Here is a 72089-nt window from a genome sequence, read left to right on the forward strand (position 1 = left end):
GTTAGTGACCATTGACTTACAGTCCAGGTGTAGGGATCAGTATCACATATATAGGGGTCGTTACACAGGGGCGAAGCTTTAGGATTTGTGTGTAGGGATCAGTATCACATATACAGGGGTCGTTACACGGGGCGAAGCTTTAGGATTTGTGTGTAGGGATCAGTATCACATATATAGGGGTCGTTACACAGGGGCGAAGCTTTAGGATTTGTGTGTAGGGATCAGTATCACATATATAGGGGTCATTACACAGGGGCGAAGCTTTAGGATTTGTGTGTAGGGATCAGTATCACATATATAGGGGTCGTTACACAGGGGCGAAGCTTCGGGATTTGTGTGTAGGGATCAGTATCACATATACAGGGGTCGTTACACGGGGCGAAGCTTTAGGATTTGTGTGTAGGGATCAGTATCACATATACAGGGGTCGTTACACAGGGGCGAAGCTTTAGGATTTGTGTGTAGGGATCAGTATCACATATATAGGGGTCGTTACACAGGGGCGAAGCTTTGGGATTTGTGTGTAGGGATCAGTATCACATATATAGGGGTCGTTACACAGGGGCGAAGCTTTGTGATTTGTGTGTAGGGATCAGTATCACATATACAGGGGTCGTTACACGGGGCAAAGCTTCGGGATTTGTGTGTAGGGATCAGTATCACATATATAGGGGTCGTTACACAGGGGCGAAGCATTAGGATTTGTGTGTAGGGATCAGTATCACATATATAGGGGTCGTTACACAGGGGCGAAGCTTTAGGATTTGTGTGTAGGGATCAGTATCACATACATAGGGGTCGTTACACAGGGGCGAAGCTTTGGGATTTGTGTGTAGGGATCAGTATCACATATATAGGGGTCGTTACACGGGGCGAAGCTTTAGGATTTGTGTGTAGGGATCAGTATCACATATATAGGGGTCGTTACACAGGGGCGAAGCTTTAGGATTTGTGTGTAGGGATCAGTATCACATATATAGGGGTCGTTACACAGGGGCGAAGCTTCGGGATTTGTGTGTAGGGATCAGTATCACATATATAGGGGTCGTTACACAGGGGCGAAGCTTTAGGATTTGTGTGTAGGGATCAGTATCACATATATAGGGGTCGTTACACAGGGGCGAAGCTTTAGGATTTGTGTGTAGGGATCAGTATCACATATATAGGGGTCGTTACACAGGGGCGAAGCTTTGGGATTTGTGTGTAGGGATCAGTATCACATATATAGGGGTCGTTACACGGGGCGAAGCTTTAGGATTTGTGTGTAGGGATCAGTATCACATATATAGGGGTCGTTACACAGGGGCGAAGCTTTAGGATTTGTGTGTAGGGATCAGTATCACATATATAGGGGTCGTTACACAGGGGCGAAGCTTCAGGATTTGTGTGTAGGGATCAGTATCACATATATAGGGGTCGTTACACAGGGGCGAAGCTTTGGGATTTGTGTGTAGGGATCAGTATCACATATATAGGGGTCATTACACAGGGGCGAAGCTTCGGGATTTGTGTGTAGGGATCAGTATCACATATATAGGGGTCGTTACACAGGGGCGAAGCTTTGGGATTTGTGTGTAGGGATCAGTATCACATATATAGGGGTCATTACACAGGGGCGAAGCTTCGGGATTTGTGTGTAGGGATCAGTATCACATATATAGGGGTCATTACACAGGGGCGAAGCTTCGGGATTTGTGTGTAGGGATCAGTATCACATATATAGGGGTCGTTACACAGGGGCGAAGCTTCGGGATTTGTGTGTAGGGATCAGTATCACATATATAGGGGTCGTTACACAGGGGCGAAACTTCAGGATTTGTGTGTAGGGATCAGTATCACATATATAGGGGTCGTTACACAGGGGCGAAGCTTCAGGATTTGTGTGTAGGGATCAGTATCACATATATAGGGGTCGTTACACAGGGGCGAAGCTTTAGGATTTGTGTGTAGGGATCAGTATCACATATATAGGGGTCGTTACACAGGGGCGAAGCTTTGGGATTTGTGTGTAGGGATCAGTATCACATATATAGGGGTCGTTACACAGGGGCGAAGCTTTAGGATTTGTGTGTAGGGATCAGTATCACATATATAGGGGTCGTTACACAGGGGCGAAGCTTCAGGATTTGTGTGTAGGGATCAGTATCACATATATAGGGGTCGTTACACAGGGGCGAAGCTTTGGGATTTGTGTGTAGGGATCAGTATCACATATATAGGGGTCATTACACAGGGGCGAAGCTTCGGGATTTGTGTGTAGGGATCAGTATCACATATATAGGGGTCGTTACACAGGGGCGAAGCTTTGGGATTTGTGTGTAGGGATCAGTATCACATATATAGGGGTCATTACACAGGGGCGAAGCTTCGGGATTTGTGTGTAGGGATCAGTATCACATATATAGGGGTCATTACACAGGGGCGAAGCTTCGGGATTTGTGTGTAGGGATCAGTATCACATATATAGGGGTCATTACACAGGGGCGAAGCTTCAGGATTTGTGTGTAGGGATCAGTAAAATATAACAGGGATCTATTGTACATCTGCACTGCATGGTGGTATAATACATCTATAGCATGAAGGATGTCTGATCCTATTTTGCAGCAGTAGATTTTGTTCGTTCATGGTGTCAGTGCGGTAACTCGAGCGCCGTCTCACACCAGGGACAAAGAGCAAATAATAAAACCAGACACCACCCTGGCCCCCGGCGTCCGGACATCGCGCTTTATGGAGGTCACATATAATCCCTGATATTTCACCGGTTTTGTGGGATTCAGTCACTGGAGCGTCATCACACCCCATAATCAATGATCCTGACAATAAAACTGTTGTGTTCAGACCTAATCTGCTCCTGGGTGGATTTTTTCCAGATTTTAATTTTTACTCCTAATAATGTGGATTTAAAGGATTATTGGCATAATCACATCATTTATCATTGAGACAGGGGATAACTCGCTGATCCCGGGGTTGTGATCGCTGGGACCGTGCCAGTAGTCGGACCCCCACTGATCAGCAAGTTATCCCCTATCTCATTGATTGGTGGATACTTTGGTTTTTTTGGGGGAAGAACCCTTTAAGGGCGTAAAATGAGTTCTCTCAGGAGTCAGCACCCCTCCATACTGTCCTCCCCGGGTGTGTGGTGGTCTCAGTATTCTGCAGATTTACAGTCTACGGCCTCATTCACACGTTCAGTATTTGTAAGGGCCAGAGAAACCTGTCACTGACGATGGAGGCCGGATCGGTGATCGGAGACATCCTGGCATCGAAATACTGATGTGTGAATAAAGCCGAAATAAGGAGGAGACGCGAGTGATGATGTGACAAATGGCCGCTCTGTGGACACCACTACAGATCGCAAACCAAAGTATAGACTCAGAGAGCAGAAAACCATCCTCGTATTAATCACTAAATTACTGAGAAGCAACCAAAACCATGACGAGAAATGTCACAGAATCCGGAGTCCTAATCCTCAGCGGCCATTAATGTAAGACGTGAGGTGACAATGCACCTAGTGATGGCGCGAGGCGTCGGCCATAAGACGCTCTGTGACCCGCTGATTATTAGGGTCCCGCTCGTCTCGCCCCGGATTTATGACATTTCTCATCCATTGTTTACAAAACCGATCGCCCCGAAATGCGGGAACTGCAGATACAGAGACTGATTGATCCTCTTATTAGTCGGCTTCCTGATAATTGTATAGATCTATAGAGACTGATGCTCCTGGATATTCCCTGTATGCCCCGATCTCTGAGAGGGTCTATACATGTATAATACAATAATATTATAATATGGGTAAAGGTGGAAACAGATACACAGGGGACAGAAAGGAGCCGGGCACTGGGGACAGATGGAGATTATAACAAAAACACATATCTTAATAGCAGCAAAGTACTAAATAATTGATGTGATCAAGTTCCTTAAAAATAAATATTAAACTGCTAGTATGTTATAAAAATACCCTAAAGAGTCTGTATAGAGAGGGACCCTCAGAAAATGCAGCAGGGAAAGCGAATATACTATGTGGCAGAGAAAGGGAGAATAGAATATTGTGAATGGTAAGAAAGTGCATGTGCCTGTACTGTCACCTTACATCACTGGTGAAATACCATCAATGCCAAATCAATGAGTGTGCTAACTAGGTGCACTAACAATATGCTGCCGTGTAGTTGACCGGTGAGATACCTGCTTGAAAAGTAGATGGAGGAGTCCGGATGCTGTCCCAAAGGATGCGTCCACCCCGACGACCTCAGAGCTCACAGTGCATGTCAGACCAAATGAGTATCATGAGGCCAAAGGAACTGGCCGAGGAGCTCAGAGACAGAATTGTGGCAAGGCACAGATCTGGCCAAGGTTACCACAGAATTTCTGCAGTACTCAAGGTTCCTAAGAGCACAGTGGCCTCCATAATCCTTACATGGAAGACGTTTGGGCCACCAGAAGTCTTCCTAGACCTGGCCGTCCAGCCAAACTGAGCAATCGTGGGAGAAGAGCCTTGGTGAGAGAGGTAAAGAAGAACCCCAAGATCACTGTGGCTGAGCTCCAGAGATGCAGTAGGGAGATGGGAGAAAGTTCCACAAAGTCAACTATCACTGCAGCCCTCCACCAGTCAGGCCTTTATGGCAGAGTGGCCCGACGGAAGCCTCTCCTCAGTGCAAGACATATGAAAGCCGCATAGAGTTTGCTACAAAACACATGAAGGACTCCCAGACTATGAGAAATAAGATTCTCTGGTCTGATGAGATGAAGATAGACCTTTTTGGTGATAATTCCAAGCGGTATGTGTGGAGAAAACCAGGCACTGCTCATCACCTGTCCAATACAATCCCCACAGTGAAGCATGGTGGTGGCAGCATCATGCTAAGGGGGTGTTTTTTAGCTGCAGGGACAGGACGACTGGTTGTCTTTGAAGGAAACATGAATGTGGCCAAGTACAGAGATATCCTGGATGAAAACCTCTTCCAGAGTGCTCTGGACCTCAGACTTGGCCGAAGGTTCACCTTCCAACAAGACAATGACCCTAAGCACACAGCTAAAATAACAAAGGAGCGGCTTCAGAACAACTCTGTGACCATTCTTGACTGGCCCAGCCAGAGCCCTGACCTAAACCCAACTGAGCATCTCTGGAGAGACCTGAAAATGGCGTCCACCAACGTTCACCATCCAACCTGACGGAACTGGAGAGGATCTGCAAGGAAGAATGGCCGAGGATCCCCAAATCCAGGGGGAAAAACTTGTTACATCATTCCCAAGAAGACTCATGGCTGTACTAGCTCAAAAGGGGCTTCTCCTCACTACTGAGCAAAGGGGCTGAAGACTTATGGCCATGTGATAGTTCAGTTTTTTCTTTTTTAATAAATTTGCAAAAAAATCTACATTTCTGTTTTTTTTCAGACAAGATTGGGTGCAGAGTGGACATTAATGAGGAAAAAATTAACTTTACTGAATTCACCAAATGGCTGCAATGAAAGAAAGAGTGAAAAACGTAAAGGGGTCTGAAGACTTTCCGTGCCCACTGTAAGAAAAAGAAACATAAAAAAAATCAAAGGAAAAAATGTATCAGAAATAATTGGTAATTTCCTGATAATATCGTCCCTTTAATTTGTACAATGAGAAGTTGGTGGATGGAAACAGCGGTAACAATTAGTGTTCTGGCTGATCGGCCGCCTGTTGTCTGTTAGTCACAGAACTCCTACTACGGTCACTGACTAATGTCCGCCACAGACCTGACACAGGAAAAAGAGATAATGACAGATAAGAAACTCAGGAGCCACCCACGGCCAGTATATGGTCTGTTCTCTGCTTGTTTTATTGAGCCGTCGGGGATTATGAAGTGCAATTATTGTTGGAATTAGATGCAAAATCTGAATATTATTATTATTTTATTTTTGTATTTAAAATGTAGTTTTTTTCTTTATTGTATATCTCGTCCTCCTCGGTATCTGCTGTGCAACAGCCGTGATACTCAGACTATGCTGAATCTAAGTTTACACGAGGCTCCAATGCTGCGATCATAAAGCAAATTATAAAATGCATTTTTTTTTCACAACAAAAAAACAAAGATGCCGTCAATAACTAGTAACTCAAATCCATCAAGGGGAAAAATGTATTGTGACAATCGTGGTGGGGATGATGTGACTGCGATGGTTCACTGCAAGAGATGAGCGATCCTTTATTAATTACGTTTTTCTATATATCCTTCACGATAACGATTGTATAAATTAGCATAAAGTTATATAAAGTTACGAAAAGTTACATAAAGTTATATAAAGTTACGTAAAGTTAAATAAAGTTCTATAAAGTTCTATAAAGTTATATAAAGTTATATAAAGTTAAATAAAGTTAAATAAAGTTATATAAAGTTATATAAAGTTAAATAAAGTTCTATAAAGTTATATAAAGTTAAAGTTTTATAAAGTTAAATAAAGTTCTATAAAGTTAAATAAAGTTCTATAAAGTTAAATAAAGTTCTATAATGTTCTATAAAGTTATGTAAAGTTAAATAAAGTTCTATAAAATTAAATAAAGTTCTATAAAGTTATATAAAGTTATAAAAAGTTAAATAAAGTTAGATAAAGTTATATAAAGTTAAATAAAGTTAGATAAAGTTATATAAAGTTGCAGAAAGTGATCTCTGATGTGCAGTCATATTGTCACACATAATATAATGTAGTGTAAACTTGTATGAAATAATTTAATATGTAAAATAATGGAGCATAAAGTAAAACAGTCGTGTAAAGTCATATAAAGCTGTAAAAACAATTAATATAGTATAAATTAATAAGCTATAATATAAAATATTCTAATGTAGGACAAGGGGAAGCAATATAACGTATTGTAAAATATATAGGTAAAGTGTGAAGAAAATTCATTTATATAAGAGCATAAAGCGGAATAAAGTCAGAACGTAAAGTGACATCACTTCATATGGAATAAAGTCGTGTAAAGGGTTAAGTCCTAGAGTTTGGTAGAAGGTGACATAATTCCTCCTGTTCCTCCAAAGGTCGGCAGGTCTGACATTAGTTTCTTTGTGACTTGTTTGTCCTAATATTGAAAACGAGAGAATAAAAAGCAACAATAAAAACAATCAGACGCAGCAGCAGATCTGAGAACAGGACCTGCAGCAACACACAGTATTAGGAGGCGTCACAGACACAGATTTACTCGATTACAGAGATTATTTTCTATCTATTATTTGTTATAAAAAATGCTCAGAAAGTAATATACAGTAATATATCTAGTTGTGCTGTGTAGTATAACGGGACATCGTCGTGTATCGTCATTTGTCGCATAAACCAATGTAAGAGGTAAAATAATGAGGAATAAATATATATAAAGACTCGGAAAAAGAAGCCGTAAAAGTGATATCATGTAGATCACATTAATATAAGGTAGAAGAAAAGAATAAAACAAGTGATATAATGAACTGCAAGGGAGTAAGTATAAAGTATGAAGAGAAACATTGTACAAAGAGGAACAAAGTGATAGAATGTAGAGTAACGTGGTAACATTGGAAAAAGGAATAAAGCAGAAGATAAAACTAATTATATGTAACAAGTAACCAAGTAATATCATTAAGTGAAGAGTAATATAAATGTGTGCAATTTGGTGTAAGACAATATACGTAGAATAATGTCAGACACTTGTACATCACCGGGATTAGTGATTAGTTACACAGGATATAATAAAGCCCCCGCTCCATCACGTTCTCCCGTCTCCACCAATCCTCACTATATTATATATATAATATTATATATAACAATGTTCTGTGCTGAGGGATCGTCCGGGCGTTTTCTGTATTTCTTCTTTTTGTCCAGTCATTTGTCTGATGACGACTTATGATGCCGTCTCTCGTCCCTGCAGCTTTGGTCTAAAGCTTCAGTAATAACTTGTAAACTCTTTACACTTGTCATACGGCGGAGGAGGAATCGGCGCCGTCCGTCTCTGAATCACGGTACGACTCGCTTCCCACTAAAGGTCGAGATAGTTTTGTTTTTAGTCTTTTCATGACTCTTTTGTCCTAAGACTGAATAAAACAATAAAAACTGTAATAAAACATTCAGAGCTGGACGCAGCAGGCAGGACCTCAGGAGCGAGGTCTGTACAGGGGCCTGCACCAAGGCGCGGTATTCGGGGTATGTTGACATTTGGGTCTCACATCACAATTGCTCACGTCGTAGACTCTTCTTACTTCAGTGGAAAGTCATTGTCATCGTGACGCCGGGTGAGCGGTTCTGTACAAGACTACAGGGCACATAGACACTACAATATCACAGTACCTACAGTCAATGAGTAACGGAAGCCAAAAAGCAGTCATACAAGCACAAGACTTGTCCAAAGGGGAAGAGAAAAAATGACTCATAGTGAATAATATCACTACGATAATAAGACCGGATACAAGGCCGCATAGCAATCAATACTGATGAGACCCAGCCAAGCGAGGTGTTAGAATCTGTTTTGTTTTTGACCATCCGCCATCTTGTTGTTGTTTTCTGGCTGCTGGTCTTTTCCCCTGGTGCTGGGTTGCCTTAGGTCAGGTTATTGTATCACCCTTTATTACCCAGCACCTGCCTCCCATTCCTTGCTGGACAACAGTGATAATCTGCTAGAGTTCTGGCTTGGTGCTTTGATAGCTTTCTGTGTTTGATATTGTGCAGTTCTGGGACATCTGGTTCTGCTATCCTTAGTTTCTGTTTTCTGTTGCTTTCTGCAGCCGTCTCTGTGTTTTATATTAGGAGGTGACCTGTTTTTATACCCAGTCCTTAGATCTTTTAGGGATCTCCTTCCCCCTATCTATAGGTCTTTGCTGAGATTAACCTACGATCATCGGTGGGTCTATTTGCAAGGAATGGGTCGCCCACTCCATTGTAGGGTATCAGCCTAGTCTCAGTGCAGAGTCAGTTTTCTGCCTTTCTGTTCTAGTCCTGTGTTGCAGTTCCATAACAGTTTGTCCAGCCACACATGTAAAAAAAAAAAAAAATTCTCTCCCGGATTCCTTCAATATGAACAGCGTCCAAGAACTTGCTCAACGCTTGCAAGGGTTAACTTTGGGAGTAGCCGACCTGCAACAGCACGTGAGTAATTACTCTGGAGCACGCTCTGAAGAACCTAAGGTAGGATTACCTGAGTTTTTTTCTGGTAAACGGCAGGAATTTTTTACGTTTAAAAATGCATGTTTACTATATTTTCGGCTTAGACCCAGATCTTCAGGGAGGAAATTACACCGTGTGGGGATTATTATGTCTTTATTGCGAGGTGAACCCCAAATCTGAGCGTTTTCATTACATCCTGAAGATCCTTGTTTGACATCAGTAGAATCATTTTTTTCTGCTATGGGGTTGTTATATGATGATCTTGATCGGGTCATACCAGCTGAGGCAGAGCTCAGACGGCTTAAACAGGGTTCTGTTGATGCTGAGCGGTATTGCACCCTGTTCAAACGATGGTCCGCAGAGGTCAGGTGGAATGACCCAGCGCTCAAGAGTCAGTTTTTAGCAGGTTTGAGTGAAAGAGTTAAAGATTTGCTCATTGCATATCCTGCACCTGATACTTTGGAAACTGCTATGCAGTTAGCTATCTGTGTGGATAGAAGATTAAGAGACAGGCGGAGTGAAGAGAAGGCTCTTATAATGCTGGACCCAGTCTCTCAGGATAGCCCCGTCTACACTGGGATACCGATGCAACTTGGGGCAATGTCCTCTCGTTCCCAGGAGAGGGAGAAGAGGTTCTCTGAAGGGCTATGCTTGTACTGTGGTAAGGCTGACCATTTTGTTAAGCAATGTGAGGTTCGCATAAGGAAAGAAAAAAAAAGGTCAGTAGGAGTAACACTCCAGTTCATATTGCGTTTTTGCGGTCAGCAGGAGTTTTTTGTTTTCTACTAATACCACATATCATGGTCATTCCATTGATTTTCAGGTAATGGTGGATTGTGGTTCTGCACTTAATTTGATTGATCAATAATCCCTAGACAAATATAAGTTTGATACTGAACCATTGTCATCTCCTATTCCTGTTGTGGCTATTGATAACACTCCTCTGGAACATGGGTGTATTGCTCGAAAGGTTACAATGTTCCCACTTATTGTGAATATGGAACATCAGGAGTGTATAGACTTGTTTGTTCTTGCTAAATTACCTTGCCCAGTCGTCCTGGGTTTACCCTGGTTAAAAATGCACAATCCTTTGCTGGACTGGTCGTCTAGAACTATAAGGTCCTGGGGTCAGGAGTGTTATGGTAATTGTTGTAATGTTCACATTGCTGCTGTTGTGAAGAAGGAGCGACCTGAAGCCATTCAGGATTTCTGGACGTTTTTTTCGGAGGTTGAGTCGCAAGCTCTACCACCCCATAGAGATCACTCTACGCTATTGAGTTCGTCCCAGGTGCCACATTCCTAAGAGTAATTTATTTAATCTGACGATTCCCGAGAGGGAGGCCTTAAAGGAATACCTACAGACTAGTTTAGCTGCAGGTCATATAAGACCCTCTAAGTCCCCTGTGGCTGTAGGATTCTTTTTTGTCAAAAAGAAGGATGGGGGCCTTAGGCTGTGTCTGGATTTTTGGCAGATTAATAAGATCACTGTGTGCAATCCTTACCTGTTGCCGCTGATTCCGGAATTGTTAACCAATTAACCGGAGCGAAGTGGTTCTCTAAGATTGACCTTCGTGGGGCATATAATTTGCTGTGGGTGAAGGAAGGCGATGAATGGAAGACAGCCTTTAATACCCCAGAAGGTCATTTTGAGTGTCTGGTGATGCCTTTTGGTCTTACTAATGCATCTGCGTTTTTTCAAAATTTCATTAATGACATTCTGAGGCCATTGATCGGTAGGAGTGTTATTGTTTATTTGGACGATATTTTGATCTATTCAAATGATCTGGAGTCGCATTGGCAGAGAGTCCGTGAAGTTCTTCAGATTTTGAATGAAAACTGTCATGTTCCCAATGGCAGGGAATGAAACACATAACACGGGCAAAAACAGGACGAGCTCTAGGGTGATGGAACCTGAGCTGACCGCGATCCTGAACCTCAACACTCAACTAACAGCAGCCGGGGAACGTTCCTGGGGGGACTCTAGACGTCTCGCGCCAGCCGGAGATCTAGCTACCCCTATCAGAAGAATCACAGACCTATCTTGCCTCCAGAGAAATATTCCCACAGAAATAGCAGCCCCCCACATATAATGACGGTGAAATGAGAGGAAGGCACAAACGTAGTTATGAAAACAGATTCAGCAAAATGAGGCCCGCTTAAGCTAGATAGCAGAGGATACAAAAGGTGAACTGCGCGGTCAGCTTAAAACCCTTCAAAATACCATCCTGAAATTACTTGAACTCATGTGCCAACTCATGGTACATGAGTGGTAATTTCAGCCCACTAGAGCAACCAGCAGCAGAGAATTACATATCTGCAAGCTGGACAAAAAACATGAAAGCAAACATGAAACAGGGAAATCCAGACTTAGCTTGTCTTGAAGGCCTAGGAGCAGGTAGCAAAGGTAACAGAGACACATTGATACATTGATAGCCGGCAAGGGAATGACAAGAAAGCCAGGTTAAATAGGAAACACCCAGCCTCTGATGGACAGGTGGAAACCAGAGACCGCAACCCACCAAAGTCACCCAGTACCAGTCGTAACCACCAGAGGGAGCCCAAAAACAGAATCCACAACAGTACCCCCCCCCTTGAGGAGGGGTCACCGAACCCTCACGAGAACCCCCAGGGCGATCAGGATGAGCTCTATGGAAGGCGCGGACCAAATCAGTCGCATGAACATCAGAGGCGACCACCCAGGAATTATCCTCCTGACCATAACCCTTCCACTTAACCAAATACTGGAGTTTACGTCTGGAAACACGAGAATCCAAGATCTTCTCAACAACATACTCCAATTCTCCCTCCACCAGCACCGGAGCAGGAGGCTCAACCGAAGGAACAACGGGCACCTCATACCTCCGCAATAACGACCGATGGAACACATTATGAATAGCAAACAATGCTGGGAGATCCAAACGAAAAGATACAGGGTTAAGAATCTCCAAGATCTTATAAGGACCGATGAACCGAGGCTTGAACTTAGGAGAAGAGACCTTCATAGGGACAAAACGAGAAGACAACCACACCAAGTCCCCAACAAGAAGTCGGGGACCCACGCGGCGACGGCGATTAGCAAACTGCTGAGCCTTCTCCTGAGACAACTTCAAATTGTCCACCACCTGATTCCAAATCTGATGTAGCCTGTCCACCACCACGTCCACTCCAGGACAATCCGAAGGCTCCACCTGACCAGAGGAAAAACGAGGATGAAACCCCGAATTACAAAAGAAAGGAGAAACCAAAGTAGCAGAACTAGCCCGATTATTAAGGGCAAATTCGGCCAGTGGCAAAAAGGCAACCCAGTCATCTTGATCAGCAGAAACAAAACACCTTAAATAAGTTTCCAAGGTCTGATTAGTTCGCTCCGTCTGGCCATTCGTCTGAGGATGGAATGCAGACGAGAAAGACAAATTAATGCCCATCTTAGCACAAAACGTCCGCCAAAATCTAGACACAAACTGGGATCCCCTGTCAGAAACGATATTCTCCGGAATCCCATGCAAACGAACCACGTTCTGAAAAAATAAAGGGACCAACTCAGAGGAGGAAGGCAACTTAGGCAAGGGTACCAAATGAACCATCTTAGAAAAGCGGTCACACACAACCCAGATAACGGACATTTTCTGTGAGACAGGGAGATCTGAAATAAAATCCATGGAAATGTGCGTCCAAGGCCTCTTCGGGATAGGCAAGGATAACAACAACCCACTGGCCCGAGAACAGCAAGGCTTAGCCCGAGCACACACTTCACAAGACTGCACAAAGGTGCGCACATCCCTTGACAAGGAAGGCCACCAAAAAGACCTGGCCACCAAGTCTCTAGTACCAAATATTCCAGGATGACCAGCCAACACAGAAGAATGGACCTCGGAGATGACTCTACTGGTCCAATCATCCGGAACAAACAGTCTTTCTGGTGGACAACGATCAGGTTTATCCGCCTGAAACTCCTGCAATGCACGTCGCAAGTCTGGGGAGACGGCGGACAATATTACCCCATCCCTAAGGATACCAGTAGGCCCAGAGTCTCCAGGAGAGTCAGGCACAAAACTCCTGGAAAGAGCATCTGCCTTCACATTCTTTGAACCTGGCAGGTATGAAACCACAAAATTGAAACGAGAAAAAAACAACGACCAACGAGCCTGTCTAGGATTCAAACGCCTGGCAGACTCAAGGTAAATGAGATTCTTGTGATCAGTCAAGACCACCACACGATGTTTAGCACCCTCAAGCCAATGACGCCACTCCTCAAATGCCCACTTCATGGCCAAAAGCTCCCGATTACCCACATCATAATTGCGCTCGGCGGGCAAGAACTTTCTAGAAAAGAACGCACATGGCTTCATCACCGAGCCATCGGAACTTCTCTGTGACAAAACCGCCCCCGCTCCAATCTCGGAAGCATCAACCTCAACCTGAAAAGGAAGTGAAACATCTGGTTGACATAACACAGGAGCAGAAGAAAACCGGCGCTTAAGTTCCTGAAAGGCCTCCACAGCCGTAGGAGACCAATTAGCAACATCAGCACCCTTTTTAGTCAAATCAGTCAAAGGTTTAACAACACTGGAAAAATTAGTAATGAACCGACGATAAAAATTAGCAAAACCCAAGAACTTCTGAAGACTCTTAACAGATGTAGGTTATGTCCAGTCACAAATCGCCTGAACCTTGACGGGATCCATCTCAATAGTAGAAGGAGAAAAAATGTACCCCAAAAAAGAAATCTTCTGGACTCCGAAGAGACATTTTGAGCCCTTCACAAACAGAGAATTGGCCCGCAGGACTTGAAACACCTTCCTGACCTGTAGAACATGAGACTCCCAGTCATCAGAAAACACCAAAATATCATCCAAATACACAATCATAAACTTATCCAGATATTCACGGAAAATATTGTGCATAAAGGACTGAAAGACTGAAGGAGCATTAGAAAGTCCAAAAGGCATTACCAAATACTCAAAATGGCCCTCAGGCGTATTAAATGCGGTTTTCCACTCATCACCCTGCTTTATCCGCACAAGATTATACGCACCGCGAAGATCTATCTTAGTGAACCACCTAGCCCCCTTAATGCGAGCAAACAAATCAGTCAATAATGGCAATGGATACTGATATTTGACTGTAATCTTATTCAGAAGGCGATAATCTATACAAGGCCTCAGGGAACCATCTTTTTTAGCCACGAAAAAAAACCCTGCTCCCAGAGGGGACGAAGATGGACGAATATGTCCCTTTTCCAAGGACTCCTTAATATAATTCCGCATAGCAGTATGCTCTGGCAGTGACAGATTAAATAAACGACCCTTAGGGAACTTACTGCCAGGAATTAATTCTATAGCACAGTCACAATCCCTATGAGGAGGGAGCGAATTGAGCTTAGGCTCCTCAAAAACATCCCGATAGTCAGACAAAAACGCAGGGACCTCAGAAGGAGTAGATGAAGCGATTGAAATCAGAGGTGCATCATCATGAACCCCCTGACATCCCCAGCTTAACACAGACATTGTTTTCCAATCCAGGACTGGATTATGAGTTTGTAACCATGGCAGACCAAGCACTAGTACATCATGTAAATTATACAGTACAAGGAAGCGAATCACCTCCTGATGAACGGGAGTCATGCGCATGGTCACTTGTGTCCAGTACTGCGGTTTATTCATAGCCAATGGTGTAGAGTCAATTCCCTTCAAAGGAATAGGAACTTCCAGAGGCTCCAGACTAAAACCGCAGCGTTTGGCAAATGACCAATCCATAAGACTCAGGGCAGCGCCCGAATCCACATAGGCATCGACGGAAATGGATGACAGTGAACAAATCAGAGTTACAGACAAAATGAACTTAGACTGCAGAGTACTAATGGCAAAAGATTTATCAACCTTTTTTGTGCGTTTAGAGCATGCTGATATAACATGAGCTGAATCACCACATTAAAAACACAATCCATTTTTCCGCCTATAATTTTGCCGTTCACTTCTGGACTGAATTCTATCACATTGCATAGTCTCAGGTGCCTGTTCAGAAGACACCGCCAACTGGTGCACAGGTTTGCGCTCCCGTAAACGCCGATCAATCTGAATGGCCATAGCCATAGACTCATTCAGACCTGTAGGCGCAGGGAACCCCACCATAATATCCTTAATGGCCTCAGAAAGACCATCTCTGAAGTTTGCAACCAGGGCGCACTCATTCCACTGAGTAAGCACCGACCATTTCTGAAATTTTTGACAATATACTTCTGCTTCATCATGCCCCTGAGAGAGGGCTAATAAAGCCTTTTCAGCCTGAACCTCCAGGTTAGGTTCCTCATAGAGCAATCCCAGTGCCAGAAAAAACGCATCCACACTGAGCAATGCAGGATCCCCTGGTGCCAATGCAAATGCCCAATTCTGAGGGTCGCCCCGCAGGAAAGATATTACAATCTTGACCTGCTGAACAGGGTCTCCAGAGGAGCGAGATTTCAAAGAAAGAAACAATTTGCAATTGTTCCTGAAATTCAGGAAGGTAGATCTATCTCCAGAAAAAAACTCTGGAATAGGAATTCTAGGTTCAGACATAGGAGTGTGAACAACAAAATCCTGTATGTTTTGAACTTTTGCAGCAAGATTATTCAGGCTGGAAGCCAAACTCTGGACATCCATGTTAAACAGCTAAGGTCAGAGCCATTCAAGGGTTAAGAGGAGGTAAGAAGCAGCTAGACAGCAATTAAGGGCTAGGCAGCAAAACTCTGAGGAAAGAAAAAAAAAAAATTTCCCTTCAACACTTCTTTTTTTCCTGCTTCAGCCCAAACAATTAACACTTTGTGGGCCGGCTATACTGTCATGTTCCCAATGGCAGGGAATTAAACACATAACATGGGCAAAAACAGGACGAGCTCTAGGGTGATGGAACCTGAGCTGAACGCGATCCTGAACCTCAACACTCAACTAACAGCAGCCGGGGAACGTTCCTGGGGGGACTCTAGACGTCTCGCGCCAGCCGGAGATCTAGCTACCCCTATCAGGAGAATCACAGACCTATCTTGCCTCCAGAGAAATATTCCCACAGAAATAGCAGCCCCCCACATATAATGACGGTGAAATGAGAGGAAGGCACAAACGTAGTTATGAAAACAGATTCAGCAAAATGAGGCCCGCTTAAGCTAGATAGCAGAGGATACAAAAGGTGAACTGCGCGGTCAGCTTAAAACCCTTCAAAATACCATCCTGAAATTACTTGAACTCATGTGCCAACTCATGGTACATGAGTGGTAATTTCAGCCCACTAGAGCAACCAGCAGCAGAGAATTACATATCTGCAAGCTGGACTAAAAACATGAAAGCAAACATGAAACAGGGAAATCAGACTTAGCTTGTCTTGAAGGCCTAGGAGCAGGTAGCAAAGGTAACAGAGACACACTGATACATTGATAGCCGGCAAGGGAATGACAGGAAAGCCAGGTTAAATAGGAAACACCCAGCCTCTGATGGACAGGTGGAAACCAGAGACCGCAACCCACCAAAGTCACCCAGTACCAGTTGTAACCACCAGAGGGAGCCCAAAATCAGAATCCACAACAGAAAACTCACTCTTTGCTAAATTGGAGAAGTGCGAGTTTGCGGTACAGAAAATGAGTTTTTTGCGGTACCTTGTCTCCAGTGATGGGTTTGAGATGGACCCAATGAAGGTTCAGGCAGTGCTGGAGTGGCCTAGGCCTGAATGTTTGAAGTCGGTTCAGAGATTTTTAGGGTTTGCTAATTATTACAGAAAATTCATGAAGAACTTTTCTGTGATCGCTAAACCTATAACTGATCTCACCAAGAAGGGTTCTAATACTGTCCAATGGTCCTCTGAGGCTGTTAAGGCTTTTGAGCATCTCAAGGAGAGGTTTAGCTCTGCTCCTGTTTTGATCCAGACAGACGAGACCAAGCCATTTCTGGTAGAGGTTGATGCCTCTTCAGTAGGGGTGGGGGCAGTTCTGTCCCAGGAGGGAGAGGATGGGGTGCATCCCTGTGCTTTCTTTTCTAAAATATTTTCGGAGACTGAGCTCAACTATGACGTTGGGAACAGAGAGTTGCTGGCTATTAAACTCGCGTTTGAGCATTGACGACATTTTTTGGAGGGGGCTAGATATCCGATACAGGTTTTTACTGATCATAAGAATCTGATATATCTGGATGCTGACTTGAATGCCCATCAAGCTAGCTGGGCACTGTTTTTTGCCCGGTTTCATTTCTCTGTAACATATATTCCTGGGACGAAGAATGTTAAAGCGGATGCTTTGTCTCGCAGTTTCTCTCCAATAAGTTAATACTGAGAAGGAGGAATGTATTTTGCAGAGAGGGGTGGTGGTGGCAGCATTGGGTTCTGAGTTGGAGAGTAGCATCCTAGAGGCCCAGAATGCTGCACCAACTAACACTCCGTATGGTAAATTATTTGTGCCTAGAGCCTTGCGGAGAGCTTTGTTTGCTGAATGTCATGAGTCTTGGTTGGCAGGTCATCCAGGGATTTCGGAAACTAGAAAGTCGATCGGACGAAGTTTCTGGTGGCCAGGGTGGCAAAGAGAAATCATCAAGTGGGTGCATCAGTGTACTGTGTGCACTAGGTCGAAGGTCTCACATGCCTCGGCTGCAGGGTTGCTGTGCCCTTTGGAGGTTCCTAGTTCGCCATGGTCACATCTTGCTATAGATTTTATCACCGATCTGCCGGTCTCTGAGGGTTTTTCTGTCATCTGGGTTGTTGTGGACCAGTTTAGTAAGATGTGTCATCTGGTCCCGTTCAATAAATTACCCTGCGCCAAGACTCTAGCTAAGGCATTTGTGAAAGAGATTGTCAGGCTCCATGGGGTTCCCACGGACATTGTCTCCAATAGAGGACCACAGTTTGTGGCTCACTTTTGGGTTGCTTTTTGGTGACAGATTAAATGTTCATTTGTCATTTTCGTCGGGTTATCATCCGAAGTCCAATGGTCAGACCGAAAGGAAGAACCAGGACGATATTGTGCAGTTCTGGGATCTCTGGTTCTGCTATCCTTAGTTTCTGTTTTCTGTTGGTTTCTGCAGCCTTCTTTGTATTTTCTATTAGGAGGTGACCTATTTTTATACCCAGTCCTTAGATCTTTTAGGGACCTCCTTCCCCCTATCTATAGGTCTTCGCTGAAATTAACCTAGGATCGTCGGTGGGTCTATTCGCAAGGAATGGGTCGCCCACTCCATCGTAGGGTATCAGCCTAGTCTCAGTGCAGGGTCAGTTTTCCCCCTTCTATTCTAAGTCTGTGTTGCAGTTCCGTAACACGAGGTTCCCTCAAAATGCAAAATTATTAAGAGCAAATCTACAGGAATGTGAGTCTGCTCCAATTAGTCCGGACATTTTCATTCACGTTACATTTACAGTTGTGCTCAAAAGTTTACATACCCCGGCCGAATATTTGCTTTCTTGGCCTTTTTACAGAGAATATGAATGATAACACCAAAACTTTTTCTCCCCTCATGGTTAGTGGTTGGGAGAAGCCATTTATTGTCAGACTACTGCTCCCTTCTCCTATGACCGCCTCAATTTATTGTTTTTCAAGTAACCTGGTGACCTCCTGTTCATCACCCAAGGCCTTGTCTAGCTGTATGCTGTCTGAGAACTCAGTAGCTTTTCATGCAGCTACCACTTGAGCTTCCAGAGTTTGTTTCACCATCCTCAGCTGGCCAATCATCTCTTCTGCAAACTCCGGCTTATTTACCGTCTATCTGCATTTATGTCCAAGCTCAGACCTGTGGTTAACCATTTACACCTAAAAGCAATAAGCCTTACATATGATCACAAAGTGATCCCTTCAACCATAGACATATGACCCACAGAGGACAATGAAGGCACCATATGTTTAAACAGGTATAAATTTATTAGAATTTAAAAAATCAATTATTAAATATATATACAACATTAACATTGATAGTTCTTAAGATTATACATTGAGCATCATGACCTAAAAAAGGGGGGGGGGGGGGGCTGGCTGTATATCGAGAATAACCGAAGGGGCCAAGCCATCCAGGTATACATGGTACCTTCATTGTCCTCTATGGGTCATCTGTGGGTCATCTGTGGTTAACCATTTGTCTGTTGTAAACATGACAGTCTCTTCTCTGCTAGTCCTGGCACAGTTCACACAACAACCCTGCTGCAACAGTGTGTTCTCCGCAAGGAAATGTTCAGTTTACTATCCATCACTGCTGTCTACTATTAACCATTTGTTTGCTGTAAGAATAATGAACTTTTCTCAGCTAATAGCAGTGTGGTTCACAATACAGAGCTGCTGCAGTGTGTGAGATCTTTTCTGCAAGTATTTAGTTTACCTGTTCATCACTTCTGCCTTCAGATAACAATGAATTTGCTAATTATCTACATCTCTGCCATTGACCACCTGTCTGCTGAGCACAATGTTGCCATTAATCATTCAATATATGCAAGTCTTGGACTAATTAGACATCTACTGTTTCTTTGTATACCCACATTCCTGGCTTCTGGGGTTAATGATCAGTTTTTTCTGTCTGCTATCCTGGTCCTCACTGATTCACATGCCGTCCTGGAACTCCTGCTATGCTGTACCATCTACTTTGGTCTGTTTACTCAGCCTGACTTATAATTTCAGAATCCCCCTCTCCAGATAAGCCCAGAGAGCATATGTAAAAAAAACAAGCAAATTATACCTCTCCTGGCCCTTGCACGTCTTTTCGGTTTGGTCACCAGTGCAATCTTCATTGGGCTATCTTTGGTGTCTTCTGGCACCTGACATCTTCAGCGTCTCCTTTGCCAACTAAGTTGTGACAACACAGGTAGCAAATTGCAAAATATACTAATTTGGGTGAATCCAATTTTTTTTTATAAACTGTGAGACAAAGTGAACTTGCCTTCAGTCAGTCCCAGATTATCATGTTTTATTTAGGGCTCCAGGTCTTTGAGAAATGTGTTCATAGAGGCTTACACTTCCAGGAATCTAGAATATCTGATGATCTAGTCACACTCTCGTCTTATACTGTTTGTTTCATTGGCGACTCACAACATCTCTTTTTCTCAATCTTTTCACTCCAAGTAACCTAAAATGACAAGACGTTCCCACCACACTCCCCCGAGGAAGAGATCCGTAACAAGTGGTTGAGATATGGGTCTTTGTCAATTTGGAGCCTTGATGGACGACTCCTTTACACTTGACAGCAAGAATGCCAAACAGCGGTGGGACCGGCGCATTGGCTTATTGTCAAGTGTACTATTGATTTATGAGCAAGAAAATTAAAGACATTTTTCCTTAAAGGGTCAGGAAGCCTCAGTCCTGTGTTTGCAGATCAGGAGATTATAGAGATCACTGCCTGCTGGCTATTAGGTCAATATTAACGCTGAACCTTTTGCAGAGGATTGCATGGAGGACACAGATCATTTAATTTCCTCCAGACAAAAGAATAACAGTAAAACAAGAAAAGGAAAAAAGAGTAAAGAGAAAACAAAAAAATATGTGACTCCTAAGTACATGTAATGTGTGACCCTCTCAATAAGGCCAGGGTCACACTTGCGATCTGCAAGGAAGAATGGCCGAGGTTACCCAAATCCAGGGGTGAAAAACTTGTTACACCATTCCCAAGAAGACTCATGGCTGTACTAGCTCAAAAGGGGCTTCTACTCAATACCGAGCAAAGGGTGTGAAGACTTATGACCATGTGAGAGTTCAGGTTTTCTTTTTTAATAAATTTGCAAAAATGTCAACATTTGTGTTTTTTTCAATCAAGATTGGGTGCAGAGTGAACATTAACCCCTTTCTGGCATTAGACGTACTATCCCATCCATGTGACCTGGGACTTAATCCCCATGGATGGAGTAGTACGCCATGTGCGATCAGCCACACTCATGGGGGGGAACACGGTTCATTGCGGCCGGGTGTCAGCTGATTCTCATGGACCACTCCCGGCAAGACAAGACAAAAAAAATGTGACTCCTAAGTAGGTGTAATGTGTGACCCTCTCAATAAGGCTGGGTCACATTTGCGAGTGCAATGCGAGAAACTAGCAGGAGTCTCTCCCCTCAATACCCGGTACCGGAGTGTTCAGCTGTAAGTGCAGCGCCCCAGAGTCCTGGTAGTTGCAGTACTGTGGCTCCGCCACTATGGGGAGCTATGGTACGTCTGATTGCACTAAAGGAGTTTCTCTGACCAGGTAACACCTCACTACACTTCACACTCCGGCCACCAGGGGGGGTGGTCCTATCTAGTAGGCCACTCCTCACACTCTGGTAAAACTGGGGGTTGGACAGGAAGACAGAGAGAGAAGTAACTGGGAAGAGCTAGTGAGAGGACCTGTCAGGGATGGGATCCTGGCAGACTCCTCAGAGCAGAACTAACCAGTGCACAACGGGAATACAGTAAAGAGGAATTAGGACCAGAAGGAGTCGTGCTGTTAGACCGAGGCAACATCCTTCTGAGGCGCAAACAGTCGGTGGCCGGAACGCCGAGCAAGTAAGAGACTTTAAGTACTACTGCAAACCACGGCAGGACAGCCAATTAAAGGTTGGCTGTCTCACTTAACACCTAAGCAGACAACGGAGGCAGCTGTGGGAGAGGGGCGACTCTAGGGTCCCGGAAGAACTCCAGGCCTACCCCGTCATACGGGTGCGTCCTACCATATCAGCTGGAGGACGGAGAGAATGAACATCAGAGACAGACAGAAGCAGTTGTGAGGACTATCCCGGGAGCTCAGCAGGGAAGGACTACAACACACAAGCGCTAGAAGGTAGACACTGATTCCCACCTGTAAAGAGAACTCCTGATATGCCTTTGGACCGGCTGGTCTCGGACAGCCCTGTTAACAGCGCTCTGGACTGAGGACTCTAAAACCTTCAGTAAAGAGGTAAAGAGACTGCAACCTGGTGTCCTCATTATTTACCACTGCAGCACCACCATCATCCATCATATCTATCACTGTACGCCCCTCAGCAGGGTCACGGACCGGGCCTAGCCACCGTGACAACCCCAGAGCAGAGACTCAGAGGCCCGGTACCGGGTACCCCTCGGCCCTGCGGCAGTGGGGGTGCTACAACTTGGCGTCACGAACAGGATCTACTTAAGCCTGAAGAATCAGGTCATGTGTGCCTTGGAACTGTGATTTATTGTGCTTGGACTGTGTATTGCCATTTACCGCCAAAATTCGCCATTGCCGCGCACGGAGGGAGAAGCCTCAGCTTCGTGGGCGGAACCGGCCAAAAGAAGCACGGAACGGAAAGCGCGGTAAGGCAGCTTAGTGGGAGGAAGGGACAGCCATGTCCGAGTCGGGAGGAGAGGAGGTGGCGGCCGCAGCTGCGGACACAGGGGCAGCTCCGGTCCCCGCAGCGGGCGAAGCCGCGGCCCTAATACCACCACCGGTTGCCGCAGTACCCGCTGTTCCCCTCAGCCAGTCGGACACTGCCGCTAACACAAAAGCCATAATGCCCTTCTCTATGCCGTACCTGCCCGGAGCGGCCTGGCTCCCACGATACTCTGGGGAGTCGCATACATTCACTGACTTTAAGGAAGGGCTCTGCAGCCTGCTCGAGTTCTATCCCCTGACAGAGCCTCAGAAGGTTCATATGATAACCGGCCAACTCTTTGGGGCGGCTCTGAGAGAATTGAAGTCCTGGCCCGCCGAGGATAAGGGAACTGCACAGCAGATTTTTGCAAAGCTTAAAGCCACCTTTGATACTCGCACTGCTACAGAAATTAAACTGACTTTCTATGGATGCAAACAGCGACCGCAGGATAGCTTACGGGACTATGCCCTTAATCTCCAGGAGGCGATGCGGGCCATTAAGCAGAGTGACCCCGGCAGCATGCAGGATGAGGATAAACTCCTGAAGGAGCGGTTCATTGAGGGGCTCCTGTGCAGTCACCAGCGGGGCCAATTGCACTTCCTGGCCATGCAAAATCCAGACTTGACTTTTGCGCAATTCAAAGATAAAGCTATCCAGGCATTGCAGAAGCGACAGCCCAGCCGCGCAATACCACCCAGGCGCCCCGCTCTCACATACCACCAGGAGGTGGCATCGGATACCCCAGTTGCCGCGGAGGCCGACGCCCAGAGCTTCGAGGACGACTCCCCTGCAGGACTCCGTCTTCAGATGCAGGAGCTGACCAAGAGCGTTGCTGCCCTAGCCCGGACGGTGCAGTCCCTACAGGAGGCCCCCAAGGAAAAGATCCAGCTAGCCTCCAGACCAGAAGATGTCCCCTGGACGCGACAGAAGAGGACCCCACCGACCAGAGGCCGGGACAGCGATCGCTTCCATCAGGACGGACGACCCATCTGCCGCCGCTGTCACCAGGTGGGCCACCTTGCAAGGTACTGTCCTTTAAACGAGCAACCCCTGGGGCAAAGGGCCAACCCCCAGGAGTAGGACGGTCAGGCCCGCAGCATTGGAGAACCAAGTATATTGGAGGACGACCAGTTCTCCCTGTAGTGGTTGATGGAATCCCCTTGAACGCTTTGCTGGACACCGGTTCTCAGGTGACGACTATACCTTACGTGCTTTATAAACGGTATTGGGAGGACACTGATATTACTCGTGGCCCTGACGATGATTTCACCATAATAGCCAGTAATGGTCAGCCATTGCCACAAGTGGGGTATAAGGAGGTCACCATCAAGGTGGGGCGGGTGGAAGGGGAGAAGCAAACTGTTTATCCATGATGGCAAGCTGTGCAGGAGGAGCATCGACCCACGTACTCATGAATTGGTGTGGCAGATAGTGGTGCCAAGGTGAGATGCGCCCATGGTTCTGGGAGCCTACCATGATGGAGCCGGACACTTCGGATGGAGGAAGCTAGAGAGGCTACTCCGAAGGAGGTTCTATTGGATTGGCATGAAGAGAGCCATTGAGAAGTGGTGCCGGGAGTGCGGTCCATGTAGCCTACGCAGGAAGGACCGAGGCAGCCAACGGGCTCCCCTGCAGCCTATCATCACCAAACGGCCGCTCGAACTGGTCGCGCTGGATCATGTGAAGTTGACACCTAGCCGGTCAGGCTATATCTACGCTCTTACCATCGTAGATCACTACTCCAGATTTTTGGTGGTTGTACCTGTCAAGGATCTAACGGCCAGGACTGCCGCCAAGGCCTTCCAGCAGTACTTTTGTAGGCCCCATGGCTACCCGGAGAAGGTACTGACCGATCAGGGACCAGCATTCGAAGCCGAAGTGTTCCAAGAGTTCTGCCAACTGTACGGATGTAAGAAGATCCGAACCACGCCGTACCATCCTCAAACCAATGGGATGTGCGAAAAGATGAACCAGGTGGTGATCGACTTATTGAAGACCTTGCCCGTAGAGGAACGGAACCTGTGGCCGACGAAGTTGCCTGATTTGGTGGATATCTACAATCACATCCCAGTAAATTCCACCAACTGTACTCCAGCGTACCTAATGAGGGGAAGGCCTAGCCAGTTACCCGTTGATCTGGACATGGGGGTCCTAGTCCCCGAAGATACCTCACCGGATGCGGATTGGGATGCAGAAAGGCAGTGAAGGTACCGCAAAGTACAGGAGTGCGTGGAAAGAAGTCTCGCTCAGGCTAGGCAAAAACAAGAAAGGGACTACAACCAGCACACTCCTGCGATTCCCCTGTCACCTGGTGAGCAAGTACTTAAACGAAAGAGGAGACTACACAAGCTCGATGACCAATGGGAAGCGGAACCGTATACCATCCTGCCATCCGATTTCGACAACACAAAGGTCTGTCTCATCAGCAAGGACAGAGGGGAGACCTCGACAGCGGTATCCAGGGATCACCTTAAGGTCTGCCCCGATAAGTTGAGAGAGAGGGACACGGCCCCAGGAATCTCCCCGCCGGTGGAAAAGGAGAAGATGATCCATACCGTCCTTGGTGACTTTCCCCAGTCCTGGACTCAGATAAATCAGGCCATCGTGATACCTGTTCTAATGTTTCAACAGCCGGACCCACCAGAAACAATGGTGGTACCAGATAATCCGGCCCCGCAACCTCAACAAGCCTTACCTGAAGATGCCATGCCAACCGTTGAACCGGCAAATCCTCCCTCTGCTAGCGGTGAATCTGCTGCATCCACTGTTGATAGCAGCAGCTCTGAGAACTCCAGCCTGCCAGTGCTACCCAGACTCACTAGAAGTGTAGCTAGAAGACAGTGCACTACACCAGTGGTAGCAAGCATAGTGGGCCCTGTTAGGCCAATAGCAACCCCTGCGCTGCGAAGGTCCACACGCAGCACTCAAAATCAAACTCCCCTCCGCTACAAAACTTGGAGGTATTGATAAGGGCTGCTATCTAGTTGAAAATGTTTGTGTACATATCTTTTGTTACAGGTTGTAAAATGGACAATAGAGTAATGGACGGTGAATTGCTCAAAAACTTTCCAAAGGTGGGACCCCTTTGTTTACCTGGGGTCCCCGCCGTTTCAACCACTGGACTGAGAGTCATAAACTGTGCATGACCTAACTTTCGCAACGTTCAAGAGTCCTCACCTCCCATAAAGGGAAGCACTGTTATGTTTACTTGTTTATGCTATTTCGAAATTTTGTGTGTTTTCTGTTAACATGTATTATTGTTCTTGTTTTCCCAGTCCGGGAGTACTGGATTTAACCGGGGGGAAGTGCAGCGCCCCAGAGTCCTGGTCGTTGCAGTACTGTGGCTCCGCCACTAAGGGGAGCTATGGTACGTCTGATTGCACTAAAGGAGTTTCTCTGACCAGGTAACACTCACACTACACTTCACACTCCGGCCACCAGGGGGGGTGGTTCTATCTAGTAGGCCACTCCTCACACTCTGGTAAAACTGGGGGTTGGACAGGAAGACAGTGAGAAGTAACTGGGAAGAGCTAGTGAGAGGACCTGTCAGGGATGGGATCCTGGCAGACTCCTAAGAGCAGAACTAACCAGTGAACAACGGGAATACAGTAAAGAGGAATTAGGACCAGAAGGAGTCGTGCTGTTAGACCGAGGCAACATCCTTCTGAGGCGCAAACAGTCGGTGGCCGGAACGCCGAGCAAGTAAGAGACTCTAAGTACTATTGCAAACCACGGCAGGACAGCCAATTATAGGTTGGCTGTCTCACACAAATCACCTAAGCAGACAACGGAGGCAGCTGTGGGAGAGGGGCGACTCTAGGGTCCCGGAAGAACTCCAGGCCTACCCCGTCATACGGGTGCGTCCTACCATATCACCTGGGGGACGGAGAGAACGAAGATCAGAGACAGACAGAATCAGTTGTGAGGACTATCCCGGGAGCTCAGCAGGGAAGGACTACAACACACAGCGCTAGAAGGTAGACACTGATTCCCACCTGTAAAGAGAACTCCTGATGTGCCTTTGGACCGGCCGGTCTCTGACAGCCCTGTTGACAGCACTCTGGACTGAGGACTCTAAAACCTTCAGTAAAGCGGTAAAGAGACTGCAACCTGGTGTCCTCGTTATTTACTACGACCTACACTGCACCGCAACATTACCATCGCATCTATCATTGTGCGCCCCTCAGCAGGGTCACGGACCGGGTCTAGCCACCGTGACCACCCCAGAGCAGAGACTCAGAGGCCCGGTACCGGGTACCCCTCGGCCCTGCGGCAGTGGGGGCGCTACACATGGACCAGTAGGCATGGCCAGGGACGTTACGTGTCCATCACGGGGCACTGGGTTAATGTGGTGGATGCAAGGTCCACAGGGGACAGCCATATTGGGACAGTTCTGCCTAGCCCACGGTCTAGGAAACAGTTGGCTGTAGGCATTCGCCACCCCTCCTCCTCCTCCTCCTCCAGCAGAAGCGAGAGCTCGTCCACAGAGCGCAGTCGCATGACCACTCCATCCGCAGCTGCCAGTGTTGCACACGAGGTGTCCCATTATCGAACAGCTAGTGGTAAGCGTCAGCAGGCTGTGTTACAAATTAAGTTTTTTGGCGACAACAGACACACCGCGGAAGTACTGGCCGAGTACTTGCAGCAACAAACTCAGTCGTGGCTGGGCAGTGTACATCTTGAGGCAGGCAAGGTAGTGAGTGATAACGGAAGGAATTTTATGGCTGCCATAGCCCTTTCAGAACTGAAACACATACCTTACCTGGCTCACACCTTGAACCTGGTGGTGCAGTGCTTCCTCAAAAATTATCCGGAGTTACCAGCCCTGCTCCTGAAGGTGTGAAGACTTTGCTCGCACATCCCCCGGTCGCCTGTACACTCCAGCCGTATGCTTAACCATCAGCGATCGCTGAATCTTCCCCAGCACCGCCTAATAATCGACGTTGCAACAAGGTGGAACTCCACACTGCACATGCTTCAGAGGCTGTGCGAACAGAGGCGTGCTGTAATGTATTTGTGGGAGGATACACATACACGGGCAGGCAGTTGGATGACAGACATGGAGTTGTCTGGTGTGCAGTGGTCGAAGCTACAAGACTTCTGTCAAGTCCTTCAGTGTTTTGAGGAATGCACACGGCTGGTAAGTGCAGACGACGCCATCATAAGCATGAGCATCCCCCTAATGCGTCTGCTGATGCAAAGTTTGACGCACATTAAGGAGCAGGCATCTGCAGCCGAGGAGGAGGGAAGCCTTGATGACAGTCAGCCATTGTCTGCTCAGGGAACTCTCCTGGACGAGGTGGCGGACGAAGAGGAGGAGGAGGAGGATGATGGGGATGAATATTTATGGGAGGAGGATGCTTCACCGGAGGCAATAGAAACTGGTGGCGTTGCAAGGTCAGGTACAGGGTTTTTGCGGGACACAAGTGATGTTGATTTGCAAGAAAGTGCTCCTCAACCCAGCACAAGCAGTGAATTGACACCTGGAACATTGGCCCACATGGCGGATTATGCCTTGCGTATCCTAAAAAGGGACCCCCGCATTATCAAAATGATGACCGATGACGATTACTGGTTGGCCTGCCTCCTGGATCCATGATATAATGGAAAATTACAAAATATCATGCCACATGAGAACCTTGAGCAAATATTGGCTACCAAACAAGCAACTCTTGTAGACCGTTTGGTTCAGGCATTCCCAGCACACAGCTGATGGTTCTCACATGAGCCGTAGGGGGCAACATGGCAGAGGTGTTAGAGGTGCACAAATCAGAAGTGGCGTTGGACAGAGGGGTTTTATGACAAGGTTGTGGAGTGATTTCGCAATGACCGCAGACACGACAGGTACTGCAGCATCTATTCAAAGTGACAGGAGACAACATTTGTCCAGTATGGTTACGAACTACTTTTCCTCCCTTATCGATGTTCTCCCTCACACGTCATTCCCATTTGATTACTGGGCATCTAACAGACACCTGGCCTGAATTGGCAGAATATGCTTTACAGGAGCTCGCTTGCCCAGCAGCTAGTGTGCTCTCAGAAAGAGTATTCAGTGCTGCTGGTTCAATACTGACTGAAAAAAGGACTCGTCTGGCTACCCAAAATGTTGATGATCTAACCTTCATTAAAATGAACCAATCATGGATTTCAAATTATTTTGCCCCACCTTCCCCTGCTGACACGTAGCTTGCCTGAAAAAGGTCTTGCTTTTGGCCTCCTCTTACTGACTTCTCCAATTCCTCCATTTGCAGCTGCTGAATGTCCACCATAGGCCATTTGCATACCTCCCTAAATGGGCTGACTCCCCCCACAGGGCCGTGGTCACCACCTGGCGCAAGCACCCGTGCGAGTGCCGTTTGCCTGGACAGGTGGGTGTGCCCACTTTTGGGCGACGGCACTGGCACAGGGTCCCTCATAGTACTGTCGGGGTCGTAAATGACAATATACCCTCATTCACCAGTCATTCCAAATTAAACTATAAGCATGTGGTACCGGGTAAGAATGAGTCAGACAGGTAGCTGGTTCAATCTCAGTGCATGCTCATGTGACCATGTGTCAGCCACAGTCATACCAACTGAACTTTATTTTCCAAATACACAGTACTAAAAAGGAATGCATTAGGCGGAGTTTAAGCAGCATACATCTAGTGCTCAGTCTCTCTCTCTCTCTGATTCGTCAGAACGTCTCCCCGGGGTTACTTCTTTCTTCACATTCCAGAGTTATCTTTTCAAGAGAAATGAAACTTAACCCTTCACATTCTAAACTGAAATGAAGAATGAACACTGGCAGCCATCTTTAGATACAATTACATTTGCATTAGCTAGCAGATAGGAAAAACTTATTGTTTCACAGTATAAGATATATAAAAGTACAAAAGATATATAAGAAAGTATATTTTCACCTTGACAATCCCCCCTAAACACTAAGTTTTTCCCTTAAAGAAAGATCCTTCGAGACTGTCCATGTGATGGGAAAAGGGGAGGTGGATTTCTTCATCCAGACACCTCAGAAACTCTCCCCTAGCGAGAGGCCTCCAGGCAGCTGAACCCTTCACTATCCTCACATGGAGTTCTCCCACTGTCCCTAAACTAAATCTCTTAACATCATTTGAGAATGGGGGGGTTTTGTTTACTCTCTTGAGGGGGACATACTTAGGGATCTCCCCTGGATCAGTACCATCGTACTCTGGTGGGTCTACTTCTTGATTGAGGAAGGTGCCAGTCGGGATTGCTTTCACTACCTAGGCCTGCCCAGGTGTACTTATACGTCCATCATATTGTCTTTATTTATTTGTAAAATGAGAAAGGTTGGTTCTCAGGGTCAGCCAATTGTTTTTGCATAGTTAGCTAGTCAGAGGGCCTCCAGGGATAATACTCCTGTATCTGTCTTACCCTACCTGATGTGGTTGGTTCTCTGGTGGTGGGGGCGACATGACATGCTGGTCTACAGCTCCTTCCCAAAAGGATTACTGTCAGCCTACTCCTAAAAGTTAATGTCTCCAGTATCCACCAACCACAATCCTGTGTCAGCTTCTTATATCACTGCATGTGATCTTGTCTGGACAGGATTCAGTGTAATTCTCTTAGGTCGGGTTGCAGCACGGGTCATACAAGTGTTAGGGCCCAAATCCTCAACTATACCCTGAAAGGCATCACAGCTATGATTAACGAATCTTTGTTCACTGTAATATATATATATTATTGATCCATTCAACATTTTTATTAATCTGCATCTGTGGTACTATAGAAGCAAAGCCGGCATAAATCTGGTTCTGGGCTTTAAACTGGTCAGGCACCCCCCTTGGCACTCCAATGGCATCAATATATACTAGTGGATCTTCTTCATAACTCAGGTGCAGCTGATCGAGACTTCTCCTTTTTCTGGTAGGTTCATCAGGTATCTTTGGATCCCAAGATAAAATCTTGAACTGCATGGCTAGTTTAAGAAGGGTGCATTGACCTATCCAGGCATTAGGCAACCTAGGACGGAGCTTACCGTCTCCACATAACCAATAAATATCGTACATATATTCTGTATGTTTGATTAGCAAGTCAATATCTAGAGAACTGTTCTCCTTGCAAAAACCTGTCTCGGAGATTTCTACTGGTGTACCTGTGGTGTCGTGGGAATTATAGCAGGTGTAATTGTCAGCTAATACGGTTACTTCTCCTGGGACCTTTAGTTTAGGTTCCTTATGAAATAGTGGGACATAATCTGGGCAATCAGTGGACTTCAAACCTTTCAACAAATTCATGACACAGGCAGTGGTGTCATCAGGAAAAAGCAATGCATGTGTGTATAGGTGCGTATTCGCAGCAGCACAAGCAATACATCCTACAGAGATATTCTGGACTCTTACATTGTATCTCACCCATTCTAACCACAGGTTTTTCCTTGGGGCTGTTTGTGTTTCTATGGAGAAAACCTCTTGCCAACTGAGACCTGGAATGGGGATCACTTCATTAACTACATTTTACAAACGCTCACCTGGGCCTGTTTTAGGTGTACTGGTAACAGGGGCCTTGGTTGGTCTGAAACTAATATCCTGGAGCTGTATATGGCCTAAATTCCCATGGTATCCACTACTAAATACATAATTATAATGCCTTCCCAGTACATACGTCTGTAGATCAGCAGATTGGGGGCTTTCAAAATTTAGGAGGAGGGGGTGACAACTTTTACCCCATTTACAGCCTCTAGGTGGTTGCAGAAAAGCTGTTAGATGCATTCTCTCACGAAGACTCCTACCCGTCCCATCCTTGGGAACATGGCTTCACTAGGTTTATATCCCCAATCATCCCCTGTATTCCAGGCAGCATCTGTCCAACAATGACAATTATTGTTGTCATTTCTGGTAACACGCATATATAAAACTGGGTGATTCTCTCTACCACCCGTCCAGTCTCGGGGCACTTAACTACATCACAGAAATCAAATCGCCAGATATTCACCAGGGCTGTCAGGTTTACCCAAAGAATAGTGGGACCTTAGTATTTTCATTTACATTAGGGGCCGAAAAGGTAGGGGCGAGGATGGCCCCCATTTCCAGGACCAAAAAACAACAACATTTCCCTTCAGTCACTTCTGTGATTAAACACTGGTTCGGTCTCTTTTACAGTGTGAGGCATGGATCCAAGTGCTCTTTCCTTCAAGTTTTACTGCAGTGGGGGTGACCAGGATCACCGTGTGAGGTCCTTCAAATCTCGGCTGGAGACAATCTCTGCGCACAAACTTTTTCACATACACCAGGTCTCCTGGCACAAAGGGATGGTGTCCAGGAACCTTGTCTGAGTCTGGAAGAGAACTGAAGACAGTTAAATGCACTTTGGCAAGGTGTCCATGTAAGGCCTGCACATAGCTAGTCAAGTCCTGGTACTTGAGTTGCAACTGTTGTGGAAAGAAACATTCAAGATTGGGGCTCCTGCCAAACAGAATCTCATACGGTGACAGTGCTGTCTTCCTGTTTGGGGTATATCTTACTGAAAACAAAGCTAGAGGAAGACATTCTGTCCATGGTTTACCAGTCTCTGTCATTGCCTTCTGGATTTTAAGCTTAAGAGTTCCATTTAGTCTCTCCACTTTTCCACTACTCTGTGCATGGAGTATGCAATGCTTGACTTACCCCCAGTGCTGCCATTACCTCTGACATGATCTCTCCAGTAAAATGGGAACCCTGATCGCTTTCAATGACTTCAGGAACTCCATACCTGCATATGATCTCAGCCATCAGTTTCTTCGCCGTTGTCTTAGCCGTAGCTTTGGCAACTGGGTAGGCTTCTGGCCAACCTGAAAATAAATCAATGCAGACCAACACATACTCATACGTCCCTACCCTGGGTAACTGAATATAATCATTCTGCAGTCTCTGGAATTGGTTAAATGGCCGGGGAGTGTGTTTGGATGAGGTTTTCACTGTCCTACTCTGATTATGTGTGACACATATCATGCAGCTCTGTACCTGCCTTTCTGCGCAGGTGGAAAACTCGGGGGCAATCCATTGTTTCTATAGGGTGTCACACATGGCCGTCTTCGAGTGGTGCACATTCCCGTGCAGAACCTGTGCCATCATTGGGTACAGTACCTGTGGTAGGCAGACCTTTTCACCCCTCCCCCATAGTCCAGTGACGGTATCAGAGCAAGCCCCTATCTTTTGCCACCTATTTTTCTCCTCCTTACTTGCCTGTTCTTGTAACCGGGCTAAGATGTCTTTCAACACAAGTGGAGATGGTGGGGTGTCTAGGTGATGCACTTTAGAGGCCACAGGAGTGCTTGCTGCTTTCTTGGCAGCCTGGTCTGCCAGTGCGTTACCCTTTGCCTGTCCATCAGTGCCTTTGGTATGTGCCTTTACCTTTATAATGCCTGCTTGGGTGGGAAACTGTAGTGCATTCATAAGTTGCTGGACTGCCTCAGCATGTTCAAAGGGGTGGCCATTTGCTGTCAGGAAAGCCCTGGCTCTCCAGATAGGCCCATAACCGTGTGTAATGCCAAAAGCATACCTGGAATCAGTGTAGATATTTACAGTCTTACCTTCTGCTAGTTTGCACGCTCTGCTTCTTGTGCAGACATATGAGCTGGCATTGACTCTGCCTTGATTACCTCATGTTCTGAGACCACAGCATATCCGGTACAGAAGCGTCCTTGGTCATCTTGGTGACGGGATCCATCTACAAAAAGCTCAAAATCAGCATTAGAATAGGCACACTAGAGACCAGCCGTTTCCTGAGACATCAATTCTAGACAATCATGTGGTTTGGAAACCTAATCTTGTTCCTCTGGATCCATTCTAGAAAGAAAAAGAGTGTCCTTGCTCATGTCACCTACTCCTCCCCCCTTTGGATCCATAGGAACTAGGAGAAGAGTAGCGGGGTTCAGGACAGTGCACCTTTTCAAAGTCACATTAGTAGGCATGAGAATAGCACACCAAAATCGCAGCTGTCTGGCCATGGACATGTGGCCAGGTTGTACTTGGTTAAAGATACTATGTACATCGTGTGGGGTGTGGACCATCAGTGGGTAATACAACACAGTCCAAACACAGGAGGAACTTCCTCTTGCCACCGTATCCAGGCGGCCGCTGTAATAAGCAACAGATCTCTGTTTATCTCCATAAAGCTGAATCAGCACACCTGTAGCATGCCCTGCAGGTGAGCTCTGTCTGCAATACTGTACAGCAGTGCTCGGGTGTCTTGTAATCATATACGGGGCCTGCAGTGTGTAACACTATATCACAGGGTAAATTCCCTTCCTGGGTGGACATAGCATCTCCTGGATGCAAGGGGCCATAAGCGGCAAGGTAGGCCTGACACTCTTGGGCTATGGCTGGGCTTCCCTTTTCTAGCTATCTGTTGGGCCAAACCACCTCTATGTGACAGGGTAGAATTAGCTGGGTTCACTTATAGCTCCTACCTGGTGGGTAAGTATGTCCCCATACCCTACTGAGAAGAGAACCTGGGATTCCTGAAGTGTGATGTAGCAACGTGAATGACAGGGAAACAAACTTCAGATTCTTGGAGAGTCTGGCCTTGTAGGTGTAAAGGTTTCATGGGAAGAGGAGATCTAGGGGCCTTTCCGTGCTGGGGGGGTCTGGCATTTACACCGATTAAAGCAAGCTCTTGGTCTGAAAATTGACATGGGGCTGGGGAGGGAGATTCCCAGACAGGGTTAAAGGCGTATTGGAGTGTGAAGTGGGGGGAGGGCAGAGGCTGAACTCTGTTACATAGACTCTGATAAAGAAACATACAGTAGCTGTGTCCTTGCAGCTGGTGGGGGCTGGTGAGCGAGCTGCTGATTTAACCCCTTTCCTTTCCTACTGGGCTGAATTCTTTTGAAAACTCTTTACTGTTTTCAATGCATCATCCGGAGTGGAAATCTCAATATCGGATCTACTACAAAAAGGTATGAATGGGCTTTTTGTTACAGTGAAAATCCCAGATCTTCAAACACTACCATAAGACGCCCATAGAACTTCTCGGCAATCCAGTATATATTGCTGCCTTGACTGTAAGGGGCACAGGGTTTACAGTCGGGAGTGGAGGCTTGATTTCCTGAGAAAAGACCATATCATCTAACAGGGAGCCCCCCCCTGTTTATCTTCAATTTGCTATATATCAACCACTCAACTTGATACAGGTAATTACCAATCTTTCAATTACTTACAAGTTTTCCTCTAAGACTAGACACAGATCTATTTCACTTCCAATTTCATACAATACTTATTGCTTTAAACATAAATCTCTCAGCGTGTACTAAACCAAGGACAGAGAAAACTTTGGAATGCAATACATTGACCCCCTTTCTGTAGCCCACAGCACCGAGGGGAAAAATTTCAAGCAGGTCGCGCAGGGATTCACATGCCCCCTCCCATCTAGTAACACGGAGATAAGAAAAATCACTGCATTCCTCAGCGCAAGAGGGAGAAGCAAAGCCCTCGTCTTTGCCCCCCTTTCTCTAAGTTCGTAGCACAGATGAGGAGGAAAGAAGAAAACCGACAAAGAAATCTCGCAGCGGTCCGCTCCGCCCCTCCCCTACACTACACAGCACTGATACAAGGCTCCATATCTTCTACAAAGTCACAAATTGCAGCAGTTTTCAGACTTAATTTCTACAAAACTTTCCTATGATCCTCCGTGGTCTGGGCGGAGCCCCAAGGACGGCCCGTACACGCACACGCGGCAGGTCTCCACCCAGGTTGGATTCTGCACAACACAAACAGGACACACCTACGCTTCTGGAGATCTCGTCCCGCCATTACCGGGTGGTGGCTGGGACTGCATTTTCATCATCAGTGGCACGGCGGCCATTTTACAATCTGTAAGATCACAGTTCAAAGGCATTTTATAACCAAACACGGGTTCTACATTGTCTGATCCTTCCTCTCCATCAACCTATTTTCATCCTTTGTTCTTTAAGCTTCGCGCAACTCGCAGATGAGCTTGCGCTTGTTCTAACAGTCCTTTATCTTTCAACATGTCCCTTTTATTTTCTATGAGATTGGGCCACATAGCTGGCTACAATCTCCCTGACTAGGGCAATCCTACATGCTTATACAATCTCTCAACATTCTTGACTGCCTTCTTGCCCTCCCGTGACTCAACTATTGCCCTGACTTCCACGGCATCCTCATCTAACTTGTGGGGCATGGACTTCTTCTGCTTTAAGATACGCAACTTGACTCACAGAATACTGTGTCCTCCTGCAGTAGGCCACTGGCAGCGATCTTCAACACTGGTGTTCTAAAAACACGGAGCCTCTCGCTCAACGTATAAGAAAAAGAGCCTCGCGCTCAATATTTTCTGTCCCTAACCTGAACACCAGTGATTAACAGACTATCCTGCCACAACATTCCAAACCGTTGGGAGGCAGCCTCCTAATGAGACCCCTCCACAAAAATTCTGGTGGTCCCGTATGGAGCGTCTTAATTACCTGTTTCTGGTGGTCCCGTTCCGGGACGTCTTAATTACCTATTTCTGGTGGTTCCGTACGGGGCGTCTTAATTACCTATTTGTACTCAAAATTCTGGTGGTCCCCCACTTGGGACGTCTTAATTACCGGTTAGTACAATATCACAGAGGCTGCGTCTCCTATCCCTTGCTCTAAGCCGCCCCACAATCTACAACTAGCTCAATCTTTCACTCCACTTCACTACTGGACAATAGTCACGGGTAGGGTGGTTGAACGGAGTACAATGACCGGTGGAGGAGGTGTGGTGTACATGAGGACGCGCCGGATGCGACGTCTCTCAGTTGCTGGTTCAGAGCGTGGCACAGGATCACGTTCGATCTCACCACTCGACCGGTCACCTCCCGGACCCAAGGACACCACAGACAAACCAATAACGGCTGAGACACTAGCAAGTGTGACACATACAGTGTATATGATCGCCACTTACCGTGTGCGGAGGGTGATCAGTCCTCGAGGTCAGCCACTACGGGTATCATCCGCAGACATCCAGGCATGGGTCCAGGGGGTCTCGGATCGCTGGCCAAGCCCCCCGTTGGGCTGCCAAATTGTCGGGGTCGTAAACGACAATATACCCTCATTCACCAGTCATTCCAAATTAAACTATAAGCATGTGGTACCGGGTAAGAATGAGTCAGACAGGTAGCTGGTTCAATCTCAGTGCATGCTCATGTGACCATGTGTCAGCCACAGTCATACCAACTGAACTTTATTTTCCAAATACACAGTACTAAAAAGGAATGCATTAGGCGGAGTTTAAGCAGCATACATCTAGTGCTCAGTCTCTCTCTCTGATTCGTCAGAACGTCTCCCGGGGGTTACTTCTTTCTTCACATTCCAGAGTTATCTTTTCAAGAGAAATGAAACTTAACCCTTCACATTCTAAACGGAAATGAAGAATGAACACTGGCAGCCATCTTTAGATACAATTACATTTGCATTAGCTAGCAGATAGGAAAAACTTATTGTTTCACAGTATAAGATATATAAAAGTACAAAAGGTATATAAGAAAGTATATTTTCACCTTGACAGTACAATGAAGTGTCTCTGGCGGTGGTGGTGCACAACAAACGTCAGACACACCATCGTAATATGAGGGGCCCTGTGCCAGTACCGCCGCCCACGAGAGAGTGTTCCCCCCCAGCTCAAACAGTGCTCTACCACTTGCAATACTTACCTCTCCCTGCTCCACCACAGTGTAGTCTGTGCTGTTAAATCCTTCAATGGCACTGCCAATACCAATTTGTTGAAATTATAGATGATAGTTAAAATATACAGGGGCCCTGGCCTCCATTTAGACCAGTTAATACTTTGCGCCTGCTACCACTGTCTGCTACTCAGCAGAGGAGCCCACCCCTGTACCTAGCTATGCCACCTGTTTATTTATGAACAATTTTTTGGCAGACATTTAGCCCACTTTATTATTTGGGCCTACTAACTGTGACTGCCACTCATTACAGTTGTCCTCCACTGAACAAAGCAATGCCACCTGTTTAGTCCTGTTACCACTGTGATGATGCACGAAGAAAAAACGTAAAGTGGACCCACTGGACCGTGACGACAATCCCCTCACGGACGAGCTGACCAGGTGGACCGCCCCCTATACAGGGAGAGTTAGGGGCAGGCCCGTGAGGGACTATCGCCTCGGAAGCTGGGGAAAACACTACAGATAAGGACCAAAGATGACGTGGAACCGGGAGAAACACAGAACGAGCGAGATAGGTAAAGACACGGGACCGAGGACAGGAGTGCAGAGATGCAGGACTGTATAGACAGAGACTGCAGGGACAAAGGACCGTAAAGGAGCGGGACAACCTAGATAGGTGAGTTATGGGACTGGACGGGAGAGACCCACAGGGACACAGGACTGGCGGTACGGGGAGAGCACGAGCACTGGAACGCTGGGACCCAGGGAAGCAGAGGCACAGGTATGGCACAGGAAGAAATAAAGAGGACCAAGATCTGGAGAAACAAGGACTACACAGAAGCTGCGAGGGGCCAAGAGCACTTGCACCTACAAATGATCTACAGGCACAGAGTGAAGGAGGAGAGCAGCTTACATACAGCGCGATGCAGCACTTCCGGGTGAAGGTCCTCCATGACGATCGAGAGGACGGGAAGGAGCGCCAGCAGGAAGATCACACGTGCGCACACGCAGTGCTGAATCTGGTGTGCGCGTGCGCCCGACGGGCAGGAGTGGCTGGGAGCGAGTGTAGAGAGGAGGACACCGCAGGAGAGGAGGCGTGCCGGAATGCCGAAGACAGGTAAGTATGACAGGGCGCGGAAGGCGGCAGCGACAGCGGCATGACAACCACATTTGAACTGCATTTAGCCTACTTTATTATTTGGGCCTACTAACTGTGTCAGCCACTCCTTACAGTTTTCCTCCGCTGAACAAAGCAATGCTGCCTGTTTAGTCCTGTTACCTATTTTGAACTGCATTTAGCCCACTTTATTATTTGGGCCTATATCTGTGTTTCCTCCTCATCCTGCCCATTGCCCAGCCACTGCTAGATGAGTCTGTTGGTACATTGACCCAGACCACTACATTCCCCTTGCACTCCACACAGCCAGAATCTGACCCTGCTGAAAGTCAGGTTCCCCTTCCCGCATACTATACCACCTTACACAGGGACAAAGAGGAAGGTGCAGATGAAAGTGCAGGTTCCTTCATCAGGTGGGGGGGCATACTCGTTGGCGACGTCACAGCACAGGGCCCCTCATAGTACGCAAAAGTGTGTCTGCCAGTGGGAGGCGCCACCCGCCGCGAAACACACCGCCATACTATGAGGGGCCCTGTGCCAGTGCCAACAAGTCGGCCCCCTCTGCTTGCTCAGGATCACAGCACTTGCAAAGTTGAAATACTTACCTCTCCCTGCTCCACCGCCGTGACGTATTCCGCGTTTCCTGGGCCCACGAAAATCTTGAGCCAGCCCTACCCCCCCACAACTTTAGCCAAATGACCCCCTGTTTTCAATGCCTAACTATTATTATAAAGTAAATTAAGATTCACAAGCTTCAGTAATAAGAATTGATGTTTTTGGCATTAAAATGGGCACTATAGGCGTTTTCCTGTCCTCCACTCACTGCCGACTTTGATTCCCTATTGACTTGCATTGGGTTTCGTGTTTCAGTCGGCCCCCGACTTTTCGCAATAATCGGCTGATTTCACCCGACCCGACTTTTGACAAAGTCGGGTTTCGCGAAACCCGACTCGATCCGAAAAAAGTAAAAGTCGCTCAACTCTACTACAATATAACACAAACAGCAGGGATTTATGTCTATCCCGCTATACAGTTCCGCTTGAGAACTTCCAGCTCTCTGGCGCCCCCTTACCCTCAGGTCAGACTAGGAATTGCACCTAGGGTAATTAGTCGCCAGAAAGGCTGCCTGCTATGTACTGGCTATTGGGCACGCTGCAGCGAGGGCGATATAACTACTCCCACTCAGGCAGGAACAATAATTATCAACGCCGCCGTCGCTACAATGACTCCCAAATTCACAGGACAAGTATGCTGCCACCAGCTCTGATTAAAAGGGTCCAAAGCCAACCCAAATCAGTAGCGCAATTCACTTCAGAAGACTCAGGGTACGTTTTAGAGCAGGAGAACGAAACTAGTAATTTATATATTTTACTCCGTAAAAAGATTAGGCAGTGTTTATAAAAGGCATATAAAGATGTTACAATTTGAGACAATTTGACGTATGTATAGCAATTATAAAATAAACAGGGATTAAATGAGAAATTAACACTTACATGTGCTCAGATCATTTCAGGCAAACCATGCTGGTAGGCGGAGCCCAAATGTCCCAATGCATCAGGGAGGCTGTCTGCTTTGAAGTCCCAGGCAAGAATGAAGGCTGGGTTGAGTGCAGCAACTTATAACTGCAGGCTTGTGACATCACTAAAGGTGTTTGAGTTACCATCGCCCTCCCCTCTCCTCAGATGTACAGTTTTTACCAACAATACTTCTATATAATTCTCATATCTTAGCTTGAGAACATGTCACAATCACAGCACACCCATCATTCATCTTATTTTAAAATTGGCTTTCTAATGATACCAAATTCGTCCTAGTTGTTGAACACAGTTCGGAGAAATCCCCACTTTGTACTCGTTGCGTTTAGCTGCTTGCGCTTACAGTGTTTGACAGATCTGCCGATGGAAGTTAGCAATATATACTCCTTATTTTTCTAGCCCAAGTCGGTGGCCCAATATCTTATTATAATAGAACAAAGAACCTCATGTCTTTTGAGGGAGAATAGACCAGTTTCAGCTGGTACTGGAGGGAGATTTGTGCGGCTACAGGCGCAATATAAATTCTTGTGGTGGGGGCCATGAGGGATTTGGGATCCACACACACACATCTCAGCAATCAGAAACACAGAGAGAAGGGGGGTCAGAGCCCACAGTATGTGTGCTAACAGGTAAAACTAAAAATCATATTATACATTATCATCACACATACATTACATTACTAATCCTGAGTTACATCCTGTATTATATCCAAGAGCTGCACTCACTATTCTGCTGGTGCAGTCACTGTGTGCATAAATTACATTACTGATCCTGAGTTACCTCCTGCATTATACTCCAGAGCTGCACTCACTATTCTGCTGGTGCAGTCACTGCGTACATACATTACATTACTGATCCTGAGTTATGTCCTGTATTATACCCCAGAGCTGCACTCACTATTCTGCTGGTGCAGTCACTGTGTACATACATTACTGATCCTGAGTTACATCCTGTATTATACTCCAGAGCTGCACTCACTATTCTGCTGGTGCAGTCACTGCGTACATACATTACATTACTGATCCTGAGTTACCTCCTGTATTATACCCCAGAGCTGCACTCACTATTCTGCTGGTGCAGTCACTGTGTACATACATTACATTACTGATCCTGAGTTACATCCTGTATTATACCCCAGAGCTGCACTCACTATTCTGCTTGTGCAGTCACTGTGTACATACATTACATTACTGATCCTGAGTTACCTCCTGTATTATACTCCAGAGCTGAACTCACTATTCTGCTGGTGCAGTCACTGTGTACATACATTACATTACTGATCCTGAGTTACCTCCTATATTATACCCCAGAGCTGCACTCACTATTCTGCTGGTGCAGTCACTGTGTACATACATTACATTACTGATCCCGAGTTACATCCTGTATTATACTCCAGAGCTGCACTCGCTATTCTGCTGGTGGAGTCACTGTGTACATACATTACATTACTTATCCTGTACTGATCCTGAGTTACCTCCTGTATTATACTCCAGAGCTGCACTCACTATTCTGCTGGTGGAGTCACTGTGTACATACATTACATTACTTATAATGTACTGATCCTGAGTTACATCCTGTATTATACTCCAGAGCTGCACTCACTATTCTGCTGGTGCAGTCACTGTGTACATACATTACATTACTGATCCTGAGTTACCTCCTGTATTATACCCCAGAGCTGCACTCACTATTCTGCTGGTGCACTCACTGTGTACATACATTACATTACTGATCCTGAGTTACCTCCTGTATTATACTCCAGAGCTGCACTCACTATTCTGCTGGTGCAGTCACTGTGTACATACATTACATTACTGATCCTGTACTGATTCTGTATTATACTCCAGAGCTGCACTCACTATTCTGCTGGTGCAGTCACTGTGTACATACATTACATTACTGATCCTGAGTTACCTCTTGTATTATCCTCCAGAGCTGCACTCACTATTCTGCTGGTGCAGTCACTGTGTACATACATTACATTACTGATCCTGTACTGATTCTGTATTATACTCCAGAGCTGCACTCACTATTCTGCTGGTGCAGTCACTGTGTACATACATTACATTACTGATCCTGAGTTACCTCTTGTATTATCCTCCAGAGCTGCTCTCACTATTCTGCTGGTGCAGTCACTGTGTACATTACTTGGGATGGCTCTGGGTCGCTCGCTGTATATTTGGGGTCTTTTCTGCACACTGCTCATCTGTGCTCTGGGTCAGGAGTTGCTCACTCTGTGGCTCCTGCATCTGACCAATGTCCCACGACGTCTCTTGTGGCTTCTTCTGTAGGTTGGGTCCAGACCATCATCACCACCACGTAGAAAAACTCCCAATGATTGTCGTGAAGATCGACCGTCTGCCATGATTGCAGCTGCTGTGATGTGGTGTCTCCTCGCAGGTACGTGGGGCGGATAATCGTATCGGGGTGTGTAGGGTGTCGGGAATAATGAGGGATATGTGGTCCGGGGCAGATTGTGGAGGGCGAGTAGTGGGCACTACACAGGGGAACATGGAAGCGGAATTACTGTCTGAGGGCTTATCATGCAGAGAACCTCGTGGTAGAATGTAGGGGGCATTACATTGTCAGGGATCTGTAGGGGCATTACATGGTCAGGGATCTGTAGGGGGCATTACATTGTCAGGGATCTGTAGGGGGCATTACATTGTCAGGGATCTGTAGGGGGCATTACATTGTCAGGGATCTGTAGGGGCATTACATGGTCAGGGATCTGTAGGGGGCATTACATTGTCAGGGATCTGTAGGGTGCACTACATTGTCAGGGATCTGTAGGGGCATTACATGGTCAGGGATCTGTAGGGGGCATTACATTGTCAGGGATCTGTAGGGGGCATTACATTGTCAGGGATCTGTAGGGGGCATTACATTGTCAGGGATCTGTAGGGGGCATTACATTGTCAGGGATCTGTAGGGGGCATTACATTGTCAGGGATCTGTAGGGGCATTACATGGTCAGGGATCTGTAGGGGGCATTACATTGTCAGGGATCTGTAGGGGGCATTACATTGTCAGGGATCTGTAGGGGCATTACATGGTCAGGGATCTGTAGGGGGCATTACATTGTCAGGGATCTGTAGGGGCATTACATGGTCAGGGATCTGTAGGGGTATTACATTGTCAGGGAGCTGTAGGGGCATTACATTGTCAGGGATCTGTAGGGGCATTACCTTGTCAGGGATCTGTAGGGGGCATTACATTGTCAGGGATCTGTAGGGTGCACTACATTGTCAGGGATCTGTAGGGGCATTACATTGTCAGGGATCTGTAGGGGGCATTACATTGTCAGGGATCTGTAGGGGCATTACATTGTCAGGGATCTGTAGGGGCATTACATTGTCAGGGATCTGTAGGGGTATTACATTGTCAGGGATCTGTAGGGGCATTACATGGTCAGGGATCTGTAGGGGTATTACATTGTCAGGGAGCTGTAGGGGCATTACATTGTCAGGGATCTGTAGGGGAATTACATTGTCAGGGATCTGTAGGGGACAATACATTGTCAGGGATCTGTAGGGGTATTACATTGTCAGGGATCTGTAGGGGTATTACATTGTCAGGGATCTGTAGGGGGCATTACATTGTCAGGGATCTGTAGGGTGCAATACATTGTCAGGGATCTGTAGGGGCATTGCATTGTCAGGGATCTGTAGGGAGCATTGCATTGTCAGGGATCTGTAGGGTGCAATACATTGTCAGGGATCTGTAGGGGCATTGCATTGTCAGGGATCTGTAGGGTGCAATACATTGTCAGGGATCTGTAGGGGCATTGCATTGTCAGGGATCTGTAGGGTGCAATACATTGTCAGGGATCTGTAGGGGTATTACATTGTCAGGGATCTGTAGGGGTATTACATTGTCAGGGATCTGTAGGGTGCAATACATTGTCAGGGATCTGTAGGGGCATTGCATTGTCAGGGATCTGTAGGGTGCAATACATTGTCAGGGATCTGTAGGGGCATTGCATTGTCAGGGATCTGTAGGGTGCAATACATTGTCAGGGATCTGTAGGGGTATTACATTGTCAGGGATCTGTAGGGGTATTACATTGTCAGGGATCTGTAGGGGCATTGCATTGTCAGGGATCTGTAGGGTGCAATACATTGTCAGGGATCTGTAGGGGCATTGCATTGTCAGGGATCTGTAGGGTGCAATACATTGTCAGGGATCTGTAGGGGTATTACATTGTCAGGGATCTGTAGGGGTATTACATTGTCAGGGATCTGTAGGGAGCATTACATTGTCAGGGATCTGTAGGGTGCAATACATTGTCAGGGATCTGTAGGGGAATTACATTGTCAGGGATCTGTAGGGGAATTACATTGTCAGGGATCTGTAGGGGCATTGCATTGTCAGGGATCTGTAGGGAGCATTACATTGACAATGGACATGAATAAATGTGCACTGGTTCTGTTCTCTCCACAGGGTCATCTGCGGTGGTCGTCATCCAGGACCCTCCAGTCCTTTCTGTATCTGAGGGTCAGAGCGCGGTGATGTCCTGTGAGATAAGAGAAGATGAGGACCAGCAGATTATTTATTATTATTGGTATCTGAACAATACACACCATGACCGTATACTGGTGAACGGCACAAGAGTCACCATCATGTCCAGCACCCTCATCATCTCCCCAGTCACCGCCGATGACAGCGGGCTGTATATCTGTACTGTCCGGGACTCTAATGTGCAGAGCTACCGAGGAAATGGGACCCATCTTCTGGTCCAAGGTGAGAAGAGGCCATCAGCTTATTATGAGCAAACGTCAGCCATATACATGGTCAAAATGGCCCCAGTCTGCTGCAATAATAAATGCATTTCCGAGGTGTCTATAAGAATAATTTCCAATAATTGTATACACTCATGGTATGGAGTACTGTAAAATCTCAGCATGACGCTACGAGGACCGGATGTAATACAGCCATGACATGGGGATGTGGGAGCTTAGCTGCAATGATCTGTAGTATAACAGGTGGGAAACTGGAGACCGGGACAATGGATGGATGTGACAATGGATGGACTTGTCAATGGATGGATGTGACAATGAAGACCAGGACAATGGATGGATGTGACAATGGAGACCAGGACAATGGATGGATGTGACAATGGAGACCAGGACAATGGATGGATGTGACAATGGAGACCAGGACAATGGATGGATGTGACAATGGAGACCAGGACAATGGATGGATGTGACAATGGAGACCAGGACAATGGATGGATGTGACAATGGAGACCAGGACAATGGATGGATGTGACAATGGAGACCAGAGCAATGGATGGATGTGACAATGGATGGATGTGACAATGGATGGATGTGACAATGGAGACCAGAGCAATGGATGGATGTGACAATGGAGACCAGAGCAATGGATGGATGTGACAATGGAGACCAGAGCAATGGATGGATGTGACAATGGAGACCAGGACAATGGATGGATGTGACAATGGAGACCAGAGCAATGGATGGACTTGACAATGGATGGATGTGACAATGGATGGATGTGACACTGCAGACCAAGACAATGGATGAATGTGACACTGTAGACCAGAAAAATGAATGGATGTGGCAATGTATGGGCGTGACAATAGAAGGATGTGACAATGAAGACCAGGACAATGGATGGATGTGATAATGGATGGATGTGACAGTGGAAGAATGTAACTGCAGATGGTGTAACCATTCTAGTAACGATACAGTGATGACGTTTGTCTTTTCCTCAGAATCCACAGAATCCACAGAGCCCCACGATAATAATCTGATCCCTGATAAATACCTGTACTGTTTCTTGTTCATTATCCCACTGGTGATGGTTATTCTCATCTACTGGAGATTCACCTATCCACCCACATCAGGTAAGATACCAATTACTCATATAGGTCCGATGACCGGGCTGGACTAGTCACTAGAACAACCAGTCCACACGGTGACCCGACCTCCATAACTCACAATTTTGTCTCATCAGGGGCCAAAGCAGAAGACAGGAAGAGGAGGGACAAGAAGCGATGGCGGGTGAGGAGAAGTCTTCAGAATTGGCAATATTGCTGCTGTTACACATGATGGCAGTATCCGTCACTCTAACAATAGAAGCAAAGCACATAATAAATACAAAAAAAAAATCTGAGAAGTCACAGACAGATGCTAAACTTACCAATACAAGGACAGGTTAACAAACAATTCAAGCATCCTCCATCCTCCCCAATCTCTTGTGTCCCATCCTGGCCCCTCCAGACTATGCTATCACCCTCCAGACTTATTATCCCCACCCCTTGAGATTTATCTGGAGCGCCCCCACACCGCCGCAGGGCCGAGGGGTACCCGGAGCCGGGCCTCTAGGTCTCAGTCCTGGGGTTGTCACGGTGGCTAGACCCGGTCCGTGGCCCTGTCTGTCAGTGGGGGACGTCCGGTGCAATAAGTGGTGTAGTAACGGTGTAGCGGTGCAGTTGTGGGGTGCAGGTCGCGGTAAATAACGAGGACACCAGGTTGCAGTCTCTTTACCTCTTTACTGAAGCTCTCTGGGTCCTCAGTCCAGAATACGGCTCACCAGGCTGCGCAAGTCCGGCCGGTCCAATGGCACTTCCAGAGCTCTCCTTGCAGGTGGAAATCGGTGCCTTCCTTCTAGCGCTATGTGTTGCAGTCCTTCCCTGCTGTGCTTACGGAAAGTACCCCACAACTGTTGTGTCTGTTTCTCGTGTTCCCTCACAACAACTTAATTCGCAATGATCTTCCTCGTCCCTCCAGATACTATGGTAGGAACGCACCCGTATGACGGGGAGGCTCGGAGATCTTCCGGGACTCTATCTGCGCCCCTCTCCTGTTGGTACCCCCCTTTGCCTTCCTGGGTGATGCGTGAGACAGTCCGCCTAAAGCTAACTGCCCTGCCGTAGGTCTGAGGTATGGCTTGAAACTCTTTACCTCCTCGGCGTTCCGGCCACCGGTAGTGCGCCTCAGTAAGGTGCTGCCTCTTTCAGCACAACCCTCACTGGTATCTCCTTTCGCTTGACTTCGTTTCTCACTCAGCACAATCTATCTCGCTTCTAGTCCTTTCCTGAGTCCCGCCGCTTCCAGGAGCCTGCGCGGACCCGTTACGTTCTTTCAATGCCAAGCCTCTGCCAGGATCCCACCCCTGGCAGAGACCCTACAGTCTCTCCCTTCACAACACCCCCTGCCACAGGGTGTTGCTCCGTTCAATCCCGTCAGCGTTCTCTCTAACTTCCTGCCTGACCCCCAGTTTACCCACTATGGTGGGGAGTGGCCTAATGAATAGCACCCTTAGCTCCCCCCAGAGGCCCAGCTGTGAAATGAATTGGTGACTGTGATACCTGCTCAGAGAACTCCTTCAGTGCCATCGAACGCACCATGGCCCCCCTTAGTGGCTGAGCCATGATACTGCAACGACCAGGACTCTGGGGCGCTGCACTCCCCCCTGGTTAAACACAGTACTCCGGGACTGGGAAGAAAAACAACAATACAGGTTAGCAAAAAGACATACAATTTTGTTGAGTGCAAATAACAGTAAGTATACTTAAGTAAGCTTCCCTTTATGGGAGGTGAGGACACTTTTAACGTTACAAACATAATCAACATTATAAATTACAGAGCATAAATAACTTCTGTTACCCAACCGGGTATTCTACTTAGTGCAATTTTTAGAACAATAACTTAACATTGCCTTTAAGAAACTCACACTCTTAGTCTATCAAAGGCCTTCCTATAATCACATTATAAGGCATTTCAACTTTACATTCTCCTTCTTGTGAACCTGCAGGACCGCCTGTCCCTACGGCACCAGACCTACTGCCTCTCCTTTCTTTTACAGGACCGCCCTGTTCAGCCAGGGCCTACTGCCTTTCGCAACTATACACAGTATAGACATAACATTCCTTTCATTTAAAGAACTCTGAGCCCGCTCTACTCGGCTCCTTTAAGGACTCACTCTCTAACCCCTACGGGTTCACTCTCTGTCCTTAGTAACAAAGTAACTTTTCAATGGGGACGCGGGGTTTACCTTCTATCCTCACCTTCATTATTACTTCTTTTACTTTCAACTATGCAGGCTTCTACATCTACCCCTACGGGCTCTCTGCATCTTTCCTTTCTACAAAACATTATTCAGATTTCACATTTCAACAACTTCAACACATATAACTCGGCATGTAAAACAGTTACATTTTCTTTTTCAAGGCATCATTATCACATTACTGTTCGGTAACAGTATCTCTTTCAAATTTACTTCGTCACATCCCCTTTAAGAGGGGACCAAGTCTTTCTGAGGTAGCTCGTCTTCTCAGCCTACCAGTCTTATGCAAAGTTCCAGCCCGGGATCTTCACAAAGTGTCTTTAACTAGGACTAGTAGGAAAGGTTTCTTCGCAAAGTGTCTTTAACTAAAACCAGTAGAGAAGGAATCTTCGCAAAGTGTCTTTTGGCTAAAACCAGTAGGGAGCACCTTTAAGAAGGTGCAAACTATTTACAAGGGAAGTTCGAATCATGCACAGTCCATGATTTCTGCAGTTTTTTAAACTTGTGCAAAACTTTGAGAACAACAATAGTGGCCCCGGGTCAACAAGGGGTCACCTTTAACCCTAAACGGGTTTAGCAGCAACTTGGAAGAACAGTAACTATGTACATTTTTCAGTGGTATTACTTTACCGTTGAGATGTGGCGGGGGGTCTTCTCTCCGGCCTCACCAAACCAACAGATCGTTCTGGTGAGCCAGGGCGTCGTTCCGGTCCCAGCAGTGCCAGAATCCCCCGCTGGGAGATCCTCTTGGTCGGTAACCGTACACGTTCCCCCGGGGCACGGTGAGGTCGAGCTTCTGATGGTTCCGCGGGACCGGGCTCTGCAGCTTTCCTCGCCGGAGTATCGTCTTCCGGTGCTCCTGCAGCAGCCTGGAGGGCAACGCATCGCTGCACGCCTCGGGCTATCCAGCCCGTCTCACCCGCGGCCCTCCTCCACCGCGTGTAGGTGACAGCATCACCTGGCTCTAAGTTGCAATCAAACCTCCCGCTGCTTGGTTCCACCTCTATCCGATCCACACGGACCTGTAGTGGCTCCCCGATCTCCTGGATTATTCCCCGTCCAGACTGGGGATTGAAGGCCACCACTACACCCCAGTGCGACGGTGGGATCTCTGGGGGGCTTACCAGGTCAATCTGCTCAGCGGGCTGGGGCCGGCTCCGCCAGGCGGCCATCGGACGCCGGTAGTGTTCCGCATCCGGGATTATTTTCAAGTCCGGCGTCGGTGGTGTATCTTCGGATGCGGCCAGGTGGGAAGGAGCAAGGGACACTGGGGACAGGCGGATTTCTGTTGGCTGCCCCATCCGAGCTAGCACACGGGTGTCAACCTTTAGGCGGCGTGCCAGCTGTCGGGTCTCGGCTGCAGCCGCACACTCCGCGGACATCGGCGGAGGGGGTCGTCCCATCGGTGGCCCTGCCAAGGCCGAACCCCGCAGTGTGGGCGTCCCTGAGGCTACCTCAGGCTGCGTATCCTCAGGCCGAGCCGGGTCAGCTCCGCGTGGCACTCTGGATGTCGCCATCTTTTTCTCTTCTTCCGCGTTTTCTTCCCGCGGTCTCTTTCGTGGGCGGCCCCGTCCCCATGGTCTCCACCCTCCAACCAGGATCAGGAGGCGTACCTCGGCTGTTGACGGGCACGTCCTCAGGACACAGAAATACTTAGACTGGGCGGCCATTGCTGCTCGCGCTCTGCAGCTCGTCCACGCCCACTCCACGCCCCTCTTCTCTTCCTGCGCTCTTCTCAGCGCTGCAATGGCGGCGGATTTTGGCGCGAACTCTCAACGGCAAGCAGTAGCACACAGTTCTCTCAATAAAGTACAGTCCAAGCACAACAAATCACAGTCTCTAGGCACACATGACCCGATTCTTCAGGCTTAAGTAGATCCTGTTCGTGACGCCAAGTTGGAGCGCCCCCACACCGCCGCAGGGCCGAGGGGTACCCGGAGCCGGGCCTCTAGGTCTCAGTCCTGGGGTTGTCACGGTGGCTAGACCCGGTCCGTGGCCCTGTCTGTCAGTGGGGGACGTCCGGTGCAATAAGTGGTGTAGTAACGGTGTAGCGGTGCAGTTGTGGGGTGCAGGTCGCGGTAAATAACGAGGACACCAGGTTGCAGTCTCTTTACCTCTTTACTGAAGCTCTCTGGGTCCTCAGTCCAGAATACGGCTCACCAGGCTGCGCAAGTCCGGCCGGTCCAATGGCACTTCCAGAGCTCTCCTTGCAGGTGGAAATCGGTGCCTTCCTTCTAGCGCTATGTGTTGCAGTCCTTCCCTGCTGTGCTTACGGAAAGTACCCCACAACTGTTGTGTCTGTTTCTCGTGTTCCCTCACAACAACTTAATTCGCAATGATCTTCCTCGTCCCTCCAGATACTATGGTAGGAACGCACCCGTATGACGGGGAGGCTCGGAGATCTTCCGGGACTCTATCTGCGCCCCTCTCCTGTTGGTACCCCCCTTTGCCTTCCTGGGTGATGCGTGAGACAGTCCGCCTAAAGCTAACTGCCCTGCCGTAGGTCTGAGGTATGGCTTGAAACTCTTTACCTCCTCGGCGTTCCGGCCACCGGTAGTGCGCCTCAGTAAGGTGCTGCCTCTTTCAGCACAACCCTCACTGGTATCTCCTTTCGCTTGACTTCGTTTCTCACTCAGCACAATCTATCTCGCTTCTAGTCCTTTCCTGAGTCCCGCCGCTTCCAGGAGCCTGCGCGGACCCGTTACGTTCTTTCAATGCCAAGCCTCTGCCAGGATCCCACCCCTGGCAGAGACCCTACAGTCTCTCCCTTCACAACACCCCCTGCCACAGGGTGTTGCTCCGTTCAATCCCGTCAGCGTTCTCTCTAACTTCCTGCCTGACCCCCAGTTTACCCACTATGGTGGGGAGTGGCCTAATGAATAGCACCCTTAGCTCCCCCCGGAGGCCCAGCTGTGAAATGAATTGGTGACTGTGATACCTGCTCAGAGAACTCCTTCAGTGCCATCGAACGCACCATGGCCCCCCTTAGTGGCTGAGCCATGATACTGCAACGACCAGGACTCTGGGGCGCTGCATATCTATCGCGCTATGCAACTCTGCCCTAAAGACTCCTCTGTACTCTACAAAATACTCTGTCCACCGCCAGACCACCATTGGTGCTTTTACCCTCCTTTGTCTCCTCCAGTCTCCTCTGCCTTCGCACAGATTCATGTTTCTTTTAGACATCTCTGTCCACTCCAGATAAATCTATGCTCTTCTGACTCCTCTGTCCTTTATTGTCCCATCTGGTTCCTCTGGTCTCATCTGTCCCCTACAGAACCCTTTGTCTCCTCCAGAATCCACTCCCTCCGGCAGACGCCTCTTCCTCATTTTTTTCCCCCAGAATCCTCTTTCTTCTCCAGATCCCTTTGTCCTTTTCAGACTTCTCCAAAAAGACAAGTAAGAAAATAAAAAATCAGCTCACAGTTCCTAAGAGTAATTGTATAGCAGCCATCATACAACTGGGAACAACGGAGCACAGATCGATGGCTCCCAAACTTGTAGACAACAGCAAGGAAACTGATAGATCCAACTCCGTGCGGTGTATATGATATTTATAAGAAGTGAATCTTTATTCTATTTTCATAAAAGCAGATTGTCATAAAATAGAAATGACTCAGGGTAATATCACCATCACAATTAGCAGATTTAATCACATATTGATAAGAGTTACAGCCTGTCCCTCCACATCGATGGGAGCCTGGGATTGGCAACCAAGTGTCAGCAGAAGCCACACTATCCGAATCCAGAGATGGGGCGAACAAATACCAGCGGGAGGTGAATGGACTCTTTGGAGTTTGGAGTTCGTATCGGACACCTAGTGGCTGGTGCTGAAGCCCGAACACAAACTTCTTACAATATATCCGTGTTACTGTTCAGGCTCGGCAGCCTAATAAAACTTGAGGAAAGGCTGCAGCGCAGCCAATCAACAAGCTTTATGGCTGTGGGCACTCTGTGGGCACTACTGGCCCCATCACTTCAATGCCAAGTAATGGCATGTCTGTGATTGGCTGGCGCACCAAGTGAAATAGCCTGACAGTGTAAAATAATTACATAATTAAAAAAAATCTAAGTGCGGTCCCCACTATTTTTGTAAGCAGCTAAGTTTTAACAACTGGGGGTTGGTCTTTTTATGCTGGGAAGGGGACAATATATCCGTAGACCTTCCCAGCCTATTAAGATCAGCCCCCAGCTGTCTGCTTTGCCTTTGCTGGTTTAATGACGTGGGGTCCCCCATAATTTTAATAACCAGCTAAGTCAAAGCAGACAGCTGCGGTCTGATATTATTAGGTTGGGAAGTTCAGGGCCAGTGTTAGGGGCAGGCCAGGCAGATGCCTAGGGCCCCCACTTCTCCAGGGACTCCCAGCAAGTGGCAAGCTGTTAATAGCGGCACACCATGCAGCCACTATGGGGTCTGTGAGTAAGAGGGGCCCCCCAAATTGCGCATTCAACTTATTGGCATCATTCCCCTCTGCTTGTGACTCAGCGAGTGTGCAATGACATTACTTCATCGTGCACCACGCTGTGTCAGCAGTGGAGCAGATGAGACCGGAGCAGAGCCTGGAGCAGCGCGGGGAAAGAGGAGAGGTGTGTATTGTCTGTGTGTATATCTGTGTATGTATTATACTGTGTGTTGGGGGGCTGCACTATACTGTGTGTATGTGGTGGAGCTGCATTATACTCTGAGGGGGCTGCATTATAGTCTTTGAGGGGGCTACATTATAGTCTATTAGGGGGCTACATCATTATAGTGTGTGTGTGTGTTTGTGTGTGCGGCTGCATTATACTCTATGAGGGAGCTCCATTATACTCTATGAGGGGCTGAATTACAGTTTACTCTAAGGGGGCTGCATTATACTCTATGAGGAAGCTGAATCATACTGTGTGTGGGACTGCCTTATACTCTGAGGGGGCTGTGCAGCGCCCCAGAGTCCTGGTCGTTGCAGTACTGTGGCTCCGCCGCTAAGGGGGGCTATGGTACGTCTGATGGCACTGAAGGAGTTCATCTGACCAGGTATCACAGACACCAATACATTTCACAGTCTGGCCTCCAGGGGGAGCTAAGGGTTCTATTTATTAGGCCACTCGTCACACTCTGGTAAAACTGGGGGTTAGGCAGGAAGTTAGACAGAAAGCTGACTGGGTTGGAACCAGGCAACACCTTGTGGCAGAGGGTGTTGTAGGGGAAGATTCAGAGGGGTCCCTGTCAGGGGTGGGATCCTGACAGAGGCCTAGCAACCAGAGAGAAAGCTACGGGACCGCGCCTGCACGATATAGCGGCGGTACCCTAAGAAAGGACAAGAAGCAAGATTTATTGTGCTGAGTGAGAAACGAGATCAACGCAACAAGGAGAATACCAGTAGGAGTCGTGCTGTAAGATCGAGGCAACATCCTATTGAGGCGCATAACCGGTGGCCGGAACGCCGAGGAAGTATAGAGCTCCAAGCCAAACTTCAAACCTACGGCAGGACAGTCAGTCACAGGCGGGCTGTCTCACACAGACCCAGGAAGACACAGGGGGGTAACAACAGGAGTGGGGCGACGATAGAGCCCAGGAAGAACCTCCGAGCCTCCCCGTCATACGGGTGCGTCCTAACCGTAAGATCAGGGGGACGTAGAAGAACATCAGAATCGAGTTGTGAGTAGTGTTGAGCATTCCGATACTGCAAGTATCGGGTATCGGCCGATACTTGCTGTATCGGAATTCCGATACCGAGATCCGATACTTTTGTGGTATCGGGTATCGGGTATCGAAACAACATTAATGTAATAATGTGTAAAAGAGAGAATTAAAATAAAAAATATTGCTATACTCACCTCTCCGACGCAGCCCGGACCTCAGCGAGGGAACCGGCAGTGTTCTTTGCTTAAAATGCGCGCGTTTACTTGGTTACGTGAAGTCCCGGCTTGTGATTGGTCGCGGCGGCCATGTTGCCGGGACGCGGACCAATCACAGCAAGCCGTGACGTAATTTCAGGTCCTTGCAGGATTTTAAAATTACGTTCCGGCGTTGTGATTGGGCGCGTCGTGGTCACATGGGCGACGTAACCAATCACAAGCCGGGACGTCACGGGAGGCTGGACACGCGCCCATTTTAAAATGCGCGCGTGTCCAGCCTCCCATGACGTCACGGCTTGTGATTGGTTAATGGCGGCCATGTTGCCGGGACGCGGACCAATCACAGCAAGCCGTGACGTAATTTCGTCACGGCTTGCTGTGATTGGTCCGCGTCCCGGCAACATGGCCGCCCTGACCAATCACAAGCCGGGACTTCACGTAACCAAGTAAAAGCGCGAATTTTAAACAAACAACGCTGCCGGTTCCCTCGCTGAGGTCCAGGCTGCGTCGGACAGGTGAGTATAGCAATATTTTTTATTTTAATTCTTTATTTTACACATTTATATGGATCCCAGGGTCTGAAGGAGAGTTTCCTCTCCTTCAGACCCTGGGAACCATCAGGAATACCGTCCGATACTTGAGTCCCATTGACTTGTATTGGTATCGGGTATCGGTATCGGATTGGATCCGATACTTTGCCGGTATCGGCCGATACTTTCCGATACCGATACTTTCAAGTATCGGACGGTATCGCTCAACACTAGTTGTGAGGGAACACGAGAAACAGACACAACAGTTGTGGGGACTATCCCGTAAGCACAGCAGGGAAGGACCACAACACACAAGCGCTAGCAGGTAGGCACAGATTTCCACCTGCAAAGGGAACTCTGGAGGTGCCATCGGACCGGCCGGACTTGCGCAGCCCTGTTAGCCGTATTCCAGACTGAGGACCCAGAAGCCTTCAGTAAAGAGGTAAAGAGACTGCAACCTGGTGTCCTCGTTATTTACTGCGACCGGCACTACACCGCACCATAACATTATCATCCCATACCACCACCTTTAATTGTGCGCCCCTCAGCAGGGTCACAGACCGGGTCTAGCCACCGTGACAACCCCAGAGCAGAGACTCAGAGGCCCGGTACCGGGTACCCCTCGGCCCTGCGGCAGTGGGGGCGCTACAACTTGGCGTCACGAACAGGATCTACTTAAGCCTGAGAAATCGGGTCATGTGTGCCTTGGAACTGTGATTTATTATACTTGGACTGTGACTTATTGCAAAGACTGTGTATCGCCAATTGCCGCCAAAAGGTACCCGCCAAAACTCACCGCCATTGCGGCACCACAGGGAGCGCAGAGGAAGAAGGAGGGCGTGCCATGGGAGGAGACTACCAAAGCGGCGCCAGAAGTAGCGACCACCACCTTCGACTTCTGCTGCGAGATGTCGACTTGCCGAGCAGCAGAGGAGAAACACCCCCTGATTTGCAACGGCGGGAACGAGGCGAAGAAGGAGCTCGACCTTGGAGAAATGGCGGAGCCAGATGCATGCGTTGCCGTCGAATGCCGGACAGCGATGATGAACAGCAAGCGCCCAAGCAGCGGCGAAGCGATCCCGGCTTGCCCTCACCCATCAGAAGCGGACTCGCGTCCACCGCCGGTGAAGGATCTGAACTCCCTGGAGCCGCCGACGGAGGAGCTGAGCCTACCTATCCCAACCACGGAGCCATGGAGGGCAGAACCACATCAAGAGACCACCTCGGAGGAACCGCAGTCCGGGCTGCGGCCGATTCCAGAGTCCTTGTCAGCGGGACGGATCGACATCGGTGGAACCACATCAGGCGCAGGTATGGAAGATGCCCCTGCTCCCCTGACCGATCCTGCTCCCCTGACAGATCCCGCTCCCGCGACTGCGCCTCACCCCAACAATAACTGTTTCCTCTCGGCGGGGTTGGCGGTGCTCACCCCCGACATGATGGGGAAGCTGGTGCCCCCGCTACCGACCAAGATGGGAGAACCCGTAGACGTGGGCCCAGACGGGGTGATCCTCCGGTGGGACACCCCCTGGATCGAGCCGGATGGAGCTCGGAGGGACGGCCTCACCCTTGCTGTGCTCACTTGGGAACAATATAGACAATGCCTGATCCTACATTGGAAAAACCGAAAAGAGACTGGGCAGACTGATCCGCTAACAGTACGACGCCCAAAGCCTGCATACGGCAGGAAAGACATGGTAAAGCGGGGTACTGTGCTGGCCTTTCACCCAAAGCGGGGCTGGGGCTCTATACAGGAATCGGGGCTACCGACTGACGTCTTCGTTACTAGTTACAACGTGAAAACTCCCTGTTGCAACAGATATGGTGACCCATTGCAAAGGGGGGATCAGGTGACCTACACTCGCCATAGGGATGCACAAGGATGGTGTGCTCGGAACGTCCAACGCTGTGAGCCTGAGGGAGCGTCGCCTGTTGCCCCGATCACGACTAATCCGGATTTGACAGATCTTGTTACTATCACCACCGTCCGCCTTGTAGCGGCTACCGAACTTGCAAGCAGGGTTAGCCTTCAAATCCAGACACCAGGTGATCTGACGGTACCTGAGAGACCAACCACCGGTACTGACACTGCATCGGCCGGGGACCAAGGACCGTCCCCTGCACAATAAGAAAACTGAGTAAGCAAAAATGCTTTATTGATTGTAAATAAGTTAACTGTTTGTTTTCCTGCTGTTTGCTGCTAAAACCCGTACGGGGTTAGTTAGTGAGTCCTCCTAGGAGCCATACCGAGATGGCTCAATGATCTTGAACTGAAAGAAAAATGATATGTTCTATACTGTGTATAGTAGTGGAAGGACAGTAGGCCCGGGCAGAAAGGGGCGGTCCTGTAACAGAAAGGAGAGGCAGTAGGCCTGGAGCAGTTAGGACAGGCGGTCCTGCAGATATAAAGAAGGAGAATGCATAAAAGTTAATTAGCCTTATATGTGATATAAGAAGGTCTTTAGTGGATTTAGCGAGTACGTCCTTAAAGGCAATTCTAAATTATTGTTCAAAGATTTTGCACTTAGTAGAATACCCGGTTGGGTAAGAGAAGTTATTTATAGTCTGTTATTGAAAGTATTTAACCATGTTTGTAACGTTCAAGTGTCCTCACCTCCCATAAAGGGAAGCTCTGTTAAAAAGTTTACTTGTACTTGCATTTTCAAAATTGTATGTCTTTTTGCTGACATGTATTGTTGTTTTCTTCCCAGTCCAGGAGTACTGGATTTAACCGGGGGGGAGTGCAGCGCCCCAGAGTCCTGGTCGTTGCACTACTGTGGCTCCGCCGCTAAGGGGGGCTATGGTACGTCTGATGGCACTGAAGGAGTTCATCTGACCAGGTATCACAGACACCAATACATTTCACAGTCTGGCCTCCAGGGGGAGCTAAGGGTTCTATTTATTAGGCCACTCCTCACAGTCTGGTAAAACTGGGGGTTAGGCAGGAAGTTAGACAGAAAGCTGACTGGATTGGAACCAGGCAACACCTTGTGGCAGAGGGTGTTGTAGGGGAAGATTCGGAGGGGTCCCTGTCAGGGGTGGGATCCTGACAGAGGCCTAGCAACCAGAGAGAACGTTACGGGACCGCGCCTGCACGATATAGCGGTGGTACCCCAAGAAAGGACAAGAAGCGAGATTTATTGTGCTGAGTGAGAAACGAGATCAACGCAGCTAGGAGAATACCAGTAGGAGTCGTGCTGTAAGATCGAGGCAACATCCTATTGAGGCGCATAACCGGTGGCTGGAACGCCGAGGAAGTATAGAGCTCCAAGCCAAACTTCAAACCTACGGCAGGACAGTCAGTCACAGGCGGGCTGTCTCACCCAATTGACCTAGGAAGACACAGGGGGGTAACAACAGGAGAGGGGTGACGATAGAGCCCAGGAAGAACCTCCGAGCCTCCCCGTCATACGGGTGCGTCCTAACCGTAAGATCAGGGGGACGTAGAAGAACATCAGAATCGAGTTGTGAGGGAACACGAGAAACAGACACAACAGTTGTGGGGTACTATCCCGTAAGCACAGCAGGGAAGGACCACAACACACAAGCGCTAGCAGGTAGGCACAGATTTCCACCTGCGAAGGGAACTCTGGATGTGCCATTGGACCGGCCGGACTTGCGCAGCCCTGTTAGCCGTATTCTGGACTGAGGACCCAGAAGCCTTCAGTAAAGAGGTAAAGAGACTGCAACCTGGTGTCCTCGTTATTTACTGCGACCGGCACTACACCGCACCATAACATTATCATCCCATACCACCACCTTTAATTGTGCGCCCCTCAGCAGGGTCACGGACCGGGTCTAGCCACCGTGACAACCCCAAAGCAGAGACTCAGAGGCCCTGCGGCAGTGGGGGCGCTACAGCTGCATTATACTCTATGAGGAGGTCTGCATCATTATACTCTGAGGGGCGCTGCAGCATACTCTATGAGGGGGCTGCAGTATACTTTATGAGGGGGGCTGCATTATACTCTATGAGGGGTCTGCAGTATACTCTATCAAGGACCATGGGGAGTGCATTATACTATATGTACTACATGGGACCTGCATTAAACTGTATCAAGCACTATCTGTCCCCATCATTCTTCCTCAGCCGGTGTAAAGAAACTCGGGAACAAGCGTCAAACTACTTCAATATTGTCGATCACGCTCGTTTAACAACCTGAACTCAGCACAAGTAAATACAACAGAAATGTTTCTGTGTGATGTTACAATATGTTAGCATTTGGGGCACCACTTTAAACTTTTGCCCAGGGCCCCACTTTGCCTAAAACAAGCCCTGAGGGAGGGCCATGGATATTGGCTCCTTCCCAACCTAATAATACCAGTCCTAAGCCACACCAGAAATGGCGCATCCATTACATGCACCAATTCTGGTGCTTAGCCTTGACTCTTCTCGAATGATCTGGTGCGATGGCAATTGGGGATAATGGGATTGTTGGGTGGATATCAGCTGTGTAATGTCCACCTTTATTAATTTATATTTCTTCTTTCAGAAAAAGGACAATGATGAAGAATTGCTTTACGCCACCATATTCCTTCAGCCGAGGGGAGCACAGACGATGGAACAGATGAAGACCAGGAACAGGAGAGAAGAAGTTGAATACGCTTCTGTGAAGATAGCCACACCTAGCCTGTCCCTCTTGTACACGCCGGAGACAAGCAGCACGGACAATGTGTTATATCCCACCCTGAAAACAGAGGAGAGCTGAGGAGATGTGGACACGATGGTCGGATACGTCCTACAGCGTCCTGTTCTGGTGATATGATGGGACTTATACATCCACATCATAGAGGAAGAATGAAAGCTTCATAGCAAAGTAAAAATAAGGCTGTTATTTTATATAGGTTTTTATTCAGCTACATGAACATTTGTGTTCCCATGTGATTTATGCAAATTCTTGATTGGCCATGGATGACAACCACTGCCGATTTGAGAGATACGTAGTGGTGCAAGGTCTAGGGTGAGTGGTCACGGGTCTACCATCTCTGACTAGAGAGTTAGAGCTTGTGGGGTTAAGTTTATCACCATGAACTACCTCATGGACCCTAATGGAGGAGTTCATCCACTGACTATGGAAATCCATGCCCAATGTATGGTTCTCAATGTAAGCTAAAGAATTTTATTAGCGACATCTAGGGCCTACATGATTAGGGTTCTAGAAAAGATGATTGATCGTTGGGTCATCCTTTGTTGTCGGATGACCAATGACCATGTGCGGTCCATGAACGTGATGATGAGGATATTTGTACAGGACATTTCTATCATTACTATACTTCAGGTACACGTCACCTTCTGTTTCTGCTGCCAATAAACATCATTTGCATAAGAGGATGCATGGCGTGCCATTAGTTAGGGAGCACAAGTAAGGTTCCAACCCAATTATACAGACAGGAAGGACCTGGCACTCCTTTACCGCAACATTTCTATGCTATTATGTAGTCGACCCTAAAGCAAATCAATTGAAGTTTCAGTCTATGATCAGAAACTAAAAACTGAACTAAACAAAAATTGTACATAAGGAAGAGATCCAGGTCTCGAGAACATGGTAAAAGAAGTGAGAATCATCAACAGCATTATGCCTAGGAGAACCGCATACATATACAGTGGGTACGGGAAGTATTCAGCCCCTTTGCTCAGACACTGATATGTAAGTCCCATGCTGTCCATTTCCTTGTGATCCTCCTTGAGATGATTCTGCTCCTTCATTGGAGTCCAGCTGTGTGTAATTACACTGACAGGACTTGATTTGGAAAGGCGCACACCTGTCTATATAAGACCTCACCGCTCACAGTGCATGTCAGACCAAATGAGAATCATGAGGCCAAAGGAACTGGCCAAGGAGCCCAGAGACAGAATTGTGGCAAGCACAGATCTGGCCAAGGTTACAGCAGAACTTCTGCAGGACTCAAGGTCCCTAAGAGTACAGTGGCCTCCATAATCCTTAAAGGGAACCTGTCACCCCCCCCCCCCCCCAGGCATTTTTAACTAAAAGAGCCACCTTGTGCAGCAGTAATGCTGCATTCTGACAAGGTGGCTCTTTTAGTTCTGGGTGCTGTAACTGCAGAAATAGTCCGTTTTGTAATTTGTCCTAAATACCTTTCTTCAGTCCTGGAGGCCGGCGTTTCCCCCCTGCTGCAGACGCCACACAGCCGTCACTCATGTCTTCTTGGCGCTATTTTGAAATGAGCCGGCGCCTGCGCTCTTTTCTCCTGCCTTGGGCAGGCGCAGTGAGCGCTGCCCGTCCTCTGTCCTCATATGCAGTCTAGCTGACTGCGCCTGTGCGGCCGCACAGGTGCAGTCAGCTGGGCTGCATATGAGGACAGACGGGCAGCGCTCACTGAAGAAAGGACTGAAGAAAGGTATTTGGGACAAATTACAAAACGGATTATTTCTGCAGTTACAGCACCCAGAACTAAAAGAGCCACCTTGTCAGAATGCAGCATTACTGCTGCACAAGGTGGCTCTTTTACTTTGAAATGCCTGGGGGGTGACAGGTTGCCTTCAAATGGAAGAAGTTTGGGCCACCAGAAGTCTTCCTAGACCTGGCCATCCAGCCAAACTGAGCAATCGTAGGAGAAGAGCCTTGGTGAGAAGGTAAAGAAGAACCCCAAGATCACTGTGGCTGAGCTCCAGAGATGCAGTAGGAAGATGGGACTGCATGACTCTTATTCACCTTGATGTCACTTTGACACGTGGTAAGATTATAATAGTAGTGGTTAGGACCATCCCGATTTGGGTAAAACTTGATGCTAATGTGATGACTTTAATGCTTTTTTTTCTAATGAAAAACAGGGTCTATCAGACATCAAGCCCTGGGGTTAGTAATGGAGAGGGGTCAGTCAGACATCAAGCCCTGGGGTTAGTAATGGAGAGGGGTCAGTCAGACATCAAGCCCTGGGGTTAGTAATGGAGAGGGGTCTATCAGACATCAAGTCCTGGGGTTAGTAATGGAGAGGGGTCTATCAGACATCAAGCCCTGGGGTTAGTAATGGAGAGGGGTCTATCAGACATCAAGCCCTGGGATTAGTAATGGAGAGGGGTCTATCAGACATCAAGCCCTGGGGTTAGTGTTATGATCCTAGTGGCAAGGATCGCAGGACGGACTAGCTAAGTAACTGAACAGACGACTAGCTCTGGGGAGGTGGTAACTAGATTGACCGCAACCTGATCCTATCCGCAAACAACTATAGGCAGCCGTGGAACGTTACCTGAAAATCCTAGACGTCTCTTCACGGCCTGAGAAACTGACTATTCCTGGAGGGAAAGAAAGTCCTCTCTTGCCTCAGTGGAATGACCCCAAAGATATAGAATAGCCCCCGACAAATATTAACGGTGAGTTAAGGGGAAAGCACAAACACAGAGATGAAATCAGATTTAGCAAATGAGGCCCGCTAATACTAGATAGCAGAAAATAGGAAGGGAACTGTGTGGTCAATAAAAAAACCCTATTCAAAATATCCACGCAGAGATTGCTCGAGCCCCCGCACCAACTAACGGTGCGGGGGAAGCAACTCCGTACCCCAGAGCCTACCAGCAACAAGAAATCACATATTAGCAAGCTGGACTAGACTCATCTTACACAGAAATCATATTGCAGGCAGATGAGCAAAAAATATTCAAACAGAACTTAGCTTATCCTGAAGAGGCAGAAAACGAGATAATCAGGAGTAATCAGAATAGCACTGAATACATTGACAGCCGGCAACAAGTGGAAGTGAAGCAGAGCTAAATAGGAACCTCCCTGGTGAATAACGAGGCAGCTGATCCAGCCAGACCCGCAGGATAATAAACCAAACCACCAGGGGGAGCCAAAAAACCAAAGTCACACAATACCATCTGTGACCACAAGAGGGAGCCTGAAAACGGAGTTCACAACAGGTTAGTAATGGAGAGGGGTCTATCAGACATCAAGCCCTGGGGTTAGTAATGGAGAGGGGTCTATCAGACATCAAGTCCTGGGGTTAGTAATGGAGAGGGGTCTATCAGACATCAAGCCCTGGGGTTAGTAATGGAGAGGGGTCTATCAGACATCAAGCCCCGGGGTTAGTAATGGAGAGAGGTCTATCAGACATCAAGCCCTGGGATTAGTAATGGAGAGGGGTCTATCAGACATCAAGTCCTGGGGTTAGTAATGGAGAGGGGTCAGTCAGACATCAAGCCCTGGGGTTAGTAATGGAGAGGGGTCTATCAGACATCAAGCCCTGGGGTTAGTAATGGAGAGGGGTCTATCAGACATCAAGCGCTGGGGTTAGTAATGGAGAGGGGTCTATCAGACATCAAGCCCTGGGGTTAGTAATGGAGAGGGGTCTATCAGACATCAAGCCCTGGGGTTAGTAATGGAGCGGGGTCTATCAGACATCAAGCCCTGGGGTTAGTAATGGAGAGGGGTCTATCAGACATCAAGCCCCGGGGTTAGTAATGGAGAGAGGTCTATCAGACATCAAGCCCTGGGGTTAGTAATGGAGAGGGATCTATCAGACATCAAGCCCTGGGGTTAGTAATGGAGAGGGGTCTGTCAAACATCAAGCCCTGGGGTTAGTAATGGAGAGGGGTCTATCAGACATCAAGCCCTGGGGTTAGTAATGGAGAGGGGTCTATCAGACATCAAGCCCCGGGGTTAGTAATGGAGAGAGGTCTATCAGACATCAAGCCCTGGGGTTAGTAATGGAGAGGGGTCTATCAGACATCAAGCCCTGGGGTTAGTAATGGAGAGGGGTCTATCAGACATCAAGCCCTGGGGTTAGTAATGGAGAGGGGTCTATCAGACATCAAGCCCTGGGGTTGGTAATGGAGAGGGGTCTATCAGACATCAAGCCCCGGGGTTAGTAATGGAGAGGGGTCTATCAGACATCAAGCCCTGGGGTTAGTAATGGAGAGGGGTCTGTCAAACATCAAGCCCTGGGGTTAGTAATGGAGAGGGGTCTATCAGACATCAAGCCCTGGGGTTAGTAATGGAGAGGGGTCTATCAGACATCAAGCCCCGGGGTTAGTAATGGAGAGAGGTCTATCAGACATCAAGCCATGGGGTTAGTAATGGAGAGGGGTCTGTCAAACATCAAGCCCTGGGGTTAGTAATGGAGAGGGGTCTATCAGACATCAAGCCCTGGGGTTAGTAATGGAGAGGGGTCTATCAGACATCAAGCCCCGGGGTTAGTAATGGAGAGAGGTCTATCAGACATCAAGCCATGGGGTTAGTAATGGAGAGGGGTCTGTCAAACATCAAGCCCTGGGGTTAGTAATGGAGAGGGGTCTATCAGACATCAAGCCCTGGGGTTAGTAATGGAGAGGGGTCTATCAGACATCAAGCCCTGGGGTTAGTAATGGAGAGGGGTCTATCAGACATCAAGTCCTGGGGTTAGTAATGGAGAGGGGTCTATCAGACATCAAGTCCTGGGGTTAGTAATAGAGAGGGGTCTATCAGACATCAAGCCCTGGGGTTAGTAATGGAGAGGGGTCTATCAGACATCAAGCCCTGGGGTTAGTAATGGAGAAGGGTCTATCTTACATCAAGTCCTGGGGTTAGTAATGGAGAGGGGTCTATCAGACATCAAGTCCTGGGGTTAGTAATGGAGAGGGGTCAGTCAGACATCAAGCCCTGGGGTTAGTAATGGAGAGGGGTCTATCAGACATCAAGCCCTGGGGTTAGTAATGGAGAGGGGTCTATCAGACATCAAGTCCTGGGGTTAGTAATGGAGAGGGGTCAGTCAGACATCAAGCCCTGGGGTTGGTAATGGAGAGGGGTCTATCAGACATCAAGCCCTGGGGTTAGTAATGGAGAGGGGTCTATCAGACATCAAACCCTGGGGTTAGTAATGGAGAGGGGTCTAACAGACATCAAGCCCTGGGGTTAGTATTGGAGAGGAGTCTATCAGACATCAAGCCCTGGGGTTAGTATTGGAGAGGAGTCTATCAGACATCAAGCCCTGGGGTTAGTAATGGAGAGGGGTCAGTCAGACATCAAGCCCTGGGGTTGGTAATGGAGAGGGGTCTATCAGACATCAAGCCCTGGGGTCAGTAATGGAGAGGGGTCTACCAGACATCAAGCCCTGCGGTTAGTAATGGAGAAGGGTCTATCAGACATCAAGCCCTGGGGTTAGTAATGGAGAGGGGTCTATCAGACATCAAGCCCTGGGGTTAGTAATGGAGAGGGGTCTATCAGACATCAAGCCCTGGGGTTAGTAATGGAGAGGGGTCTATCAGACATCAAGCACTGGGGTTAGTAATGGAGAGGGGTCTATCAGACATCAAGCCCTGGGGTTAGTAATGGACACGGGTCTATCAGACATCAAGCCCTGGGGTTAGTAATGGAGAGGGGTCTATCAGACATCAAGCCCTGGGGTTAGTAATGGAGAGGGGTCAGTCAGACATCAAGCCCTGGGGTTGGTAATGGAGAGAGGTCTATCAGACATCAAGCCCTGGAGTTAGTAATGGAGAGGGCTCTATCAGACATCAAGCCCTGGGGTTAGTAATGGAGAGGTGTCAGTCAGACATCAAGCCCTGGGTTTGGTAATGGAGAGGGGTCTGTCAGACATCAAGCCCTGGGGTTAGTAATGGAGAGGGGTCAGTCAGACATCAAGCCCTGGGGTTAGTAATGGAGAGGGGTCTATCAGACATCAAGCCCTGGGGTTAGTAATGGAGAGGGGTCTATCAGATATCAAGCCCTGGGGTAATGGAGAGGGGTCTATCAGACATCAAGCCCTGGGATTAGTAATGGAGAGGGGTCTATCAGACATCAAGCCCTGGTGATAGTAATGGAGAAGGGTCTATCAGACATCAAGCCCTGGTGATAGTAATGGAGAGGGGTCTATCAGACATCAAGTCCTGGGGTTAGTAATGGAGAGGGGTCTAGCAGACATCAAGCCCTGGGGTTAGTAATGGAGAGGGGTCAGTCAGACATCAAGTCCTGGGGTTAGTAATGGAGAGGGCTCTATCAGACATCAAGCCCTGGGGTTAGTAATGGAGAGGGGTCTATCAGATATCAAGCCCTGGGGTAATGGAGAGGGGTCAATCAGATATCAAGCCCTGGGGTTAGTAATGGAGAGGGGTCTATCAGACATCAAGCCCTGGGGTTAGTAATGGAGAAGGGTCTATCTTACATCAAGTCCTGGGGTTAGTAATGGAGAGGGGTCTATCAGACATCAAGTCCTGGGGTTAGTAATGGAGAGGGGTCTATCAGACATCAAGCCCTGAGGTTAGTAATGGAGAGGGGTCAGTCAGACATCAAGCGCTGGGATTAGTAATGGAGAGGGGTCTATCAGACATCAAGCCCTGGGGTTAGTAATGGAGAGGGGTCTATCAGACATCAAGTCCTGGGGTTAGTAATGGAGAGGGGTCTATCAGACATCAAGCCCTGGGATTAGTAATGGAGAGGGGTCTATCAGACATAAGCACTGGTGTTAGTAATGGAGAGGGGTCTATCAGACATCAAGCCCTGAGGTTAGTAATGGAGAGGGGTCAGTCAGACATCAAGCCCTGGGGTTAGTAATGGAGAGGGGTCTATCAGACATCAAGCCCTGGGGTTAGTAATGGAGAGGGGTCAGTCAGACATCAAGTCCTGGGGTTAGTAATGGAGAGGGCTCTATCAGACATCAAGCCCTGGGGTAATGGAGAGGGGTCAATCAGACATCAAGCCCTGGGGTTAGTAATGGAGAGGGGTCTATCAGACATCAAGCCCTGGGGTAATGGAGAGGGGTCAATCAGACATCAAGCCCTGGGGTTAGTAATGGAGAGGGGTCTATCAGACATCAAGCCCTGAGGTTAGTAATGGAGAGGGGTCAGTCAGACATCAAGCGCTGGGATTAGTAATGGAGAGGGGTCTATCAGACATCAAGCCCTGGGATTAGTAATGGAGAGGGGTCTATCAGACATAAGCCCTGGGGTTAGTAATGGAGAGGGGTCTATCAGACATCAAGCCCTGAGGTTAGTAATGGAGAGGGGTCAGTCAGACATCAAGCCCTGGGGTTAGTAATGGAGAGGGGTCTATCAGACATCAAGTCCTGGGGTTAGTAATGGAGAGGGGTCTATCAGACATCAAGCCCTGGGGTTAATAATGGAGAGGGGTCTATCAGACATCAAGCCCTGGGGTTAGTAATGGAGAGGGGTCTATCAGACATCAAGTCCTGGGGTTAGTAATGGAGAGGGGTCTATCACACATCAACCCCTGTGGTTAGTAATGGACACGGGTCTATCAGACATCAAGCCCTGGGGTTAGTAATGGAGAGGGGTCTATCAGACATCAAGCCCTGGGGTTAGTAATGGAGAGGGGTCAGTCAGACACCCCCATTACTAACCAAGTAAGTAAAATTCAATAATCACACACATAGAAAAGTCCTGTATTTAAAAAAAAAATGTACAGACGCCCCTCTTTCACGAATTTGTTTCCCCCACAAAATCCCACTCTGGTCCGTTGTAGTCCAATGGATCCACGGTAATCCACATCGATATCTCACGAGGAGCTGAGCCCCGTCCAACACTCCAGCATATGGAGCCCGTTTAGAGAGTGGGGCTTTATAGACTGTCACACCAGCACACACTGCCGAATCTCGCAGTGCTCCACGACAGCCGGCCACAGTGACCGATGGTGACGTCAGTAAGGATACCGCCGGTCACAGACGTTGTTTCCCACACTGTCACACAGCGTCTGTGACAGCAGTAACCTTCCTGACGCCACCGTTTGTCACAGTGGCCGGCTCCCTCGCTACCCTCACCGTGAGAAAAGGCAGTGGCTCCTACAGCATATCAAGCTTGGTTCTGTGAACAAGGCTTGATATGCTGCAGATGTCGGAGCGGTGATCGTGTGCCGCGGACTACATCAGACCTGGGCGGGACATTTACTATTGAATAAAAACTTAGGGAATTGTCGGAGTGTTTTTTTAAATAAAGGACTTTTGTGTTTATTTGTTTATAAATAATTAATCTACTAGTTAATCAGATGTAAATGCTTAATGAATATTCACTGCCGATAGATGGGGCGTGAAGCAGTGAATATTCATTTTATCCTCTGACTTCAGAGGTCAGGGGGTCGAGCATCGGGGCCCCGAGTCTTAAATAGACCCATGACGCCATGCGGCTGGCCAGTCACAGTAATGCCAGTAGCCAACACGGCTACTGCATTATTATGTAGGGCAGGTAATCCTCGCATGCTGATTGGCTGCCTATCAGTCGTGAAACATGCGGGACAGGGACTCAAGCATTGCGCTCGATCACCCCGGATTCTCGGCCGAGTAATGAGCGTGCCCGATCACCCTAATGCTCGAATCAGTAATGAGCAGTGCCGAGCACGCTCGCTCATCTCTAAAATTAGTGCATTGCTTAATTTTATGTTGTTGTGACCCATTGTGGATGGTAAAACAATGGGTGACCGAAGCACGTTGGCAAGATTTACATCGGTTCATCCCGCATTTAAAAATCCCCTGATAGTTCAGCCATGTTCTATGATGAGTATAAGATTCAAATAAACATGGGAACAGAACATTTCCAAGGGACTTTGCCTTTTTTGTCCACAATCGAGCAGAAGGATAGGACTGCATCCTCATATAATATTGGTAGGAGTCTATGAATAATAGCTGTAAGGTGGATGAACTTTGGGATAAATTGTAGGGATAATGTAGGTTTCACTATCTTGTTAGTCCCTTTATTAACCTTAGATGTAATAAGATCGTAGTGATTTGTCTTGTGTATGACACTAGATGCCCTAATCAGAATCCAGGGGGAATAGCCGCATTTCCTGAGCTTCTCTCGGGAATTATTGAATTAATTGGACAGATTATTATCGTCACTACAATTAATTTTTATTCATGTAAACTTACCTACTGGAATAGCCTTAATAGTATGGAGACTGCTAGATGTGTGGAGAATCGTACTACCCTATAATGGTTTACAAGAAGGTGAAGTGGAAATGTCAATGTCATTGATCTTCTCCAACTGTAAAGCCCAAAAATAAATATGTGTAGAATGATATGCGGATGTAAAAGTGAGATTACAGTGATTATTATTGAGATATAGTATGAACTCTGGTATGTCAGATACATCACCCCTCCAGATGAAGAGCAAATCGTCAATGTATCTGCCATACCAGAATAAATGGGACAGGAAAGGGTTGTCCGTAGAATAAAGATACTTTTCCTCCCAAAGCAACATTACTAGATTAGTTAAAGATGGGGAGTATTTGGCTCCCATGGACAACCACCACATTGAAAAAAAATTAATAGTCAAAAGAAAAAAGATTGTGAGTCATAATAAATTGTGCAACAAGGTGAATATCAATCGTAAATCAGAGGAGTAACATCTGTATTTGGACAAATGAAATTCTAAGGTATTTAAGGCAATGTCATGTGGAATTGATGTATGGAAGGAGATAACATCACAGCTTAACCACGTAATATCACCTGGCCAAAACATCATGGGAATCCTTGAGAAAGTCTGGTGTCCTTTGGGACAGTTGTTGCAACAGAGAATCTGACTATTCTCTGAGATGTTCTGTGACTGATCCTATCCCAGAGACGATGGGTCTCATAAGAGGAGGGTCAGTACACTTACGTGTTTTGAGAAGGGCATGTATGTAGAATAGGTAATATTGGATGTTCAACTCAAAGGTTCAGTCTTATTGAGAACCCGTAGAGTAAATCCCTTCTCAATGCTGTGATTGGCATCTTTCTGGAATATTCTGGTGAGATTGTTGGACAATCTGGTATAGGTGGTTGTACCAACAAACTTGGTCCTAATTTGTGATTTATATAGTATGGAGTGCAGAACAACCACAACACCACCTTTATCTGACATTTTGATGGTAATGTCGGACAAGTAACCGACTTCCCGTAAAGCAGAATATTGTGCAGGTGTAAAATTAGTACATATTTTAGTCATCTCGGTCATCTTGAACCTTCATATAATTCTTTCAATTCCCTATTGACTGTTTATTGAAATTGATCCATTCAGTCAGCTCTGGACTGTATGGGATAAAAGAATGGATTTTTAGTTTTAAACATCGAAGCTTGATTACTCAATAACTCATTATTATTTATTATTATTATTTATTATTATAGCGCCATTTATTCCATGGCGCTTTACATGTGAGGAGGGGTATATGTAGCGCCCCCACCGCCGCAGGGCCGAGAGGTACCCGGTACCGGGCCTGTGAGCCTCTGCTCTGGGGTTGTCACGGTGGTTAGGCCCCGGTCCGTGGCCCTGCTGTGGGGCGCACAGTGAATAATAAACGGATGATGGTAGTGATGCTGTAGTGGTGCGGTGCAATAAATAACGAGGACACCAGGTTGCAGTCTCTTTACCTCTTTACTGAAGATCTCTGGGTCCTCAGTCCGGAACACGTTTCACCAGGCTGCGCAAGTCCAGCCGTTCCAATGGCACCTCCAGAGTTCTCTTCACAGGTGGAAATCGGTGCCTTCCTTCTAGCGCTATGTGTTGTGGTCCTTCCCTGCTGTGCTTACGGGAAGTCCCCCACAACTGTTGTGTCTGTTTCTTAAGTTCCCTCACAACTCGATTAGATGATGTTCTGCTAATCCTCCGTCCCTCCCTGATGTTCTGGTTGGGACGGCACCCGTTTGACGGGTAGGCTCGGAGCTCTTCCGGGACCCTAGAGTCGCCCCTCTCCACAAGTTGCCCCCCAAGACTGCATAGGTGATTTAAGTTAGACAGCCCGCCTTAGACTGACTGTCCTGCCGCTGTTTGGAGTATTGCTTGAAGCTGAATGTTATGATACTCCCTCGGCGTTCCGGCCACCGGTAGTGCGCCTCAGTAGGATGTTGCTTCGGTCTTACAGCACGACTCCTACTGGTGTTTCTCCTTTTGCGTGATCTCGTTTCTCACTCAGCACAATCTATCTCGCTTCTAATCCTTCCTTGGGCACCGCCGCTACCCGGAGCAGGCACGGTCCCGTTACGTTCATTCAAGTTGCCAAGCCTCTGTCAGGATCCCACCCCTGACAGAGACCCTACTGAATCTTCCCCTACAACACCCTCTGCCACAAGGTGTTGCCTGGTTCCAACCCAGTCAGCTTTCTGATCTAACTTCCTGCCTGACCCCCAGTTTACCCACTAAGGTGGGGAGTGGCCTAGTGAATAGAACCCTTAGCTCCCCCCGGAGGCCCGACTGTGAAATGTATTGGTGTCTGTGATACCTGATCAGATGAACTCCTTCAGTGCCATCAGACGTACCATAGCTCCCCTTAGTGGCGGAGCCACAGTACTGCAACGACCAGGACTCTGGGGCGCTGCACTCCCCCCTGGTTAAACACAGTACTCCGGGACTGGGAAGAAAACAACAATACAAGTTAGCAAAAAGACATACAGTTTTGTTGAGTGCAATAACAATAAGCATATTTAAACAAGCTTCCCTTCCCTTCCCTCCCTTATGGGAGGTGAGGACACTTGAACGTTACAAACGTGGTTAAATATCATAGCAACGTGCTATAAATAACTTTTCTTACCCAACCGGGTATTCTACTAAGTGCAAAATTGTTGAACAATAATTTAACATTGCCTTTAAGGACATACACTCTAAATCCACTAAAGACCTTCCTATAATCACATTATAAGGTAATTTAACTTTTCCATTCTCCTTCTTTAAATCTGCAGGACCGCCTGTCCTATCGGCACCAGACCTTCTGCCTCTCCTTTCGGTTACAGGACCGCCCCGTTCAGCCCGGGCCTACTGCCTTTTCAACTACTATACACGGTATAGAACATAACATTACTTTCAGTTTAAGAGCACTGAGCCATCTCTACATGACTCCTCTGAGGACTCAGGGTTCACCTTCTATCCTAACTATCTATCAACATTATCAAAAACATTTTCTATTGAACATTAAGCCTTCTCATTATCTTTCTCTCTATCATGCATGCTGGACATCACGTCTATCCCTACAGGCCCACTGCATCCTTCTTCTATCTTTCACTTTTTCCTTTCAGAGAACATCATCAGTATTTCTTCACAATTAACTAGTCCAATACATATAACTTACTCATACAAACATTATCATCACTTTCTTTCGTCAAAACATTATTGCTACCTGTCTTAAAGCAATATCATCGTTTAAGTACGACAAATGAACATCCCCTTTAAGAGAGGACCAAGTCTCTATGAGGTAGCGTGTCTTCTCAAGCTACCAGTCCATACTCAGCAAAGGTTCCAGTGTGGTATCTTCACAAAGAGTCCTTCTTTAAGTAAAACCAGTAGGGAGCACCTTTAATAAGGTGCAAACTATATACAAAAAGTTCGCATCATGCACTGTTCATGATTTCAGCAGTTCTTTTCAACTATAAACTTGTGCAAAAACTTCAGAAAAACAAACAAAAACAAAACAATAGGGATCCCGGGTCAACAGAAGGATCCCCTTAAAAGTTAACCCTGGACGGGTTTAGCAGCAAAACAGGAAACAAACAAACAGTCAAAGAACTATTTACATATTTAAAGCGGTCATGCTTACTCGTTCTTCGGGGAGGAAGGTGGTTTCCTCCCGGGCCTCACCAGACCAACGGGTCGTCCTGCTGGTTCAAGGATCGGGTCCCGCCCCAACAACGACAGGATCCCTCACCGGGATGTTCTTTTCACCGAGGATCCGGCACGCCCCCAAGGCACATGGTGGGTCTGGGTCCCCCGCTGCTCGGCAAGGTCAGGTTCCGTTGTTTTTTCAGCGGGAGGTTCATCTTCGGGGGTTGCAGCGGCGGCCTGGAGCGCGACGCACCGCTGGACGCCCCGCGCCATCCAACCAGCTTCGCCTGTTGCTCTCCTCCACCTGGTATAAGTTACGGCATCACCTGGCTCCAGGTCGCGAGCGAACCTTCCACCGCAATGTTCCACCTCCTCTCGGTCCACGTGGACTTGTAGCGGCTCCCCGATCTCCTGGATAACCCCTCTTCCATATCGGGGGTTAAAGGAGACCACTACACCCCAGTGGGACGATGGGATCTCTGCAACACTGGTCAGATCAATCTGAACTGCAGGCTGGGGCCGGCTCCGCCACGCCGTCATCAGGTGCCGCAGGTGTTCGGCCTCCGGCAAGATCCTCATGCCCTGTGCTTGCAGCGTA

At 47.7% G+C, this 72089-nt stretch overlaps 1 protein-coding gene across 1 annotated transcript; it reads left to right on the forward strand.

Moving 5' to 3' along the window:
* Positions 1-37671: 37671 nt before the first annotated feature.
* LOC143816888 (uncharacterized) lies at positions 37672-59357 on the forward strand. Its single transcript, XM_077297838.1, has 6 exons — positions 37672-38010; positions 41932-42040; positions 44084-44383; positions 45378-45509; positions 45620-45666; positions 58536-59357. Exons 1-6 carry the CDS (start codon positions 37672-37674, stop codon positions 58749-58751), a joined length of 1143 nt encoding a protein of 380 aa, XP_077153953.1. The 3' UTR covers positions 58752-59357.
* Positions 59358-72089: the final 12732 nt, after the last annotated feature.

The sequence above is a fragment of the Ranitomeya variabilis genome, chromosome 3 (genome assembly GCF_051348905.1).
Source record: "Ranitomeya variabilis isolate aRanVar5 chromosome 3, aRanVar5.hap1, whole genome shotgun sequence".
NCBI classification, from domain to species: Eukaryota; Metazoa; Chordata; class Amphibia; order Anura; family Dendrobatidae; genus Ranitomeya; species Ranitomeya variabilis.

What these genes read in the sequence shown, in the direction of transcription:
- LOC143816888 (XM_077297838.1), top strand. Translation starts at nt 37,672, where the DNA reads ATGGGACTGGACGGGAGAGACCCACAGGGACACAGGACTGGCGGTACG. An exon ending in GACCCATCTTCTGGTCCAAG is followed by an intron (nt 44,384 to 45,377) that starts GTGAGAAGAGGC and finishes TCTTTTCCTCAG; the next exon opens with AATCCACAGAATCCACAGAG. An exon ending in GGGACAAGAAGCGATGGCGG is followed by an intron (nt 45,667 to 58,535) that starts GTGAGGAGAAGT and finishes TTCTTCTTTCAG; the next exon opens with AAAAAGGACAATGATGAAGA.